The sequence below is a fragment of the Colossoma macropomum genome, unplaced genomic scaffold (assembly GCF_904425465.1).
Source record: "Colossoma macropomum unplaced genomic scaffold, Colossoma_macropomum, whole genome shotgun sequence".
NCBI lineage: Eukaryota > Metazoa > Chordata > Actinopteri > Characiformes > Serrasalmidae > Colossoma > Colossoma macropomum.
The window spans coordinates 1,141,700-1,195,668 of NW_023494808.1; the positions used below are offsets into that span (position 1 = coordinate 1,141,700).

The window sequence follows — 53,969 nt, forward strand, 5'->3', positions numbered from 1 at the left end:
TTGGATTCTGTGATTCAAACAAACAGCTCAGTAACCACAAAAATGACTTACCTGCCCTGAAAACTCTCTTTGGCTCAGATCTCTTTAAAACGCTGACCAATCACTCTGAATTTTGGTGAGAGACAGCAGCCATGAAATGTGGTGATGTGGTATAATAACGTAAAATGTCTGTGTTAAACGGACAGGTTGTAGGCGCTGCCCTACACCACAAATCTAAGGCCTCAGAATGACCACAGTGACCTCATTACCTCATATGAGCTCAGGCTCATTAGTGTCGCTTAATTCACCAAAACAGTCATAATTCATCTCTAAATCATCATTTCTCAGCCTCTCTTTATCCCTCAGAGTTAAACAGGCTGTTCTTGTTACTGTGCCTTTAAGACTGATGTATGTAAATGCGTTCTGTTCTGATTGGCTACGTGGACGTGTAAAATATATTGTACTAATATTTACACCTATATATATTCCCAATAATGTAATCAGGTATAATATTATTCTCAAAAGTAATGCTGTATTATCAGATTAGACGTGTATTAATTTATTATATTATTGGGTATTATTACATTTTTGACCACGTTAAGTACAAGTTTTTAATATATTTATGGCTGATATTGCATCACTATTCCAGTATTGGTTTCTACAGGACAGATATATGCAAATGTGTCGTTTTTTGTGACATCACAGACAGAGTGAAGTGAAAACAGTTTGGGCAGCTCAGTTTTCTGTGTAAGGACTGAAGAGTGAACACTAAAACTTTTAATTTCCTCTGTAAGGTAGCGCTCAGTTTTCCATGGTAATGGCCCTTTAAGTGCTGTACAGGTGCGTGAGTGAAGGGCAGGTGAGAGGTGGAGGCCTGATGGAAACAATGATGTCATAGTGTAACTGTTCTGCTTCCTCAGCAGGTCTAAACCGGTCTGTACCTGCTGCTCTGACATCATTCAGCCCTGACTGGCCTGCGCTGTGTTATCAGATGATCTCAGATCAGTGTGAGGTATGTAATGAGGTATTTAATGAGGGCTTTAATTCTGATCCGGAATCAGACGTAAGGAGTCGCTCTGTTATACAGCAGCAGAACTGATACGGAGCAGAGACACACAGCCTCTATACACACTCAGCACACGCTAACGGATATACGAGGCTCTCAAGTTCAAGTTCAACAGTGCTTTATTGGCATGAATGTGATAAAATACACATTAATATGAAACACAAACATATATAAGAAAAAAATGATGTTATAGATTATAATAGAACACTAGAAGTTACATTATTTACAGGGTTATTAGTAATCAAAGAAAAAAGATAAAAAGATATATAAGTATATAATGTATAATATTATTATAAAACAATAATATTATATATTATAAAATATAATATATACTATAATAATCATATATAATATATAATACATATATAGAGAGAGATGTGAATATACACACACACACACACACACACACACTCAGCATGTTTGGACTCTTTATCTAGAAACCAAAAAGGTTCTGTCTCCAAAATCAAACTCTAGCTTAGTTCTGTAAGGTTCTATTAGTGACCCAATCAGCATTTCAAATACACACAAGAGGACCAATCAGGTTCTGCTTCTTTGTCGTGTTGCCACTCAGTGAAGATGGGAAAAGTTTATAAAACTTTATGAAACATGAAAACATGTTGCTGAAACTCAGCTCTTAAAAAGTCTTATTGTCTTATATTTTATAAACACTATTAAACCATAAACATTTGAATTAATGGGCTCTTAATTACAACATAAACATTCATTTCATTCATTCGTCCATCTTTTCTTTTTCTTCTTTCTCCCACAATAAGACATTTGGGCTCATTAGAGTCTCATTTCTGATATAAAACAAAACCTCATGCTGCCTTTAGACTGACCTGCTACACTGACCTGCTACACTGACCTGCTGGGACAGTTTATTACAGCAGCTGTTTCTGCCTAAACTAAAGTAAATTAAACTAATGGTTCCTAAAACTGACCTCTGCACTGGACAGAATATTTAGCACTGACCTTTTACAGTTAAACAGCAATGCTTTTTTGAATAAGAAACGATGATTTGTCCTAAAAACAAGAAATAAAAATAAATAAATAATACAAAATACACTAATGTTATGTTTTAAAACGAATGACGAGTATAAACTTTTTGTGTTCCTTGAAAATTGTTGCTTCTTTTCATGTTTTGCCTGATAGAACCTTATAACTCCAAGCAGAAAGTGGGTTCTCAGGATTAGAAGGTTCTATCTGCATGTGACCTGTTTTAGAAAGTCATTTACAAATCTGATAGGATTTTGATTTTGTACATTTAGAATAAATTTAGAGTGTCTGTCATTTTCGTGTATTAAAGAGACGTGTTCATGTATCAGTTTTGCTATTTGGAATGTAAAATCTTTAAATCTCAATATCTCAAAACTCAGAACACAGATAGGGGACATTATATATACATATATACATTATAAAAATTATTTACATTTATGTCCATCAAAATATCAGTCTTCTCATTTCTTGCGTTTCCATGGTAACCACACGGTAATGACAGTTATACTGGGGAAAGCAGAACTGCTCATATTATAAAGCCTAAAAAATTATGTTCAGTTATTTTGGGGAAAAATTTCAAAGAAGAATTTTAAATCGAGGGCCAAGCCAAAGATTCGGATAAAATAATAATAAACAGAAAAACAGAAATGTAATCTGTAATCGATGATGTATTTTTTTAGGATTGAAACACAAACCCTTAGAAATAACGCTGTTAGAAAAGTTACAAAACAGGGACGTTCTAATCAGTAAGTTATTAAAAATGAAGAAAAAAGTTTATTAAAAATAATAAAAATAACCTGTTGGTTTCAATGATGGAATAATAGGCGCCAATCAGGCAGCCCTGTGTAAATCTGTACTGTAGCGTGCGGGACGTGCCCGGGCAGATCCTCAGAGGAGAGAGTGACACAGCACTTTCCTTTCACCCTCAGTCCTTTATTCTCTCTCTCATTAAAATGCTGATAGACTTCACTCCCTCTCTCAGTCACCCAGCTCCTGTTTCACAAACACAGAGCTGAGCTGGTCTCACTCTGAGCAGGAGCCAAAGTGGGTCACGCTGATAACAGGCCTCGGATCTCTTGCTGTTGGTCTGGATTCAGCCTCATGCCCATATAAGTAAACACAAAACGAGGCTGTTTTTCTCTGAGGGAAAAAAATGAATGGGCTTTTCTGAGAGGTGTGGACTCGAGTCATATGACCAAGTTAATGACATGCAACTCGACTTTGACTCAAACTCCAGTGAGCGGGTTTACATGCACTCAATAGTCCAATCATAATCAACTAGAAATGCGATTAAGAAATCTGATAAAGAGGCTGAATTTTAGCTGAGTAATCAGATTTCTCAGTGCATGTAAACTCTTACTCTGACTTCTTTCAGATTTCTCAGTCTGAGCATGTGTGAAAACAGACGGCGGCACGAAAATAAAAAAAAGCTTTTTTTTTTGCAGCATGACGTTTGAGTTTTACATTATGTTTACGTCATGTCTTCTTCTGTGAGTTTATTGGCCAGTTGCAAAGCAGAAATCCGATTCATGTAGACCTGGAGTTTCCCCATTAACTGATTACCAAAGTGCATGAAAACCGGTTACTAACACAATTAGATTTTCTGCAGTTATCAGATTATTAAGTGTAAATGCACTGAACCAGTTATTGACACAATCTGATTTTCTGCAGTTATCAGATTATTAAGTGTAAATGCACTGAACCAGTTATTGACACAATCTGATTTCCTGCAGTTATCGGATTATTAAAACGTAAACACACTGAAGCAGTTACTAACACAATCTGATTTCCTGCAGTTATCGGATTATTAAAACGTAAACACACTGAACCAGTTACTGACACAATCTGATTTCCTGCAGTTATCAGATTATTAAGTGTAAACACACTGAAGCAGTTACTGACACAATCTGATCTCCTGCAGCTATCAGATTATTAAGTGCATGTAAATGTTTATCCCTAGTTTCCAACCTTCTATTTGCCTAGGAACCACAGTTATTAACCTGAGAACCTGGGATACCGGGTCCGCTGGCCTTATACCTCCCGGAGGCAACAGCCCAGCCCCACCAAATTTTAAAGGTCTACAGATCTCACTTGGACAAACCACCTTTGTCCCGTCACAAAAAACCCATTAGAACCAGAGATACGGAAAACATACTCGGCTGCCTAGCTCTGGTGGGGGACCTCTGATCAGCACCAAACGCTGTCCACTTTCATGCTAGTGACAGTGGCAGACTGGCAACACTTCACATTTTGGAAAAGGCTGGAAACAGCAAAGATTCCCACGTCTCTAGAGCCAATAGGATAGTTAAGCGCTACACGTTTATTTAAATCTTACATCATTAACATTACATCGTTGCTGTTTTGCAAGTTTTAGGTGGAAAAATGTAACCTGTAACACAGAGCCTGTGAACAGTGAGTGCGTTTAAATGCACTCAATAATCCGATCATAATTTCTGCGGCTATCTGATTATTCAAACGGTCATGTAAACACCATGCTCTGTTCTAGGAATCTGATTAAGAAATCCAATAAAGAGGCTGGATTTTAGCTTAGTGATCAGATTTCTTAGTGCTGTAAACTCTTACTCTGATTTCTTTCAGATTTCTCAGTCTGTGCAGGCGCAGCAACAGACTGCGGTACCGGAAATAAGTGAGCAACGCCGCCACGAGACGCAGCAAAACACTTTTGGATTGACACTGAAACAAAACACAAAATAAAGGAATTAAATATTCTTCATCTGCAGCATGAGGTTTGAGTTTTATGTTACGCTTACATCACGTCTTCTTCTGTGAGTTTATTGGCTGGTTGTAAAGCAGAAATCCAATTACTGTCTGACTCATGTAGACCTAGAGTTTCCTATTATCTGATCACTCAAGTGCATGTAAACGCTTTGATCGGATTCCTGACAAAATCTGATTTTCTGCAGTTATCGGATTATTAAGTGCATGTGAACACACTCAGTGTCACACAAAACATTTACTGTTCAAGTCTCTGCAACTAAAGTCTATTGTTCCAGACTCTGTAACAGCTTTGTTCAGCAAGCAATCAGGTTTTTAAACTCGCAAGGACTGAACTGAAAAATCACACTTAGATATCTTGCTCAAATTGTTTAGTAAGACCTCTCCAGTGTAATTAATAAACACAAAGATGACACCAAAGTCCTTTATTCCCACCACAGACCGACTTATTAACCCCAGCTCTTCTGCTAGTGCGTCTCATGGTGATTTAGCTTCTGAAATTTGAGAACAGTTCTCAGTGTATGTAAAAAAGCTCAGAGCTCACTTTTAATAAACATCTGAAAACGCAGCTCTTTAACTCAGCGCTTCAGTAAAATTTGAGAAGATTTCGCAATTCATTTTCAAAATAAAGATAAATAGACCTGATACGACCGGTTGTAGCTCGGCTGACTGAAATAAGCTCCTATAATGTTCCTGATAAGCCTCCTACATCAATAATGACACAGTTCTGTCATCAGTTATCAGGAGTTACAACTGTTGTAAACAAATTAAGTTCATCCACATGTGATCTTGACCCTGTTCCTACTTCATTCCTTGGGATGGTTTTTGATTGTGTTCACAATGATGTTTTAAGTATTGTAAATTGTTCTCTGTCAACAGGTGTTTTTCAGACACTTTTAAAACTGCCTCTGCTGAAAAAGAGTAGCATGGATCCTTCTGTACCAAATAATTTTAGACCAAATTTAAACTTACCTTTTCTAAGTCTTAGAAAAAATTGTTTTCAAACAACTAAATGCGTATCTAATATCAAACAATTTATATGAGAAGTTTCAGTCAGGTTTTCATTCTAACCACAGTAGAGACAGCATTGATTCACGTTATGAACAACCTGAAAAACCTTCTATTCTGGTTTTATTAGATATTAGTGTAGCCTTTGATACCATTGACCACAAGATTTGAATGCTGGGTCGGCCTCTCAGGCTTAGGTTTAGAATGGTTTAAATCATATTTAGGTAATAGACATTTTGTGGTTTCACTGGGAAAACATTCATCAGTGTGGTGTCCCACAGGGTTCAGTTTTAGGGCCTTTGCTTTTCTCTTTGTACATGCTACCTCTAGGTGATGTCATTAGGAAACATATACATTTTCAAAGCTATGCTGACAACACACTATTATACATTTCTATTCTGATAATCAAGACTCTGTTGACAGACTGACCAGCTGTGTGTCAGATATTTCTCACAAAATTTTCTACAAGTAAATTACAAAGAAGTGAAATACTGATCGTTGGCACTAAAACTCAGAGGAAGCTGGTTTATGAGAATCTCAGCTCTTTATCTTTATATACCAAACCTGAAGTACGAAACCTGGGTGTGATCTGAGACTCTGAGCTCTGTTTAATCTGCATGTAAACAGGCACTAAAGTAGCTTTTTATCATGTGAGAAAATCACTTCAGCCTTTTCTCTCTCAGAGCAACACAGAGAAACTCGTAGCTGCGCTTGTTCAGTAGAGTTGATCACTGTAATGATCTTCTTACTGGAGAGGACGGTCCGTCCTCTAGAACCCGTACAGAACGCAGAAGCACAGATCCTCACAGCACCAACACAGAGAGCTCATATCCCCCGTTACACACTGCACTGACCGCCTGGATCTGTTAGAGAGAGTTTAAAGCTCTGCTGCTGGTTTTTAAAGCTCTAACTGACCTTAAAGCTCCTGAATGTCTGTTTATGATCTCAGATCTGCAGATTCTGACCTTCTGAACTCCTTCAGTAAAACACAGAAAACGTGAGAGACTCTTTCAGTTATTCTGCTTCTAAACTGTGGAGCTCAGTTCAGCTTTTATTAGACAGTCGAGCTCAGAGCTCACTTTTAATAAACACCTGAAAACACAGCTCTTTAACTCAGAGCTTCAGTAAAACTCTACGACTCTTTGGGGTTTATCTGTTTAATCTGATCTGTTATTGTTGTCTTACATGCTTTTAAATTAATACTCATAGTTTATTCTGTTACCGTTAAGCTTTATCTTCTTTCTGTAAAGCACTTTGAGCTGCCACCAGTATGAAAAGTGCTATATAAATAAAAACTATAATAATAAAAGTAAAAATAAATAAATAAAAAACAATAATTAGCTTTCTTTTTATGTATAAATTTACAAGTATTTGTATTGGGCAGGTGTTTTGTAAAAATACCATAGCGTTTGTACAGTTCTTGCCCCCTGTGAACTTGATAATTGTCCTAAATCTAATAATTAACAAAGAATTCCTTTGTTATCTGTCAGCATGTTGTGTAAAAGCTGTAAATCTTTTATAATGTTGGATGGGCTCCTCCTCGTCTTCATCCCTGTGTTTCCAATTATGTATGATTATAAAAGCACTAAATCAGAGCACTGCTCCAAGCAAAAGCAATTTGTCCAATCATATCACGGTTCACAAACACTATGAAAGCATTATAAAACAGGCCCTGATAACCGAGGCTGATTAGAAGTGGCTTAGCGTGAGAGGAACTGATTAAACTGGAGACGAGGCATAAAATAAGGCTGTTACACTTTCTCTGATAAACATGTTTACAGACAGAAAACAACAGTACTGTGAATTAGATACAAAATCCTAAATATGACATTTTTCTTGCTTTTTTAAGCCCCACTTAAACCATTTGTGTGGGTTTATGTGTCAAAAACAGTCATAATTCGTTTTTGCACAAGTTTCTAATCTCACTTAGAATTAAACACTGTTGTTATAAGGAGTTTTTGGGCTGAAACACTCCTTATAACTTCAGTGTAAATGGGTGGGACATATCTATATCTATACATATACACACCGATCAGGCATAACATTACCACTGTAAAACTCCACTGTGTCCACTCACTGTCCACTCTATTAGACACTCCTACCTTGTTGGTCCACCTTGTAGATGTGAAGTCAGAGACGATAGCTCATCTGCTGCTGCACAGTTTGTGTTGGTCATCCTCTAGTCCTTCATCAGTGGTCACAGGACGCTGCCCACAGGACGCTGTTGGCTGGATATTTTTGGTTGGTGGACGATTCTCAGTCCAGCAGTGACACTGAGGTGTTTAAAAACTCCAGCAGCACTGCTGTGTCTGATCCACTCAGACCAGCACAACACACACTAACACACCACCACCACGTCAGTGTTACTGCAGTGCTGAGAATGATCCACCACCCAAATAGTACCTGCTCTGTGAGGGTCCATGGGGGTCCTGACCACTGAAGAACAGGGTAAAAGGGGGCTAACAAAGTATCAGAGAAACAGATGGACTACAGTCTGTAACTGTAGAACTACAAAGTGCACCTATATAGTAAGTGGAGCTGATAAAATTATTTATTTATTTTTTTGCTCATTCCTCCTGACAGAACTGCTGTAACTGAGTCAAGTTTGCAGGCCTCTTTGCTCACACATGCTCTTTCAGTTCTGCCCATAATTCTTCTATGAAATTGAGGTCAGGGCTTGGCCACTCCATTACCTTCACTTTGTTATCCTTAAGCCATTTTGCCACAACTCTGTAAGTATTCTTGGGGTCGTTGTCCATTTGGAGGACCCATTTGTGCCCAAGCTTCAGCTTCCTGGCTGATGTCTTGAGATGGTTTCAAAAATTTTCCTTCCTCATAATCCTCATAATCTGTTTTGTGTCCCTAAATATGAGCTGTAATGACTTCAGCCTAAGTGTTTGTAAACTTATGATTTTAACTGTATGTATTATCCTTTTTTTTAAAAACAATCAATTTTATGATTGTGGTTTTATGTTTTGTTCTACACTATTTTTGTCTAATTTGCATGTAAATAAAAGATTTTGGGCTCAAAGTTTATAAGGAAAATAATAATAATAATAATAATATTATCATTAGGAAAAACACTGAACTGCAGCAGGTCTGAAGAGAAAGAGATGCTACAAAAGCATAAAAAACAAAGACGTTCACGTTGTAAACAATTATCTGTTTAATATGTTACAGTAAACCGACACAGAAAACAATTTTTTGTATTTAAAAAAAAACCTACATGTCCCCAAACGTTTGACTGTCACTGTCCTCCTGAGTAAAAACGAAGCCCGAGTCCAGAGCCGGTCAGTTCAGGTGTGGATGTTGAAGGAGCTCCTGAAGTCTCTCTCCCAGTTCTTCTCTCTCTCCTCCCTCCTCTTCATCTCTTTCACAGTGAGTCTCGCCCGTCTCTCTCTCCTCTCCGCTCCCTCTTTACGCTCCGTCCGGCGCACGGCCTGCGGGTCCTTGGCGTCGAAGTGGGTGACCTTTGACTTCTGCGGGGGTCCGTACCCGAGGCCGCGCTGGTCCCTCTTCAGCACGGTGCCGACGGGGTTCTTCCGGCCGGAGTGCGAGGGTCCCAGGCCGCGGTGGGGGTCCCAGCCCGAGCGCAGCATCATCCTGTAGCTGACGCTGGACTCAGAGAGGCAGTAGTGGGGGGCCGTGGGGGGCCGCTTCAGGCTGAACTGGTGCAGAGTGGACGTGGCGTGAGCCTGAGCGCCATCAGTGTAATTCACCTGGCACACCTCACACCAACGAGGACTGCAGGAGAAAAACAAACAAACAAACAAACAAATTACACACCGGGATAATTTATTGGTTGAGAAGCGTTCAAGCCATGAATTCACAGTGTAACATAATAATCTGTGGTCAAGTGCTTCAGTCTTATTACAGTGCTAGCATTTTTACAGAATTAGTCGCACTGTAAACCTGAAATCATTTAAAAGTCAGAGGCGTCGAGTTTTTCACACCACGTCGTACGTCTTTACGTATTAATGTCACACACAGACTCTAAAAGAAGGTCCGGCTCGATGTTTCGGCCTCAAATGATCTGAAAATCAACATCATACTGATGAAGATGTGATGACAATAGTAGATAATTCACTCACATCCTCAGAAGACGCTCCTTCACCAAGTTTAGACTGAGTTCTATTTGAGTTCTCTTTTAGCAGTCAGATTTATCTGGGGGTCTGGAGCACAACCCACATCGCAAAATGTCCCTCCACACATTGCGTGTAATTACATATTTCCACCAGAGAGGGCTCCCAATCCCCAAAACGTACACAGTGCTGATTTAAGAACAGCCTTTATTATTACTTTACACTGCTTAGAAATGGTCTCTCGTCAAGTGAAATGATCTTAAATCTAGTCGATCGATCTAATATTTTCAATTTTGAGATGGTTGTGCACTTATTATGAGATTTTCTAGCTTATTTCCAGACATTATTTACTTGTTGTAGATCATTTTATTTAGTAAAATTCTCTCACTATACTGGCAGATTGTTTTGCTGCCTTCAAGCTCATTTTTACAAGCACAGTTACCTGTGAGATAATTATATTTAATAAAATCACTTTAAAAAGGTCTAGAAATAACGTAAATAATCTTGAATTAAGCTTACAATCTCAACAGGAGAAATATTAGATTTATTGACTATATTTAAGATAATAAAAGATACTATTTCTTGGAGTGAAACTGAATTTTATTTTTGATTTATTTTATTTTGCCTTATGAAAGGCATTTTTTTCTTTTATCACATTCAGGCTAATTTTAAGTTAGTCAGTGATTTAGAACCAAACTCGTTTTCAGCCCTAACCTGGGTGTGATGTCATCAGGAGTGTGAAAGTTGTCTGTGATGCCGAATTGCTCCAGTTCTGTTACGACGTCCTGATGACCCGCCTGGAGAGCGAGCGATCGAGCATCTCTACCCTGAGAGAGAGAGAGAGAGAGAGAGAGAGAGAGAGAGAGAGAACAAAGATATGTTCCAGGCCTTCTTTCATGTGTTAAATCCCAGGGAACCTAAATCTGTGTTTTAGTAGTTAATCTAGCTCTTATGGCCACATCAATATACACACACCAAATATTTGCTATAATTACTTTTCACTGCCCACTAAATGGACGATATACTTGGCAAAAAATTCTCCCCTTTTCCATGTAAACTGGGAGGTCCTACTTGAGCAGTCCCCTCACCAATCACAACGCTGATGTGGACTGTCCTGCACACACAGATGTTTCAAAATTTCTGCATAACTGAGTGTGTGAGATGTAATCAGAGTGATTCAGAGTGGTTTGGCGTGAAATGGTTCAGATGTCTTTACACTGGTGGTGATAGGAACCAGGGGTCGCCATGACTACAACACAAATATAGACATTTTATTTACTATCCAGAACCACCAGTGAACCTACACGAGTCTTCTGAGTTTATATGGAATGTTGATGATGGAAAATAGTGGAAAATCTGAAATAATAAGTTTTCTTTGGGGACTATTTTGCCTCACAGCGCCCTGCATGTATCCCTCCACCATGAATGGAGTTTAAGTTCTCTAAACTATCATAAAACAGTGTCTCAGTCATCAGGCAGTGAATTCATAACCATTTCATGTAGGAACTTTCTGTGAGGGAGCTTTTAGAGGTGGACGTCTGGTTCCTATCACCACCACTGTGAACAGTTCTGACTCGGTAAGTTTATCTAGAACGGAGCGTTTCACACCAAACCACTCTGAACAAGTGTGATTACATCTCAACCACTTAATTATGCAGAAAATTTTTTAAAATCAGTGAATTTCCCCTTTAACAAAACTGAGTTCTGTCTCTCTTTGTTCAAGCCCAAAAAACATACAGAGAGAAGGCTAACCACCAAGCGAAAGCTCAGTTATCTAGCACCTATCTAGCTCACCTGTCTGCTTGTCGTTCGTTTCAACTGCATGGAACAAGTTTTATGAAACAGCCAATCAAAAACGGTGATAACACATCATGTTCTTCATGAAACAACAACAAATACAATATAATATCAGAATATTTCACTGAACACAGACAGTTATGAAGAACCATGGCTCTGTGCCAACACCGTTTCATGGCTCCCACCTGCTTCTGCTGTGACCCACCTGTGTGTCTACGACTCCCACCCAGGCGGCCCCTCTGCTCAGCAGCAGATGGACAGCCTCCCTCTGCCCGGCGTGACTCGCACACATCAGCGGCGTCCAGTAAAACCCGTCGCGGAAGTTTATATCACAGCCGCGGTCCAGCAGCTCTGTCAGCGCCCGCAGGTCTCCGTCCTGAGCGCAGCGCAGCAGCCGGTGACCGTCTCGCTCCGACACGGCATCAGCTCGACCACCGGGGGGCGCCGCACTCCCTCCTGATGACCTTCTGTACGGACCTCCTCCTCGGGCTTTAGAACAGAGGAGAAGGTTCGTTTTAAAGGGCCAAATTCTGTATTTCTCTTCGGTTGTAGTTTTATGTGCCCAAAAAATAATTGAATTTTACAAGATCATTTTCCAAACTCACTTTATCCTGTAGAATTACACAGGCTACTTCTGTTACTGTGCCACCAGTGGAATATTCTGAAACAAACTGCTTTATCTTAACTAGAATTTACTATAATCCAGAGATTACTCTAAACCAGATCAGAGATATCAGAGATTACTCTAAACCAGATCAGAGATATCAGAGATTACACTAAACCAGAGATTACTGTATATCAGAGATTACCGTATGAGATTACACTAAACCAGAGATTACTGTATATCAGAGATTACTCCAAACCAGATTCCTCCAAACCAGAGATTACTGTATATCAGAGATTACACTAAACAGATTACTGTATATCAGAGATTACTCCAAACCAGATTCCTCCAAACCAGAGATTACTGTATATCAGAGATTACTCCAAACCAGATTCCTCCAAACCAGAGATTACTGTATATCAGAGATTACTCCAAACCAGATTCCGCCAAACCAGAGATTACTGTATATCAGAGATTACTCCAAACCAGATTCCCCAAACCAGAGATTACTGTATATCAGAGATTACTGTGCATTACAGATTATGCTAAACCAGAGTTTACTCCAAACCAGAGATTATCATGTATCAGAGATTACTCTAAACCATAGATTACTCCAAACTAGATATTACTGTATATCAGAAATTACACTAAACCATAGATTACTCCAAACCAGAGATTACCTTGTATCAGATTATGCTAAACCAGCGATTACCATGTATCAGAGATTACTCTAAACCAGATAATACTGTGTATCAGATATTACGGTATATCAGAAATTACGCTAAACCAGAGATTACTGTATATCAGAGATTATGCTAAACCAAGATTACACTAAAATATTAAAATACATCTGAGATTAAAATATATCTCTGGTTTAGTGTAATCTCTGATATACAGTCATCTCTGGTTTGGAGTAATCTCTGATATATTTTAATCTCCCAGAGATTACCGTGTATCAGAGATTATGCTAAACCAGAGATTACTCCAAACCAGAGATTACCATGTATCAGAGATTACTCTAAACCAGAGATTACCGTACATCAGAGATTATGCTAAACCAGAACTTTACTCTAAACCAGAGATTACTGTGTATTAAAGATTATGCTAAACCAGTCCAAACCAGAGATTACTGTGTATTAGAGATTACGCTAAACCAGAGTTTACTCCAAACCAGAGATTACCGTGTATTAGAGATTACGCTAAACCAGAGTTTACTCCAAACCAGAGATTACCATGTATCAGAGATTATTCTAAACCAGAGATCACTGTGTATCAGAGATTACGCTAAACTAGAGATTACCATGTATCAGAGATTACTCCAAACCAGATATTACTGTGTATCAGAGATTACGCTAAACTAGAGATTACCATGTATCAGATTACTCCAAACCAAAGATTACCATGTATCAGAGATTATTCTAAACCAGAGATCACTGTGCATCAGAGATTACGCTAAATGAGACATTACATTATATTAGAGATTACTTTAAACCAGATTTTTTTTCTAGATATTAGTATACACTAGATATTATTCTAAACCTCAGATTACTCTGATTACTCTAAACAAAAATCTGAATTTACTCTAAAGTGTGTGGCAATGCTGCCCCCACCAGGACAGTCCAGAGTTCTGCAGGGTGAATAATATGTCTATGGCAGGAACGTCTGATTTTGTTATGTAAATTTCTGTGTTAAGAGTGAAGTGCACTGTGCAGAACTGTGTGGAACTGTTTTCCTTCTTCTTCTCTGTATGTTGTAAATGTGTTGATGTGTTCACACCAGCTGTCCTTTAGACTGCAGCAACCAATAAAGATGCTCCAAAGTGACGCAGAGTAAGTTCTCGTTCCATTACGGTTCATTAAAAGGTAAGAACGTGTTCTCTTCGTTCAGCAGTGCTGCCATTTCTGGAGATATTTCGTTCCAGCAGTGAGGACATTTCAGAAAGTAACTGAAAGGCCACATTGGTGGTTTAGTTAAAGTTTAAGGTCACTCACTCCGTCCTCTTCTCCGTCGTCTCTCCCTCCTGTCCTCTTTCTTCTCCTTCTGTCCATTCGCACGCTCTTCTCCAAGCAGACTCTGGTAGAAGTCTCTGGCCTCTTCTCCGGTCAGCGCAGCTCCACCTCTCTGCTCCTTCGCCTTTTCTCCCTCCGTCCAGCGCCGGTCCTCCTCTTTCGCTCGGGTGAAGAAGCCCAAGACGCTCATGACTGGATCAGAACTGGAGCATCTCCTAATCTGTTTTCATCACTGTTACTCCACTCGGGCTTTTCAGCTGTACAGACAAAAACTGACAGGGAGAGAGCGGAGGTCAAACAGAGGACACACCCACCACACAGCATCAGATCAGGGATACACCGATACGGGAGGCCTGGGTCAAAGCTGACATCTGACATTTTACAGAACCATCACTGTTCAGAGTTTCTAAAGTTTATAATGTGTTTCATTCAGTGAAGAAAACAGAAAGACCAGTGCAGTTAAATAACACCACACACTGGGTGAGACACTCCACACTCCATCCTTCAGTATCCACTATGAATTATTCAGTATTCACAACAAACTATTTGGTATCTACTATGAATTATTCAGTACCTACAATGAATTATTCAGTATCCACTATGAATTATTCAGTATCCACTATGAATTATTCAGTATCCACTATGAATTAATCAGTATCTACTATGAATTATTCAGTAACTACTATGAATTATTCTGTATCTACTATGAATTATTCAGTATCTACTATGAATTATTCAGTATTCACAACAAACTATTTGGTATCTACTATGAATTATTCAGTACCTACAATGAATTATTCAGTATCCACTATGATTTATTCAGTATCCACTATGAGTTATTCAGTATCCACTATGAGTTATTCAGTATCCGCTATAAACTATTTGGTATCTACTATTAATTATTCATTATTCACTGTAAATTATTCAGTATTTACTATAGGTTATTTGGTATTTACTATGAATTTACCTTAAATTAGAGATCACACTAAACCAGACATTCTCAGTAATCTTTACTTTAGTGTAATCTCTAGTTTAAAGTAAATACTATTTTAATCTCTGATTTAAAGTGAATTCTGGTTTAGTGTAATCTGTACTTTGGTGCAATCTCTGAGTTAATCTCTGGTTTCAGGTAAATTCTATTTTAATCTCTGATTTAAAGTAAGTTCCGGTCTAGTGTCATCTCTACTTTAATCTCTAGTTTAGTGTAACCTCTGAGTTAACCTCTGGTTTAAAGTAAACTCTAGTTTTCTGTAATCTCTAGTTTAGTCTAATCTCTGATTTACAGTTATTACTGAGTAATAATCTCTAGTTTAGTCTAATCTCTGATTTACAGTTATTACTGAGTAATAATCTCTAGTTTAGTCTAATCTCTGATTTACAGTTATTTCTGAGGTAGAGTAATCTCTGGTTTAGAGTAAATTTTAATTTAATCTCTGATTTAAAGTAAATTCTGATTTAGTGTAATCTCTGATTTAAAGTAAATTCTGATTTAGTGTAATCTCTGATTTGGAGTAATTTCTGAGTTAAATCTCTTATTTAAAGTAATCTGACAGTACAAATCTTAACTAATAACACATTTTCTGCAGTGTAATCCAGGAAGATGAAGCCCCAGTTTTCACACCTGATAAATGTTTATGTATCATCACCAGATATGAGATATTACAAATATCATATACCCACAGTCTTAAAAATGGTTCTTCACGAGCTCTTCAGTAAAGGGAACTGTATTAGAACTATGAGTTCTACATAGAACCACTTCACGCTTGCATGGTGAAATGGTTCTCCAGATTGATGGAGAACGTGTTGTACGTGGTTATACAAGCTTATCATCGTAATAATAGAAGAACCCTTTATAGAAGGGTTCTATTGTCAACCTATATAGAACCTATACAACATAAACAACTAATTCTACACAAGTTCTACACAGATTCTCCACAGTTCTACACAGTCTGAAGAACCATTTCACCATGCAAAGAACCATTTAAGAACGCAAACGGCTCTTTGAGTGTTAGAACTGAGTTCTACACAGAACCACTTCACGCTTGCATGGTGAAATGGTTCTCCAGATTGATGGAGAACGTGTTGTACGTGGTTATACAAGCTTATCATCGTAATAATAGAAGGACTCTTTATAGAAGGGTTCTATTGTCAACCTATATAGACCCTATACAACATAAACAATTCTACACAGATTCTACACAGTTCTACACAGTCTGAAGAACCATTTCACCACACAAAGAACCATTTAAGAACGCAAACGGCTCTTTGAGTGTTAGAACTGAGTTCTACACAGAACCACTTCACGCTTGCATGGTGAAATGGTTCTCCAGATTGATGGAGAACGTGTTGTACGTGGTTATACAAGCTTATCATCGTAATAATAGAAGGACTCTTTATAGAAGGGTTCTATTGTCAACCTATATAGACCCTATACAACATAAACAATTCTACACAGATTCTACACAGTTCTACACAGTCTGAAGAACCATTTCACCACACAAAGAACCATTTAAGAACGCAAACGGCTCTTTGAGTGTTAGAACTGAGTTCTACACAGAACCACTTCACGCTTGCATGGTGAAATGGTTCTCCAGATTGATGGAGAACGTGTTGTACGTGGTTATACAAGCTTATCATCGTAATAGTAGAAGAACCCTTTATAGAAGGGTTCTATTGTCAACCTATATAGACCCTATACAACATAAACAATTCTACACAGATCTACACAGTCTGAAGAACCATTTCACCATGCAAAGAACCATTTAAGAACGCAAACGACTCTTTGAGTGTTCATGGTTCTACACAGAATATCTGTTTCCTAGAGAACCCTTTAAGAACCGTCTTTTTAAGAGCACACAGCTCCCATATGAGTGCAGCCCTACAGCACATTTCTAAAATAATCACCCAAACTGGAGATTAAAGAGGAACAGGGCTTTTTCTGGCAGAAGGGATGAAACGGTGTGAAGATTAAACCTATAAAAATCCAGAAAGTGACTAATTTCTCTAAATTTGATCTGAAACCTTCAGAATCAGTCAGCAGTTTGTTTTCTTCAGCTCTCAGCGCAGATAAACACATTACCGGCCCAATTCAACGGGGTTTTCACTCTCTAACCGCTACTTTAGAGTCTCCTTAACGCGCTGGAGTGATTTACAGTAACAGAGGGTAAATTAGGAGTTAAATACTCACCTGGTTTAAATGTTTACCTGCTGGAAGATTGTTTAGGATCCATCGCAGTCGGTCTTCTTCACTGCGTGGTAAAGTCGTACAGACGGGCTCACTGCTCCGCCTACAGGCTGGAAACGGAATAAAAAGGCAAAAAATATATAAACGCGAAATATATGTAAAGAAAAAGAAAAGAAAAGAAAAAATAAGAAAAAAGAAATATATCATTTGAATGGTTAAAGGGAAACGCCACTAATTTTCCAAAAATGTTTATATTAATAGATGGTTAAGATGTAAACAGGGTCGTTCAGAGTGGTTTGGTGTGAAACGCTCTGTTCTAGAGAAACTTACCGGGTCAGAACTGTTCACAGTGGTGGTGATAGGAACCAGACGTCCACCTCTAAAAGCTCCCTCACAGAAAGTTCCTACATGAAATGGTTATGAATTCACTGCCTGATGACTGAGACACTGTTTTATGATAGTTTAGAGAACTTAAACTCCATTCATGGTGGAGGGATACATGCAGGGCGCTGTGAGGCAAAATATTGGTTTATTGGTTTACATTAGCATCATTTAACTGATAAGATGGACAAGTTATGCTTTAAGAGGGTGAAAAAGACCAAAGTAGTGTCTAATTGACCAATAGCAAAGGCTATTCACCAGCTTCTTGTCCGAATTTTCTTGTTCCACCTTAAACGAGGCAGCAGTTTAACTACATGCTTCAGTTTACACTCCCTAAAAATCGTATGGAATTGGTTTATTTTTGATAAACATCAAATATCACCTTGATGAAACAAAGTGCTTTAATCTCAGTTTTAATGTTCAAACATTGTAGAGCTCAGAAACAGCAGAGAACGAGTGCAGAACAGCGCCCCCTGTCGTATTCCATCCTCAATGCTCCTCAGTGCTCCTCACTCCAGCCCAGTAGGTGGCGGCAGTGCACCAAACATCTGGGTCGCCCAGCTCCATTAACAGAAGGAGAGGAGCTGCAGAGGCGCTGATCGGTCAGTAGATCCTCACCTGGAGAGTCCAGCACTGAGAGACCTACAGAGGACAGACCAGAAGATGAGCAGCGTTAAGGAGGAGTGTGAGGATATCAGTGTGATGGAAGCGACTGGACTGAAGACTGAAGACCAGCAGATGGACAAAGGTCAGTGTGGACTGTGTGAGGATGATGAGATAGATGAGCAGATGGATGATAAACAGAAGATCCATCAGGATATACTGGAGAGTCATTGTTCCACATTAATATGATTCTCTCAGATACAGAAACACTCAGTTCAGATGTGTGTTAATATAATCAAATGCATAAAAAGTGGACTTTAAGTGTTTAAAGGTCACCAAACACTTTCACTTTTGACAAGTACTAATTTTTGTAGGTATGCAAAGCAATATGTGGCCTATATATTACAGATGCTTTCTAAAAAGATATTAATTAAGGTATAAATAATGCCATGAATAACTTCTTCTAATTGTTACTATTTCATGCCATTATTACTATTACTGCTCTCATAACCCCATAAGTATTCCAAGTGTCTTGCTTACCAGAACCAAATGCAGCCTTATTAGTCTCCAAAATAATCCCATAGTTCTACACCATCCAGACCTAAAGCAGCTTTATTAATCTCCAAAATAATCCCATAGTTGTACACCAACCAGACCTAAAACAGTTTATTAATCTCCAAAATAATCCCATAGTTCTTCACTGACAAGACTTAAATGTGGCTTTATTAATCTCCAAAATAATCCCATAGTTCTACACCAACCAGACCTAAACGCAGTTTTATTAATCTCCAAAATAATCCCATAGTTCTACACCAAAACACAGCTTTATTAATCTCTAGAATAATCCCAATTCTACATCAACCAAACCTAAACGCTGCCCTATTAATCTCCAAAATAGTCCCATAGTTCTACACCGACCAGACCTAAACTCAGCTTTATCAATATCCAGAATAATCCCACAGATATACACCAACCAAGTTTGATCTGTTATTAATATATGAATGCATGAATGCAGTGACTTTATGAATACAGTGACTTGCTTTCCCATGTTTTCCATTACAGAGGACTTTTTACAAGAAGACATCAAAGAGGAGCACGAACTGGAAGTGAAGCCGCTTCAAGAAGATTCCAGCTCACAGGAATGTCTTGAAAACTCTGAGCCTGGAATCAGCTTCAGTGACTCGTCCCACCCGAGAATTCATACCGGAGAGGAACTGTTCACATGTTCACAGTGTGGGGAGAGTTTCAGCTACGAGAGATCTCTGAAACGCCACCTGGACGTCCATGAAGGAAAGAGACCTCATCAGTGCTCTCAGTGCGAGTGGAGCTTCAAGAGCGTATCACATTTAAGAGAACATAAGAAGACTCACATGGTGGAAAAGCCGTTCGCCTGCTCCCAGTGTGGATGCAGCTTCAAGCGTTTACCAGATTTACGACGTCACGAAAGGACTCATCTTGGAGATACAGGAGAGAAACCGTTCTCCTGCTCTCAGTGTGGAAAGAGTTACCCGGTTTCAAGCCAACTGAAAGCCCACATGATGATCCACACAGGTCCAAAGCCATATTCATGCTCTGAGTGCGGAAAGGGGTTTTTAATCCCAAGCAAACTCAAAGCCCACACAATGACTCATACCGGAGAAAAGCCATTCACCTGCTCAGAGTGCGGAAAAGGTTTTTCGAGATCGGCCAACCTTAAAATCCACATGCTGATTCATAGCGGAGAAAAGCCATTTGGCTGTTCTGAGTGCGGAAAAAGCTTCTCATCGTTCAGCAACCTTAAAACCCACATGATAACTCACACTGGAGAGAAGCGCTTCACCTGCTCTCTGTGTGGAAAGAAGTTTTCCAGATTATCCAACTACACCGTCCACATGAGGATTCATACAGGAGAAAAACCTTTCTACTGCCACCTGTGTGGAAAAAGCTTTCGGCAGATAGATCATCTAAAGAAACACCAGGAGAGCGTCCATGAAAGAGTTTAAGCTTGTAAATCAAAATATTAAACTTACTTAAAAAGAGAACTGGAAAATTGACAGAGAATTGAGAATTAACAGTAATGGTAACATAACTGGACATAATCAATGGGCTTCGTTTGCTCATATCTTCCTAAGTCTGTTCTTAAATGTGTTCTTGAGAAAGGTCCTAGGAAAAAGTCAGCACAGAACTGTTCTCACCTTTGTGCTCTTGATTGTGTGTAGATTCTGTTCTTACCTAAGAGCAAATGTCAAATAAGAAAACACTGGTGAATGTCAGAATCTTTGTGGGTTTTAAGAAGAAATTTCTTCTTAAGAACGGTTGGTGAATGAGGCTCACTGTTTTCTCCACACCTTCATACTACCTCCACCATGTATAAACGTTGGTGTGATGTTCCTGTTGTAAAATACAGAACTTCCAGTACCTGACCCAGTCTAGGGTCCTGGTTTTAAGCAGGGAGATAGAGCAGCCCATTGTAGGGCCCAGTCTAGACTGGGTCAGGCCATAACAGACAAATGGGAGTGGGCTCTCCCCAGACCTGCTGCCAGACCAGACCACGAAATGTAGTTATGTTATAGGTGAAGTTTGGGGGAAGGAACATGCTTGATACCCCTCCTTCTTCCAGTCTAACAGCCTATACATTCACATCCTTACCCTCCGTTCCTGTGACGAAGTGTTCGCAATCCCCACCACCACCCCATCTCCTCCCTGTTCCTCAGTCCTACATCAGTCCGACTACAGCTGTAAGGGGAGGTCTGGGTTTCTAGCTACAGGCAGAAGCTGCCCAGAGCTCCAACCCAGGTTCTCAGAGTTCTCCCCCCTCCCTCAATCAGTCTTCCCTCAAACTACCACCACCATGTTGAAGGCATGGTCTGAACTCACAAAATGTAGTTATGTTATAACTGAAGTTTGGGGGGGAGGAGCATGGCTGAAACCCCTCCTTCTTCCAACCTAACACCCTATCAGTTCACATCCTCACCATTCCCTTGATGAAGGATTCACAACCCCCCCCATCTCCTCCCTGTTCCTCAGTCCTACACCAGTCCTACTACAGCTATGAAGGGGGGATCCTGTGTTCTAGCTACAGGCAGAAGCTGCCCAAACCTCCAGCCCAAGTTCTCAGAGTTCTCCCCCCTCTGTCAATCGGTCTTCCCTTATACTACCACCACCATGTTGAAGGCATGGTCTGAACCTCACAAACACCATTTAGACCAGGTTAATTTTCTTCAAAAGCTCAATAGCAAGGCATGATGGCTTGAGCATATGCCAAAATAATAAACAGAACAATTAAGGGCTTTACATAAAACTAACAAAATCAAACAAAAATACAAAGGGCTGCTCTATCTCCCTGCTTAAAACCAGGAGAAAAGCTAACCAAAACCAAAGGCACTTGTCCCCTACTTACCAAATGGTCACAGAGTCCAGGAAAGCTTTCACAAATTTAACAATCGAAGCAAAGCGAGACAGAGTGCAGTGAAGTAAAGATTGCCCAGTTGGCCTGGACAGTAGGCCTAGGAGATATCTAGAAATAATTAGCAAGATATGTTACTGTAAACATGTTTATGAGCTTCTTCTGCTGCAGATTCACACTGACTTGCATGCTAACAGCGCTCCCTGCTGGAGACACTTCAGACAAAGGATTTTCAAAGCTGTGCCAGTGCGTTTTCTATGTTATAAACAAGGCGTTTTCCATTGTTACAGAAACGTTTTCATAATTCTGCACGCCAACTGCAGACGAAGATCAGAGGAACTTTCTCTCTAGGTTAGAGCTAATTTAGCTACTCTGTGGTAATGGTAACTTTCAGTCATTTTAGCTTTTTTTTACTGCAGAGTCACTTTGAGGTGAGTTGAAGCTCCAAAGCATGTCGACATTCATTTTAATTTCCATTCACATAAGGCAAATTAAGGGGAATCTGTGCAGTAAAGGCAGCATTACAGTGTGCAGCAGAAAGAGATAACAGGCAGTTCCTTGACATTACATTACCCAGTCGACCAGGCCTGCTGGACACGTGTACTTCCAGGTCACGTCAGAGGGGAGGGAGCCCTGAACGTCTCCCAAGATGGTGGCTTGGCGACCTCATATACAGGAAGGCACCCTCGTGTGGCCAATCACAGACCTGCACATAATAGAACAGATAGAACACACAAAATGGCCACAAACAGATAGAAAGAAAGGCTATACAACCTGTATACTTCCACTCACTGGCCACTTTATTAGAATCACCTACCACACGGCGGGTATTTCTAATAAAGTGGCCAGTGAGTGGAAGTACAAGACGGGTGTTCCTAATAACTGGAATTCAATTCATGGATTAAATTAAATTTGGTTCATTGTTACTCAGATTTATGTACTTAGCTACAGATTACTTGAGTAGCTAAAGGGATGGTTACTCTTTCACATGGGCGATTCGCATGCTAGATAACTTTGCTGTCCTTAAATAGTCATTAAAAATTGTGTTGGTGAAATTTCCCACCGAAATGGTTGCAGCCATCAGAATGCGATGAATTGCACTGTTTTCACGTCACTTGAGCTCTTTAAAGTAAAACAATTCAATTTAAAACGGAAATGCTGAATGTATGTCATAATTGAATACAAGCCACTTTTAAATGTAAAGTCATGGCAATTACTTTCCACTGTCCAGCACTATAAACAACACTGAATCAGTTTAATTTTAGTATGTTTTCTGCATGTTACTGTTTAAACACAATCTCTGATTTCACTGCATTTCACTGTTCTGGCTGCATTGAGGCATATACATTTCAAGTGAAATCAATGAAGTAGAGCTTTTCCACATGTCAGCTGTGGAAAAGTGATGTGTGCATTGCATTCCACTGTTTATTTCAGTGAGAAAATTTGTTTAAATAACTGCACGGTGTAAAGCAGTATAGTTTTACACCATGCAGTATAACACCTCTCCCTTCAGTGCTCCTTTAGAAGCTCCGCCCCCAAATTCATGGACATACATGGCCAAGGCAAACGACACTGGAACAAAACTATACTGACCTGTTGTTTCTGTGAAACAGCAAAATAAGTTAATGTTTCCCATCTGTCCAGCAGAAACAGAGCAGCCTCCTCATCCCTTTTCATGCCTCTTAACTCTCCACGAAGCTAAAGTCAGATTCTCATTTGCCAGCGTCTTATTCAGGTTTTCCCGTCCCACCTTAAATGGTGCAGCAGTTACATTCCGGCGCCTCAGGTTCTTGTTTGAATTTTTTTTTGTTCCATCTTAAATATTGCAGCAGTTACATCCCAGCACCTCCGCTTTACCACCATCTAAGGTGGAACTGGAAAATGTGAATAGGAAGCCGAGCTAACCTACACTCAGAGGTCTCTCCACCGCTGAAATGCTCTTGCCTGATCTAAGATCTTCTTGTTTTTCAGAAGTTCTCCTCTTTGCAGCTTCTTGATGATGTGTAGAGTTCTCCCTTACTCCCTGTCCTGTGCCTGAGCGCCCCCTGTTCTTGATTGGTTGGAATAGTGCTGTGTTGTTTGGTCTGAGACATTCTTTTATTTCCCATTTACAGAGGCAGGGCTGAGGACCCACACCGGATTATTTTTCAGCATGCACACAGAACGGACCGAATTGGATTGAAATCTTGTACTGCACCTTTAGTGAGCTAATATTTAGTAATAAACTCTTCTTTTTGGATGTGTGAGTTGGTGGAGGATTCTAGAATTTTCTGGCTCCACCTTAAATGATGCAGCAGTTACATTCTGGCACCTGAGCTTCTTGTTCGAAGTTTTCCGTTCCACCTTAAATGGTGTGGCAGTTACATTCTGGTACCTCAGCTTCTTGTTAGAATGTTTCTGTTCCACCTTAAATGGTGTGGCAGTTACATTCTGGTACCTTAGCTTCTTGTTCGAATTTTCCTGTTCCACCTTAAATGGTGCAGCAGTTACATTGTGGTGCCTCATCTTCTTGTTGGAATTTTCCTGGTCAGTTTAAAACAAAAACTGTTTTTTCCATTTAAAAAATGTCATTTTCATTGAAGTTCAGTCTAATATCTCTGTCTGATAGACGACCAATAAACTGATGTTTTAATTTGTAGTTATGTGTCTTCACTATTATTCTTATTATGATTATTTATATTATTATTAATATTCTATGCCACTTTCTGAGTTCTTGAAATAGCATAATTCTGGAAAGTATCTTGCATAAACTGCTGCTCTGTGATGATACTGAATGCAGTAAAGCAGCAATGTTGACTGCCCCAAATGACGTGCCTGGGTGAACTCAACGCAGCATCTAGGTATCTATATCCATGAATAAATCTGCCAGGAGCTGAGATAAAGATGTCAGTAAGCTAACTAACTGAGGTAAATCTGCCAGGAGCTGAGATAAAGATGTCAGTAAGCTAACTGAGGTAAATCTGCCAGTAGCTGAGATAAAGATGTCAGTGAGCTAACTAACTGAGGTAAATCTGTCAGTAGCTGAGATAAAGATGTCAGTGAGCTAACTAACTGAGGTAAATCTGTCTGTAGCTGACATAAAGATGTCAGTGAGCTAACTAACTGAGGTAAATCTTCCAGGAGCTGAGATAAAGATGTCATTAAGACAACTCACTGAGGTAAATCTGCCAGTAGCTGAGATAAAGATGTTATTAAGCTATAACTGAGGTAAATCTTCCAGGAGCTGAGATAAAGATGTCATTAAGACAACTCACTGAGGTAAATCTGCCAGTAGCTGAGATAAAGATGTTATTAAGCTATAACTGAGGTAAATCTGCCAGGAGCTGAGATAAAGATGTCATTAAGCTATAACTGAGGTAAATCTGCCAGTAAGCTAATGCCGGCCTTAGACCAAACGACTTTTCAAGCGATTTCACTGTCGCAGACAAATATCCATGTCGGAATAAAATCATGTCTTGTTAGAATCGCGTCGTGCTTGCGTCATCTCGATCGTTTGGTATAAGGTGGTCAAGATGGTGGTCTTAAGTCAGTGTTTTTCTCGTCTTGACGCTGCGACAAAATGAACCGTGTTTAATATTACCGTAAGTTTTAAGTCTTGGCTCATGCAAACAGTGACGCGCCCGAAATTTCTGTAAAAAACGGAAAATCTGCTCCACTTCAATACAATAATCATACTAAGTTAAAATGTAAACTGACTGCTTTAATATTTCAGGTTCACTGTAACACGTAAGGAAATGTGCAGAGGACTTTAAGGGCGTTTTCACACTTGGGCCGTTTCAGTGTCTGAAGTGGACTCAGACCGCTGAGTCATGGTTTCTTTTGCATATGTGAACATGCCACCTCTGACCCCCCTAAACGGCCCCAAAAACGAACGTTCGTTTGTAGTTTGTTTTGTGGTTCGATTAATTTTTGCACTGTGAAAACAAAATGGCCCCAGTCCGCTTTAGCTTTGCTTTATGGTGAAGACCTCGATGCTCGCCGTACACACAGCCACAGTCTTCAGCACTTCAGCAGGTAAACAGACCCAGGATCATTTATACGGTTCTACTCAGGATAAAGTCTGTTCGTGGTCTGAGACAGACAGCAGGGCTGACTTATTAAAGCAATCAGATGTGAGAACTCGGTTCGGTTCTTTTAAAACGAACTATATGTGAAAACACTGTAAGAATGCCATTACTGAAGAATCATCAATGTTTTGTTCTGTTTTTTTTTTTTTCTGTTTTCTGTTACAGTCGTTACCGCGACCCAGAAGGATAAGCAGTTTAGATGATGGATGGATGGATGTTACAGTCGTTTCTTATTTTGTTTGTTTGTTTCTAATGGTTTACCCCAGTTAGCAAAATTTATCTGGCCCACTTGTGGGCCACATCCTTGGTTGAGTTCTGGCCCAATTCTGGCTGGGTCCCCGGCCCAGATCTGGCCCATATACTGTAAAATGAGAAAAACTAATGGATGCGGCCCAGACGAGGCCCACACACTATAAAATTAGTATAACTAATGGATGCTCTGGCCCATATACTGTAAAGTGAGTACAACTAACAGATGTGGCCCAGATCTGGCCCACATACTGTAAAGTGAGTAGAACCAAGGGATCTGGCCCAGCTCTGGCCCGTGTACTGTAATGTGTGCAAGTTTAATGGATCTGGCCCAGCTCTGGCCCATGTACTGTAATGTGTGCAAGTTTAATGGATGTGGCCCAGCTCTGGCCCACATACTGTAAATTGAGTAGAACCAAGGGATCTGGCCCAGCTCTGGCCCATGTACTGTAATGTGTGCAAGTTTAATGGCTGTGGTCCAGATCTGGCTCATATATGGCACACAGTTACGACTGACTACCCACCTTCATCCCCGGCCCGGAAGTGGCCTTGCAGGATGCCACACTCATTTATTGCAGAACATGCAAAATATTAGTAATAATTCTTCCTAATAATCGATAAGTGTTGACAAAAGCCATTTCAGAATGAAAACTCCATGTTGATTTTGGTTAAATAAATAAAAACAGAAAGCTTCACCTTTATGACAGGTCATTATCTGCAGTCTTTGTGTGTACATCTTCAAGGACATATACTGCTGGTCGTTCCGCAGACCATCTGCCTTTTGTCAAAGAGTATAATATTTTCCACATTCATAAATACATTTCTAACAATATTTCTGCATTCATTCTAAACAGTGGCGGATGAGCCAAGTGGAGAGGCCACTGAAATAGAGGCTACATCTTACATCTTCCTTGGAGCACTGTTTCAGTGGGTTTAGAATGTAATTTCTCAGACATTTTATTTTAGATCAACGATGACAAAAATGTCTGAAAAATTATACTTTATAATTATAATATTATAAGCAGTCTGTGGAATGAAAACAGTTACATGTCTCTAAAACATAGGTGTCAACCCATTCAGTATGTCTTTATAAAATACGTACAAGCCAACTGTGTATGTCACACTGTTTTGCAATTTAACTTGATCAACAGCTACTTTTTCTGATTCTGTATGCAATAATTACTAAAGTTTTTTTTAGTACACAAATACAAAACTGGATAATCTGCTGTATCACTAATGATTTAAAATGCATGATTTTATTCTATATTATGTTAAACATGGACCCTTTCTGGGATTTACACTGGATCCCACTTCAGTAAGAGGTGGGTTTAGAAATTGGCTCCATCATGAGCTTATGTGGGTATATTATGATCATTTTGCTTCGTTTTGCATACATTAATTTTTACCAGTGGAGAATCCCTTAAACAAAACAAAAAGCAAAAACATTTAGCATGTATTCAGACTGTTTATTGTGTATGACAATTATAAACATTTTTAAAGTAGAAAAAATACTGATGCACAAAAGCAAACACACAAAGGCTACTGAATACACAAGATAAAACAAGCAATGTATGTTTTTTGTTAATTACATAACCTATAGTAACATAATAAATAATCTAAGTTTGAAGTGATTTGTTGTTCAAAAATATATTTAAAATACTAGACAATGACAGTTATTCAGTGACCTTAATGATAATAATAATAATAATAATAATAAGTTTTCAAAATACTTGTTCTAATGTAAAAACTTACCATTTATAAACATTCATAAAATTCCACATCGGTCAAAACCTGTCCACTTCCTGATGCCTGAGGAAAGAGGAAAAGCATTCAGCTATCAGTTACTTCTTTAACAGATTTCCAGATAAGTTTTTTGTGTTACACTGTACAACAAATCCCTTTAACTGACAATCTGGAGCAACACCACAATCAGCATTTCCAACAGTCCGCTCTGCAGACTGAATGAGCTCTGTCTCTGGAAGTGGTTCCACTGTAAACAGTCACAGAGCTCCAATAACAGGTCGTCTGGAACAGAGGGTTTTACTTTAGAAACTGAATAATGAGGCAAGAACTCCACAACTGCAAGATCTGTAATCAACAAGAAAGGTTTTGTTCTAATAAACATTAAGAAACCCATAATCAATAATGAGCTACTTACAGATCAAACTAACGTAAAAGCACTCCTGATAGTGAACCCTCATATGAACCAGGAAATATCCCCTCAGGTGAACAACCACAGCACCTGTTTTAAACTGTTTTCTTCTAGTTTTACTGACTCACACAGAAGGGTGATGTGTGCACATAAGAGGACTTAACACTGCTGTCAAGACAACGCGCTAGCTCTGAGCTAACCCGCTAACCACGAGCTAACGTTAGTTAACTACTCTGAACATTTAACTAAAAGGAATAAATTAACATTATTCACGACGAATTAGCAACGAAGAATAATGTAACTAAACCTTGAACTGATTGACCATTTCATTAATCTAGCTAGCCTGTGCTTTTCCAGTGTTAGCTATAGTTATAACTTTTCATTTTCCATACTGGAACAATAAATCGAAATAGTTAATCTCACTGAACTAAACTTGCACGTCACAAATGATGTTAGCGTATGTACATGTGATTTTAAAGTATATTACTTACCCTCTTTGTCTTCTCTTCAGCCCTGGCTGCTGGCTTGTCCATTTGAAAATGATAAACTTGAGGGGGTGGAAATTTGTTAAATGAGGGTTTTAACCCTTACAGCGAGTGTCAGCTGTTTTCTGTAACTTCAGTAATGGGCCACTTATGACATGCAAGACTTGGGCCAAAAGTACTGAGACGCAAATCAACGAGCATTGGTCTGCCACAGCATTAAGGTGCGGCCCTCTTCCTTTATCCATACTGTTGGGCCACAACATTTATGCCAGAATTGGCCCTTAAAAGTAGATATGAGTTAAAACCATACACAGCTGTTCAGCATCTGGCCCAATGCTGGCCCACATGCCTAACATTCACCCTGAAGTCAAACAACACTTGCGTATGTAAGCCAGAATCGGCCCAGAAAGGTCTGCTATTGCATTGGACCACTTATGACATGCCAGACTTGGGCCAAAAGTACTGAGGTGTAAATCAACCGAGCACGAAACTCCCGCAACTTAATTGTGCTGTGGCCCTTTTCCATCAACCACATTGTTGGGCCACAACACACATACCAGAATTGGCCCTTAAACGTAAGTATGAGTCAAAACCTTACACAGCTGTCCAGCATCTGGCCCAGTTGTGGCCCACATGCCTAATATCTATCCGGAACTCAACGAACACTCGCAGATGTGAGCCAGAATCGGCCCAGAACTGTGTGCTATCTGGGACTTCATGACACCTAATCAACAATGCTGAATCACTGCATGTTGTGTTGATGTGTAAATCTTCATATCAAATTTAAAAAGTAACTGCACATTTTTCAGGTTAATTAAAGATTCTGGGTGATGATCTGCCAGAGTATACAGTTCTACAGTGAACTGAGCCCCAGATCTTTACACACCCAGCCAACATATCTTCCCATCTGTATCACTACAGAGTGGAAGGAGAAGTTTTTATCTGCTTGTGAATTACCACCAGGTGCATGATGGGGAACAATCTCAAAAATCTAGTTGCAGTCTTGTAAATAGTGAGACTGCAAGATTCCTACCCAGACAACAAATGTACACTGCGCCTGATTAGGGCCAAATGTAGTGCTGCATCCGGTCCGGATCCGCAAAGCAGAGCTGGCCCGGTGTCTTTTTGCACAACGGCCCAATACTGGAACTGATCTCTTTTACGGATCTGCGCCAAAACAGATTAAAAACTGGCCCAGATGAGCAAAGAACAGCGTTACATCTGGCCCTGAATTGGCGCAGGTCTGAATATTATCTTCATATCTGGCCCAAATGTGGCACAGACCCAGTTCAGAAGAGGTCCAAGCTCAAGTTGATATAAGCAGCTGTCTCTGGAACGGATCCGGCCCTGACTTGTTGCATCTGCACCGGATCCGTTCCAGAGTCAACAACAGCTCCATATCCCACATAATTCACAAAAAATTTATAATGAATGTTTTCAAAAAACGGTAAATTCAAAAAGGGAAACATAAAACCAAATACCTCAAAAAAGGTTTATTGAATGTCATTGTTTTCAACACAGCATTTTTTTTGAAAAATGAATTCAAACAAGAAAAAATACAATGCCAGTACTGAGGTGTAGACTTATCAGCAAAAAATCCTGCCATTAAAGAAGCGATAATTAGCTGCTTTGTTTTCAATTGTAATAAACTGACATAAAAACAGACTTTAACACTGATAGAGACTGATAAACTCTGCTCATGTCATCACAATAATAAAGGGTAACTGGCAATCTGAATACTAAATACTACCATGAGTTTTACAATGTCAAATTAAGAAGTATGACCATTGAGAAGTGACAATTGTATCAGTGAAGCACAGTTCAACTAAAATGAATTGGAGTATAAAACAATACAATATAAAATACTACAATATAAAATAATACCAGCCAATATTGTTAAGTGTTAACATAATTTCCAGCCTCTTAACAATCATTACTGGTATCAGTCACAGTTTTCATATTGGTTGGGCTCTAATCCCTGTTCTGGAATTCAAATCACTTAAAATTCTTACAGTTCATCACTGCTGCGGTCGACAGCTGAACGGTGAACTGAACGGTAACAATCTTTACCTTTTTTTCAAGCTCTCATTGAGGAAGCCCATTATTTACAGTTACCATCCAGTACCTGCTTCAGCCAACCCTACATTAAACTGAACCAAGTGTGCTGATGAAATTGAACAAATCCATGCAATGACTGGTGCTGCAGCAAGAAAGCAGGAACCAAATCTATATTAACTGTTTTCCTCTGTCCAACATATTAGTAACTTTATTTAAAACAGGGCTGTCACTATCGATTATTTTAGTAATTGAATAATCTAGTGATTTCTCCTAGATTTAATCTAGATTTTTTGATGTACACTGAAATTGTAATAGCCATTACAATTACAACACTGAAAATACATGATAAGAATGAGTCCGCTGCCAGAGGAGTACTGGCACTACTGTGCCATTAAGAGTCCGACCAAGTCATTGGTTGGCCCAAATCAGCCAATATTTGCAGCCCACAGTTTTATTGGGGTCATGACCTTTCAAAGGGTGGGTGAAACCTTAGAAGAAGAATGTTCACCCTATAGCAGACATGGAGGAAGTTGGGTCTAAAGAAGTGGTGAAAGAGGTTGGTTACAGAGGAAAACAACAGAGGCCAGTCTAGATAAAGTGGCTAAAAAAAGGGCGTGAAAGAGGCTGGCCATGGCAGTGAGATGTAGAAGGCTGACCCTTGCAGACAGGTGTAGGAGGCTTGCCCTGGCCGAGAGGTGTAGGAGGCTGACCCTTGTGGAGAGGTGTAGGAGGCTGGCCCTGGTGGGGAGAGATGTAGGAGGCTGGCCCTGGTGGGGAGAGGTGTAGGAGGCTGGCCCTGGCAGAGAGGTGTAGGAGGCTGGCCCTGGTGGGGAGAGGTGTAGGAGGCTGGCCCTGGTGGGGAGAGGTGTAGGAGGCTGGCCCTGGCGGAGAGGTGTAGGAGGCTGGCCCTGGCGGAGAGGTGTAGGAGGCTGGCCCTGGCGGAGAGGCAAAATTTGTTTTTAACTTAAAGACAATCAAAGAGAAGATGCTAACGGTAATTTGTTTTAACATAACTAAAATTGTCTGTAGTCCTCTACCATTAAGCTTATTTGATTGTCAAATTGAATAAAATATTTAAAAATAAATGTAATAATTTAAACAAATGTAATAATTAGTGATTCCTGATCACATATGTGCAGATATCTAAAGTAATGATTAACTTACCTCAAAGTCAGCAGCAAAGCAAACTTTATAGGTCAATACCAACGGATGACTGTAGACCGCTGAGCAGGAAAAAAGAAAGGGGAATGTTTTTTAATTAGGCGCGTCCGTTTTATATACCGCAGTAACGGCCCATAATGACGGTGAAACACGTTCCTTTAGTTTATTTAATGCAAACCATAGCGTGAAACAGTATTCCGACACGTCAACATGACTGAGCTGCGGTAGTTAAACGCGCTCGGTGCTGCATGTGTTTAAAAAAACCGGCTGCGTTACTGTGACCGTTTTAGGACCACCTCAGACCACCACGGCCATGTCTCAGCTTTCACACAATCAGGCTACACACACCACATCGGACGGTAAAGTTCGTGACATTCGCAGTTACGTTCTGTGTTATTGGATTAATTACACTTTCATGGTCATATTAAAGATGACAAACACAACAAACCCAGTTTGTACTGAACCGCGCTGTTCGTTTCTTGTTCCTTTTTCTATTATTTTATTTTTGCCAAAAGGTTCAACTCGCGCTATCACTGTGCTCGCCTGTCTGCTTCAGAGTCAGAGACCGTCTCAAAATTACAAGACGAAACAAGTGAAGCTATTATTATTATTATTACTAGTAGTAGCTTTAGTATCTCTGTAAATAGCTCTGCTGATGCTTCTGAACATATCAGCAGATGTACATACAGAGACAGTGATAATAATGCTAGTAACGACAGCAGAAACACTTTCTTTTCGCAATTTTGAGAATTTTGAGACGGACCCTGAGTCTGAAGCGGCCGCGGGAGCAGCAGTGTGAGAGCTGAAGCTTCGTCTAATAAAAGATTAAGCAAAGGGAACCCGGTTCTGTTTCTGAGGGGTATTTTACACACTTTAAACCCAATACGAAGATTCTGTTACTGGTTTATGTTATTTCAGCAGTTTCAAGAAAAAATAATTAAAAGTAACGTTAACCTTCCCTTTATTTAGATAAAAATTGTAAAATCCGACACTACAAATAAGCAGATAAAAAATTAGATGGTTAAACCAACGTTAGTGCTTACACTGTCAAATACAGCTTAGCTAGTTAGCTAACTAGCTCCACACCACAATATAGGTTAACTTTAGATTCCAGCTAATGGATGTTTCTTACATTAGTCACTCAAATTCACTTCTCTGTTTTCTTTAGACTTGTTTTTCTCCTAAAACAGGCAGAAATATTAAAGCTGCTCTTAGAACATTTTCACATTTTCCAGTGAAGCTAACAGCTGCCTCTCACAGTGCAACCCAGCTAAGCTAGCTGGTTACACAGCCGGGCGAGGGGGGTGATGTAAGATTAAGAGTGTGTCGTTATTAAACATAATTAAAGAGAAATCTCTGATGTTCATTTAGGTTGGAATTAGACATTTTGACTCACTACCTCAGCTAACTAACTAGCTAGCACTGACGTCCTCCCCTCCAGCGACTCCACCACTCAGCTTATTTGCTTGTCAAACTGAAAAACATATTAAAAGTTAAACGATAAAACCCAAGATTCCTGATCGTAATTCTAATAAATGTGCAAATATTTAAAATACAAAACACACCTTACCTCAAAACGAGTTTTACAGTCAAAGTCAACGGACAACTGCAGAGGACTGAGGGGGGAAAAGGGGCGGGGCAAATTTTAAATAAGGCGCAAATTTTAAATGAGGCGCAGTTTTTAAATGAGGCGCGTCCGTTGTAAAGATCCGGCCCCAATGCGCTGAGTCCGCTGACCGGCAGTGTGTACAGTGCTGTTAACAGTTACTTGGCCCAAATGTGGCACAAGTCCGCAATGCAGATGCGACTGCTAGGAGGACTTTGTGACGGCCAAGGTAATCCGGCCCGAACATGCTTGTTGTCTGGGTAGTCTTTGCAAAATCATATTCTGTGACTAAAAACGTGACACTGTCTTTAGATATGAGAGGGCATCAGACTTTAGTCTTTCAAAAGTCTTTTCCAAGTCTTCTAGTGTGTGGTTAGCATAAAGCCTGAAGCTCTCTCGCTCTCTCTGGTCTCCCGAGAGAACTTCGCGGGAGACTCTCCCTCCCTCCTGTTCGTGTGCTCACTGTGCTGTGTGTTTGCAACCCCTCCCCTCCCCTCCCCTCCCCTCTCCTCTCGCTCAGTGAAGACGCACAGACGCCACCACAAATCTTGACCAATCACGTTTTAACAGAAAAAAATTGGCTCACAATCAGGAGCCGGCTCCCGTCGTTCACTTCAAACAGCCAGTTCTTAGAGACGGATCGTTCGCGACCGACCGATCACTAACCGAGGTAAATCTGCCAGGAGCTGAGTTAAAGATGTCATTAAGCTAACTAACTGAGATAAATCTGCCAGGAGCAGAAAGAAAGATGTCATTAAGCTAACTAACTGAGGTAAATCTGCCAGGAGCTGAGATAAAGATGTCAGTAAACTAAGTAACTGAGGTAAATCTGCCAGGAGCTGAGATAAAGATGTCAGTAAGCTAACTAACTGAGGTAAATCTGCCAGGAGCTGAGATAAAGATGTCAGTAAACTAAGTAACTGAGGTAAATCTGCCAGGAGCTGAGATAAAGATGTCATTAAGCTAACTAACTGAGATAAATCTACCAGTAGCTGAGATAAAGATGTCATTAAGCTAACTAACTGAGGTAAATCTGCCAGTAGCTGAGATAAAGATGTCAGTGAGCTAACTAACTGAGGTAAATCTGCCAGTAGCTGAGATAAAGATGTCATTAAGCTAACTAACTAGGTAAATCTGTCTGTAGCTGAGATAAAGATGTCAGTGAGCTAACTAACTGAGGTAAATCTGCCAGGAGCTGAGATAAAGATGTCAGTAAGCTAACTAACTGAGGTAAATCTGCCAGGAACTGAGTGAAAGATGTCATTAAGCTAACTAACTGAGGTAAATCTGCCAGGAACTGAGATAAAGATGTCATTAAGCTAACTAACTGAGGTAAATCTGCCAGGAACTGAGTTAAAGATGTCATTAAGCTAACTAGCTGAGGTCAATCTGCCAGGAACTGAGTGAAAGATGTCATTAAGCTAACTAACTGAGGTAAATCTGCCAGGAACTGAGTGAAAGATGTCATTAAGCTAACTAACTGAGGTAAATCTGCCAGGAACTGAGTGAAAGATGTCATTAAGCTAACTAACTGAGGTAAATCTGCCAGGAACTGAGTGAAAGATGTCATTAAGCTAACTAACTGAGGTAAATCTGCCAGGAACTGAGTGAAAGATGTCATTAAGCTAACTAACTGAGGTCAATCTGCCAGGAGCTGAGATAAAGATGTCATTAAGCTAACTAACTGAGGTAAATCTGCCAGGAGCTGAGATAAAGATGTCATTAAGCTAACTAACTGAGGTAAATCTGCCAGGAGCTGAGATAAAGATGTCATTAAGCTAACTAACTGAGGTAAATCTGCCAGGAGCTGAGAGAAAGATGTCAGTAAGCTAACTAACCGAGGTAAATCTGCCAGGAGCTGAGATAAAGATGTCAGTGAGTTAACTAACTGAGGTAAATCTGCCAGGAACTGACTGAAAGATGCCATTAAGCTAACTAACTGAGATAAATCTGCCAGTAGCTGAGATTTAGATGTCATTAAGCTAACTAACTGAAGTAAATCTGCCAGGAACTGACTGAAAGATGCCATTAAGCTAACTAACTGAGATAAATCTGCCAGGAACTGAGATAAAGATGTCATTAAGCTAACTAACTGAGGTAAATCTGCCAGGAACTGACTGAAAGATGCCATTAAGCTAACTAACTGAGATAAATCTGCCAGTAGCTGAGATAAAGATGTCATTAAGCTAACTAACCAAGGTAAATCTGCCAGGAGCTGAGATAAAGATGTCATTAAACGAACTAACCGATGTAAATCTGCCAGTAGCTGAGATTTAGATGTCATTAAGCTAACTAACTGAGGTAAATCTGCCAGGAACTGAGATAAAGATGTCATTAAGCTAACTAACTGAGGTAAATCTGCCAGGAACTGAGATGAAAGATGTCATTAAGCTAACTAACTGAGGTAAATCTGCCAGGAACTGAGATAAAGATGTCATTAAGCTAACTAACTGAGGTAAATCTGCCAGGAGCTGAGATAAAGATGTCATTAAGCTAACTAACTGAGGTAAATCTGCCAGGAGCTGAGAGAAAGATGTCATTAAGCTAACTAACTGAGGTAAATCTGCCAGGAGCTGAGATAAAGATGTCATTAAGCTATACTAACTGAGGTAAATCTGCCAGGAGCTGAGATAAAGATGTCATTAAGCTAACTAACTGAGGTAAATCTGCCAGGAGCTTAGAGAAAGATGTCAGTAAGCTAACTAACTGAGGTAAATCTGCCAGGAGCTGAGATAAAGATGTCATTAAGCTAACTAACTGAGGTAAATCTGCCAGGAGCTGAGATAAAGATGTCATTAAGCTAACTAACTGAGGTAAATCTGCCAGGAGCTGAGATAAAGATGTCATTAAGCTAACTAACTGAAGTAAATCTGCCAGGAGCTGAGATAAAGATGTCAGTGAGCTAACTAACTGAGGTAAATCTGCCAGGGGCTGAGATAAAGATGTCAGTAAACTAACTGAGGTAAATCTGCCAGGAACTGAGATAAAGATGTCATTAAGCTAACTAGCTGAGGTAAATCTGTCAGTAGCTGAGATAAAGATGTCAGTAAACTAACTAACTGAGGTAAATCTGCCAGGAACTGAGAAAGATGTCATTAAGCTAACTAACTGAGGTAAATCTGTCAGTAGCTGAGATAAAGATGTCAGTGAGCTAACTAACTGAGGTAAATCTACCAGTAGCTGAGATAAAGATGTCATTAAGCTAACTAACTGAGGTAAATCTGCCAGGAGCTGAGATAAAGATGTCAGTAAACTAACTAACTGAGGTAAATCTGCCAGTAGCTTAGAGAAAGATGTCATTAAGCTAACTAACTGAGGTAAATCTGCCAGGAGCTGAGATAAAGATGTCAGTGAGCTAAGTAACTGAGGCAAATCTGCCAGGAGCAGAAAGAAAGATGTCATTAAGCTAACTAACTGAGGTAAATCTGCCAGGAGCTGAGATAAAGATGTCATTGAGCTAACTAACTGAGGTAAATCTGCCAGGAGCTGAGATAAAGATGTCAGTAAACTAAGTAACTGAGGTAAATCTGCCAGGAGCTGAGATAAAGATGTCATTAAGCTAACTAACTGAGGTAAATCTGCCAGTAGCTGAGATAAAGATGTCATTAAGCTAACTAACTGAGTAAATCTGCCAGGAGCTGAGATAAAGATGTCATTAAGCTAACTAACTGAGGTAAATCTGCCAGTAGCTGAGATAAAGATGTCAGTAAGCTAACTAACTGAGGTAAATCTGCCAGGAACTGAGATAAAGATGTCAGTAAGCTAACTAACTGAGGTAAATCTGCCAGGAACTGAGTGAAAGATGTCATTAAGCTAACTAACTGAGGTAAATCTGCCAGGAGCTGAGATAAAGATGTCATTAAGCTAACTAACTGAGGTAAATCTGCCAGGAACTGAGATAAAGATGTCATTAAGCTAACTAACTGAGGTAAATCTGCCAGGACTGAGATAAAGATGTCATTAAGCTAACTAACTGAGTAAATCTGCCAGTAGCTGAGATAAAGATGTCATTAAGCTAACTAACTGAGGTAAATCTGCCAGGAGCTGAGATAAAGATGTCATTAAGCTAACTAACGAGTAAATCTGCCAGAGCTGAGATAGATGTCAGTAGCTAACTAACTGAGGTAAATCTGCCAGGAGCTGAGATAAAGATGTCATTAAGCTAACTAACTGAGGTAAATCTGCCAGGAGCTGAGATAAAGATGTCAGTGAGCTAACTAACTGAGGTAAATCTGCCAGGAGCTGAGATAAAGATGTCAGTAAACTAAGTAACTGAGGTAAATCTGCCAGGAACTGAGTGAAAGATGTCATTAAGCTAACTAACTGAGGTAAATCTGCCAGGAGCTGAGATAAAGATGTCAGTAAACTAACTAACTGAGGTAAATCTGCCAGGAGCTGAGATAAAGATGTCAGTAAGCTAACTAACTGAGGTAAATCTGCCAGGAGCTGAGAAAGATGTCATTAAGCTAACTAACTGAGTAAATCTGCCAGTAGCTGAGATAAGATGTCATTTAAGCTAACTAACTGAGGTAAATCTGCCAGGAACTGAGATAAAGATGTCATTAAGCTAACTAACTGAGGTAAATCTGCCAGGAACTGAGATAAAGATGTCATTAAGCTAACTAACTGAAGTAAATCTGCCAGTAGCTGAGAGAAAGATGTCAGTAAGCTAACTAACTGAGGTAAATCTGCCAGGAGCTGAGAGAAAGATGTCATTAAGCTAACTAACTGAGGTAAATCTGCCAGTAGCTGAGATAAAGATGTCATTAAGCTAACTAACTGAGGTAAATCTGCCAGGAGCTGAGATAAAGATGTCATTAAGCTAACTAACTGAAGTAAATCTGCCAGGAGCTGAGAGAAAGATGTCAGTAAGCTAACTAACTGAGGTAAATCTGCCAGGAGCTGAGATAAAGATGTCATTAAGCTAACTAACTGAGGTAAATCTGCCAGGAGCTGAAAGAAAGATGTCATTAAGCTAACTAACCGAAGTAAATCTGCCAGGAGCTGAGAGAAAGATGTCAGTAAGCTAACTAACTGAGGTAAATCAGCCAGGAACTGAGATAAAGATGTCAGTGAGCTAACTAACTGAGGTAAATCTGCCAGGAACTGAGATAAAGATGTCATTAAGCTAACTAGCTGAGGTAAATCTGTCAGTAGCTGAGATAAAGATGTCAGTAAACTAACTAACTGAGGTAAATCTGCCAGGAACTGACTGAAAGATGTCATTAAGCTAACTAAATGAGATAAATCTGCCAGGAGCTGAGATAAAGATGTCATTGAGCTAACTAGCTGAGGTAAAGCTGTCAGTAGCTGAGATAAAGATGTCAGTGAGCTAACTAACTGAGGTAAATCTACCAGTAGCTGAGATAAAGATGTCATTAAGCTAACTAACTGAGGTAAATCTGCCAGGAGCTGAGATAAAGATGTCAGTAAACTAAGTAACTGAGGTAAATCTGCCAGGAGCTGAGATAAAGATGTCAGTAAACTAACTAACTGAGGTAAATCTGCCAGAGCTGAGATAAAGATGTCATTAAGCTAACTAACTGAGGTAAATCTGCCAGGAGCTGAGATAAAGATGTCATTAAGCTAACTAACTGAGGTAAATCTGCCAGGAACTGAGATAAAGATGTCATTAAGCTAACTAACTGAGGTAAATCTGCCAGGAGCTGAGATAAAGATGTCATTAAGCTAACTAACTGAGGCAAATCTGCCAGGAGCTGAAAGAAAGATGTCATTAAGCTAACTAACCGAAGTAAATCTGCCAGGAGCTGAGATAAAGATGTCAGTGAGCTAACTAACTGAGGTAAATCTGCCAGGAACTGAGATAAAGATGTCATTAAGCTAACTAGCTGAGGTAAATCTGTCTGTAGCTGAGATAAAGATGTCAGTGAGCTAACTAACTGAGGTAAAGCTGTCAGTAGCTGAGATAAAGATGTCAGTGAGCTAACTAACTGAGGTAAATCTACCAGTAGCTGAGATAAAGATGTCATTAAGCTAACTAAATGAGATAAATCTGCCAGGAGCTGAGATAAAGATGTCATTGAGCTAACTAGCTGAGGTAAAGCTGTCAGTAGCTGAGATAAAGATGTCAGTGAGCTAACTAACTGAGGTAAATCTGCCAGGAGCTGAGATAAAGATGTCATTAAGCTAACTAACTGAGGTAAATCTGCCAGGAGCTGAGATAAAGATGTCATTAAGCTAACTAACTGAGGTAAATCTGCCAGGAGCTGAGATAAAGATGTCAGTAAGCTAACTAACTGAAGTAAATCTGCCAGGAGCTGAGAGAAAGATGTCAGTAAGCTAACTAACTGAGGTAAATCTGCCAGGAGCTGAGATAAAGATGTCATTAAGCTAACTAACTGAGGTAAATCTGCCAGGAGCTGAGATAAAGATGTCAGTAAACTAAGTAACTGAGGTAAATCTGCCAGGAGCTGAGATAAAGATGTCATTAAGCTAACTAACTGAGGTAAATCTGCCAGGAGCTGAGATAAAGATGTCAGTAAACTAACTAACTGAGGTAAATCTGCCAGGAGCTGAGATAAAGATGTCAGTAAACTAACTAACTGAGGTAAATCTGTCAGTAGCTGAGATAAAGATGTCAGTAAGCTAACTAACTGAAGTAAATCTGCCAGGAACTGACTGAAAGATGTCATTAAGCTACCTAACTGAGGTAAATCTGCCAGGAGCTGAGATAAAGATGTCATTAAGCTACCTAACTGAGATAAATCTGCCAGTAGCTGAGATTTAGATGTCTTTAAGCTAACTAACTGAGGTAAATCTGCCAGGAACTGAGATAAAGATGTCATTGAGCTAACTAACTGAGGTAAATCTGCCAGGAACTATGTGAAAGGTGTCATTAAGCTAACTAGCTGAGGTCAATCTGCCAGGAGCTGAGATAAAGATGTCATTAAGCTAACTAACTGAGGTAAATCTGCCAGGAGCTGAAATGAAGATGTCATTAAGCTAACTAACTGAAGTAAATCTGCCAGGAGCTGAAATGAAGATGTCATTAAGCTAACTAACTGAAGTAAATCTGCCAGGAGCTGAGAGAAAGATGTCATTAAGCTAACTAACTGAGGTAAATCTGCCAGGAACTGAAATAAAGATGTCATTAAGCTAACTAACTGAAGTAAATCTGCCAGTAGCTTAGAGAAAGATGTCAGTAAGCTAACTAACTGAGGTAAATCTGCCAGGAGCTGAGAGAAAGATGTCATTAAGCTAACTAACTGAAGTAAATCTGCCAGTAGCTGAGATAAAGATGTCATTAAGCTATACTAACTGAGGTAAATCTGCCAGGAGCTGAGATAAAGATGTCATTAAGCTAACTAACTGAAGTAAATCTGCCAGTAGCTTAGAGAAAGATGTCAGTAAGCTAACTAACTGAGGTAAATCTGCCAGGAGCTGAGATAAAGATGTCATTAAGCTATACTAACTGAGGTAAATCTGCCAGGAGCTGAGATAAAGATGTCATTAAGCTAACTAACTGAGGCAAATCTGCCAGGAGCTGAAAGAAAGATGTCATTAAGCTAACTAACCGAAGTAAATCTGCCAGGAGCTGAGTGAAAGATGTCAGTAAGCTAACTAACTGAGGTAAATCAGCCAGGAACTGAGATAAAGATGTCAGTGAGCTAACTAACTGAGGTAAATCTGCCAGGAACTGAGATAAAGATGTCATTAAGCTAACTAGCTGAGGTAAATCTGTCAGTAGCTGAGATAAAGATGTCAGTAAACTAACTAACTGAGGTAAATCTGCCAGGAACTGACTGAAAGATGTCATTAAGCTAACTAATAAATCTGCAGAGTAAAGATCTAGCTAACTAGCTGTAGCTGAGATAAAGATGTCAGTGAGCTAACTAACTGAGGTAAATCTACCAGTAGCTGAGATAAAGATGTCATTAAGCTAACTAACTGAGGTAAATCTGTCTGTAGCTGAGATAAAGATGTCAGTGAGCTAACTAACTGAGGTAAATCTGCCAGGAGCTGAGATAAAGATGTCAGTAAACTAAGTAACTGAGGTAAAACTGCCAGGAGCTGAGATAAAGATGTCAGTAAACTAACTAACTGAGGTAAATCTGTCAGTAGCTGAGATAAAGATGTCAGTAAGCTAACTAACTGAAGTAAATCTGCCAGGAGCTGAGATAAAGATGTCAGTAAACTAAGTAACTGAGGTAAATCTGCCAGGAGCTGAGATAAAGATGTCAGTAAACTAAGTAACTGAGGTAAATCTGCCAGGAACTGAGATAAAGATGTCATTAAGCTAACTAACTGAGGTAAATCTGCCAGGAGCTGAGATAAAGATGTCATTAAGCTAACTAACTAAGGTAAATCTGCCAGGAGCTGAGATAAAGATGTCATTAAGCTAACTAACCAAGGTAAATCTGTCAGGAGCTGTGAGATAAAGATGTCATTAAACGAACTAACCGATGTAAATCTGCCAGTAGCTGAGATTTAGATGTCTTTAAGCTAACTAACTGAGGTAAATCTGCCAGGAACTGAGATAAAGATGTCATTGAGCTAACTAACTGAGGTAAATCTGCCAGGAACTGTGTGAAAGATGTCATTAAGCTAACTAGCTGAGGTAAATCTGCCAGGAGCTGAGATAAAGATGTCATTAAGCTATACTAACTGAGGTAAATCTGCCAGGAGCTGACATAAAGATGTCATTAAGCTAACTAACTGAGGTAAATCTGCCAGGAGCTGAAATGAAGATGTCATTAAGCTAACTAACTGAAGTAAATCTGCCAGGAGCTGAGAGAAAGATGTCAGTAAGCTAACTAACTGAGGTAAATCTGCCAGGAGCTGAGAGAAAGATGTCATTAAGCTAACTAACTGAGGTAAATCTGCCAGGAACTGAAATAAAGATGTCATTAAGCTAACTAACTGAAGTAAATCTGCCAGTAGCTTAGAGAAAGATGTCAGTAAGCTAACTAACTGAGGTAAATCTGCCAGGAGCTGAGAGAAAGATGTCATTAAGCTAAGTAACTGAGGTAAATCTGCCAGGTGCTGAGATAAAGATGTCATTAAGCTAACTAACTGAGGTAAATCTGCCAGGAGCTGAGATAAAGATGTCATTAAGCTAACTAACTGAGGTAAATCTGCCAGGAGCTGAGATAAAGATGTCATTAAGCTAACTAACTGAGGTAAATCTGCCAGGAGCTGAGATAAAGATGTCATTAAGCTAACTAACTGAGGTAAATCTGCCAGGAGCTGAGATAAAGATGTCATTAAGCTAACTAACTGAGGTAAATCTGCCAGGAGCTGAGATAAAGATGTCAGTAAGCTAACTAACTGAGGTAAATCTGCCAGGAGCTGAGATAAAGATGTCATTAAGCTAACTAACTGAGGTAAATCTACCAGTAGCTGAGATAAAGATGTCATTGAGCTAACTAACTGAGGTAAATCTGCCAGGAGCTGAGATAAAGATGTCATTAAGCTAACTAACTGAGGTAAATCTGCCAGGGGCTGAGATAAAGATGTCAGTAAACTAACTAACTGAGGTAAATCTGCCAGGAACTGACTGAAAGATGTCATTAAGCTAACTAACTGAGATAAATCTGCCAGGAGCTGAGATAAAGATGTCATTAAGCTAACTAACCGAGGTAAATCTGCCAGGAGCTATGTAAATCTGCCAGTAGCTGAGATTTAGATGTCATTAAGCTAACTAACTGAGGTAAATCTGCCTGTAGCTGAGATAAAGATGTCAGTAAACTAACTAACTGAGGTAAATCTGCCAGGAACTGAGTGAAAGATGTCATTAAGCTAACTAGCTGAGGTAAATCTGCCAGTAGCTGAGATAAAGATGTCAGTAAGCTAACTAACCAAAGTAAATCTGCCAGTAGCTGAGATTTAGATGTCATTAAGCTAACTAACTGAGGTAAATCTGCCAGTAGCTGAGATTTAGATGTCATTAAGCTAACTAACTGAGGTAAATCTGCCAGGAACTGAGATAAAGATGTCAGTGAGCTAACTAACTGAGGTAAATCTGCCAGGAGCTGAGATAAAGATGTCATTAAGCTAACTAACTGAGGTAAATCTGCCAGGAACTGAGTGAAAGATGTCATTGAGCTAACTAACTGAGGCAAATCTGCCAGGAGCTGAGATAAAGATGTCAGTAAACTAACTGAGGTAAATCTGCCAGGAACTGAGTGAAAGATGTCATTAATCTAACTAGCTGAGGTAAATCTGTCAGTAGCTGAGATAAAGATGTCAGTAAACTAACTAACTGAGGTAAATCTGCCAGGAACTGACTGAAAGATGTCATTAAGCTAACTAACTGAGGTAAATCTACCAGGAGCTGAGATAAAGATGTCATTAAGCTAACTAACTGAGGTAAATCTGCCAGGAACTGAGATTAAGATGTCATTAAGCTAACTAACTGAGGTAAATCTGCCAGGAGCTGAGTTAAAGATATCAGTAAGCTAACTGATTTAAATATGCCAGTAGCTGAGTGAAATCTGCCCGTAGCTAAATGAAAAATTTAAATAGGCTAACTGAGCAAAATCTACTAGTTGCTGAGAAAAACTTGTCAGTAACATAGTTCAATCTTCCAGTGACTGAGTTAAAGATATCATAGTATAAGATATCAAAGTATAAGCTAACTAACTGAGTGAAATACGGCCTTAACTGAGGAAACTCTGCATGTGGCAATTGGCAGCACATAGCCACTGCAGTAGTGTTTACAGCCTCGTCACATCCTAAATACTGATACTTTCTACATAAACAAATTCATTTCAACAGTATGCATGAATACAGAGAAGCTGTACATGCGAAAGCAAATAAAATGCTGCTTTCTTTGCGGTACTAATGCTCACTGTTTGTTTTCAGCTCCTGTTGACGTTTTCAGAGGGATGTCGGCCACATTAACATCATTGAGTGCAGGAGAGTCTGGAGTGGACACATGCAGGAGGAGGTCAGTAGGTCTGGGCACTGATCTGTCCATGGCAGAGATTGAACATCTGCAGACAGAAATCACTCAATTGAGAAAGGAGGTGGCCAAACTGAAGATGGAATTAAGACGATGGAGGGAAGGAGAGTGTAAAAGAGAGGTATGGTATTCTACTGTTGATTAAAAATGAGACTGTTGATACAGAAGATTCGTATCTGGCCAATGAAGCTGATGGCGAATATCAATATCAGCACCACTCAACCCAGTCTTTATTTATACAGCACCTTTCATGTGAGCAGGTTTAATTAAAAATCCTTTACAAACGGACACACAGTTGCTAAGAGAACCCAGGAAAAAGGAATAAGAGAACATTAAACAGAGGAGGGGATAGATCTGTTTGTTCATTAAAGTTCAAACATATCAGCCATATATTTGGGAGCTACTCCATCAACGTCCATTAATGGTGAACATATCAGCCATATATTTGTGGGGTTACTCCATCAATGTCCATTAATGGTGAACTTTCATCTACATCACTTCTTCTGCTTCTGTTGTTTGAGAACTAATTTTAATAAACACAGTACAGCGGATGAGCCACCGATTGGTCTGAAAGTGGTCAGTCCCTGACAGTACTTGTTTGATAAAGACATTGTTTATTATTCTGTCACAAAAGTAAGACCATGTTCAGTGTTCTTGGTTAAGAGGAGGACGACATTTGAATTAGCTTTTTCTACTTCTTTCTTCCTGACAGTGACATTCCCACAGACTGTAGTCTCTTCCGATTCCGGCTCCAAGAAGAATAATTGTATTTCCTTCATGAACACTTGTGGGAATTTGCTGAAACTTAGTATTTCTCCCAGCTTTTGCTGTCAGCTTTAAGAGTTTGGGTGTACAGCTAGTAATTTATTGATTTATTGATTAAATAAAAATTAAATTGGTGGACTTGTTGAATTGACAAATTTATTCTTAAAAGCGCTATCAATTCCATGAAGCCACCATTCTTCCTCCAGTTTTCCTTTCCAAAACAATGTGCAGCTGCCCTCGTTTGTCTTGAAATGTCCTTGCTTTTCGCACAATTTAGATCTAGCTTTTGTCACAAAGGTCAGTATCAAAGGTGTGAGTTTTGTATTGATCTAATTGTTTGGTCCTGATGTTCCAGATGTCAAATGCCAGTGGACCTATTAGTAATTATGAGTCTGTAGAGTTTCCTGAATTTTTGCATTAAGTATATTTTTCTGTCTTGGTTGTTGCAGGAACTGAAGAACACCATTTCACCATCTCTTGGCTGTAAAAGCAAATCAACCCCGATACTATTAGAGATCTGTAAAAACATAAGTAGAGACCAGCACATGCTGCCCAAGCTGGAAGACGAACACAGCAAAACTGAACCAAACAATGTACAAGCACACCATAAAGACCAGCTCAATCTGCTAATGTTGGAGGATCTACCCACATTTCATCTGCCCAACCTGGAAGATGAACCCACTGTTGCTGTGGAGTGCAAACCTGAACTAAACCATGCACAAGCACACCATGAAGACCATCACAATCTGCTGATGTTGGAGGATCTACCCACATTTTGTGAAGAAGAACCGAGCCCACCTGAAGAAAGTCACTCTGTGCATGATGGTGGACTCCAGCACATGGTTCAGACTGCATTAAAGATGCGTTCAGTGAGGTTGACGGACTGCAGGAACGTGATGGGATTGAAAAGAAACATCACAGCAGAGGGAGAGCTGGATGATGGAAGTGACGATAATGAAGGAGATGACGATGAAGACGTTGTTCCTTCAGGTAACTTCATTAGTAGTAGTCTTCTAGAAAGAGAAGATGTGATTGATGAAAGGGGATTTACAAAATGTACCCACTACTACTGCAAATAAATATATAAACATATACCTTCCTTGGTAGAATAATAATAAAAATACTTTTTAATTGTCAGTGTGAATAATTTCTGGGGTTTAGGGAGAAGTCCTACCTTTACGAACATTGGATAGTAAACAACAGAAGTTAGTGATACTGTATTTACAACTTTTATTTAATTTTCATCTCATGAATTTCCAGATGAGCTCCAAATGGATGTCCTCAGATATCAGGAGCTTGTCCTCGGAGTCTAGAGAAGAACAGGACACCAAAAGACACAGAACCACATTGAGGAGTAAGTCTCATGAGAGTCTTGTTGATGGAGAGAAGAAGCTGCATCGCTGCTTGACCTGCGAGAAGAGCTTCACTATGAAATCAGATTTTCTCAGACATATGAAGCTACATGCCAGAGAGAAGTCCTATTACTGCACACATTGTGGGAAACGTTTCACAACAAGGGTCAAACTAAAATGTCACTTAAGAGAACATAGCGGAAAAAAATGTGGAAAGCAGTTCTCCAATGCACATCATCTGAAGATTCACCAGAGAATACATACTGGAGAAAAGCCTTATGTTTGTCTCACCTGTGGGAAACGTTTCTCTGATCCATCTACCTATCATGTGCACCAAAAGCTACATATTGGAGAAAAGCCTTACGGTTGCACTATGTGTGGAAAGCAATTCTCTGAACAATCAAGTCTAAAGATCCACAGGAGAATACATACTGGAGAGAGGCCTTACACTTGCACTGAGTGTGGAAAGCAGTTCTCAAGAGCATTAAGCTTTAAGTTCCACCAGAAAATACATACTGGAGAAAAGCCTTACACTTGCACCGAGTGTGGAAAGCAGTTCTCAAGAGCATCAAGCCTTCAGTTCCACCAGAGAATACATACTGGAGAAAAGCCTTACACTTGCACTGAGTGTGGAAAGCAGTTTTCACAAGCAAAACGTCTGAAGATTCACCAGAGAATACATACTGGAGAAAAGCCTTATGTTTGTCTTGTCTGTGGGAAAAATTTCTCTGATCCATCTAACTATCGTGTGCACCAAAAGATACATACTGGAGAAAAGCCTTACAGTTGCACTGAGTGTGGAAAGCAGTTCTCAAGAGCATCAAGCCTTAAGTTCCACCAGAGAATACATACTGGAGAAAAGCCTTACAGTTGCACTGAGTGTGGAAAGCAGTTCTTCAATGCACATGATCTGAAGATCCACCAGAGAATACATACTGGAGAAAAGCCTTACACTTGCACTGCATGTGGAAAGCAGTTTTCACAAGCACAACATCTGAAGATTCACCAGAGAATACATACTGGAGAAAAGCCTTACAGTTGCACTGTGTGTGGAAAGCAGTTTTCACAAACAGAACATCTGAGGATCCACCAAAGAATACATACTGGAGAAAAGCCTTATGTTTGTCTCGTCTGTGGGAAAAGTTTCTGTGATCCATCTAGCTATCATGTGCACCAAAAAATACATACTGGAGAAAAGCCTTATAGTTGCACTGAGTGTGGAAAGCAGTTCTCTAAACAATCAACTCTAAAGATCCACGGGAGAATACACACTGGAGAACAGCCTTACACTTGCACTGTGTGTGGAAATCAGTTTTCACAAGCACAACATCTGAAGATTCACCAGAGAATACATACTGGAGAAAAGCCTTACAGTTGCACTGTGTGTGGAAAGCAGTTTTCACGAGCACAACATCTGAAGATTCACCAGAGAATACATACTGGAGAAAAGCCTTACACTTGCACTGTGTGTGGAAAGCAGTTTTCACGAGCACAACATCTGAAGATTCACCAGAGAATACATACTGGAGAAAAGCCTTACAGTTGCACTGTGTGTGGAAAGCAGTTTTCACGAGCACAACATCTGAAGATTCACCAGAGAATACATACTGGAGAAAAGCCTTACACTTGCACTGTGTGTGAAAAGCAGTTTTCACAAACAGAACATCTGAGGATCCACCAAAGAATACATACTGGAAAAAAGTCTTATGTTTGTCTCGTCTGTGGGAAAAGTTTCTGTGATCCATCTACCTATCGTGTGCACCAAAAACTACATACTGGAGAAAAGCCTCATAGTTGCACTGAGTGTGGAAAGCAGTTCTCTAAACAATCAACTCTAAACATCCACCGGAGAATACATACTGGAGAAAAGACTTACACTTGCACTGTGTGTGGAAAGCAGTTTTCACGAACAGACCGTCTGAAGATTCACCAGAGAATACATACTGGAGAAAAGCCTTATGTTTGTCTCGTCTGTGGAAAAAGTTTCTCTGATCCATCTAACTATCGTGTGCACCAAAAGATACATACTGGAGAAAAGCCTTACACTTGCCCTGAGTGTGGAAAGCAGTTCTCCAAAGCACATGATCTGAAGATCCACCAGAGAATACATACTGGAGAAAAGCCTTAAAGTCAGCCAGTCAACTCACCTTCTAAAGCACCATGTATTACATGAGCAGAAGCTCTGCCACTGTTCTGTCTGTGGACTCTAGTTTATGAGGTGCTTATAGGAGTTTGGGGGGAAATTTGGGGGAAAACCAATTTAAACCGTGATCCTCTTTATCCCACATGTTAATTATTGATCAGAATAGACATGATTAGTGTCTGAAGTTTGTTTTTTAGGTTTTCACTGGAGCTGTGAGGCTAAGGTAGCCAACGTGTGTAGAAAAGAAATTGCAGTTTGAATTTCAAATCACTGTGATTTTAATGTTAGCTTAGTTTTTTTTTTACCTGATAATTTAGAGCTGGTGAACCTCCATACAACAACTAAACCTAACACCTTCATTATGCTTAAATCACAATATGGCTGCCTGGCACCATGGATTCATCGTTTAAGACTGAAGCATGAAAGAATGCTGACCATAAAAACAACCTGGGCCTTCTTTTAATTACAGTTCTACATTTTCCCCAAATCACTCAGCCAAACCAATGAGTAACGTTAACCATATTTATTTGTTGGCTACATTAACCTTGTAGCTCCAGTGCAAAACTAAAGAAGCAAACTCCAAACACCAAACATTTCAGCTGATCGACTACATTTAGGGTCAGCGGAAGAGTCAGTAATTTTGATCTTTTTTTCACTCAAAACAATTGTTTTAAGCCTTTAAATCTGGCAAAACAGTCAGAAAAGATGTTAACCAGAAAAGACGTTTCTTATCAACACCACACATCAGGAGTTTTCACTTTTACTTCTGAAACAGTTCTAATAAATATTGCAGCAATTGTTCTGTTCTGAAGCTGTACCAGATGTTGTGTGTCTGTTCCTTTAAATTTTTCTGGTTTATTCCTATTCCTGTGACTGTTACTGTGTAATCACCTGACCGTTTATTTTACACAGTTGTTAGATTTCACAGACACGTTACAAAAAACAGAATGTGATTAGCATGTTTTCATTTACTGACTTGAGGAAAAATACGTTTAAATAAAGAAAAGCACAAAATGTTTGACAAACCTTTACTTGAACTCTTCTCCATATCATTGATGTTACCATAAACATATCATGGCCGATTTCATATGCTGTACTGAGTTGTCACACTTATTAATAAAACCTTTAGAGGGCGGCGCTGAGCGACGTTTGTTAATTTGATGTTTGTTAATGACACCTTTAGAGGGCGGCGGTGAGCGACATTTGTTTATTTGGTGTTTGTTAATGTCGCCTTTAGAGGGCGGGGCTGAGCGACGTTTGTTTATTTGAAGTTTGTTAATGACGCCTTTAGAGGGCGGCGGTGAGTGATGTTTATTTATTTGAAGTTTGTTAATGACGCCTTTAGAGGGCGGCGCTGAGCGACGTTTGTTTATTTGAAGTTTGTTAATGACGCCTTTAGAGGGCGGCGGTGAGTGATGTTTATTTATTTGAAGTTTGTTAATGACGCCTTTAGAGGGCGGCGCTGAGCGACGTTTGTTTATTTGAAGTTTGTTAATGACGCATTTAGAGGGCGGCGCTGAGCGACGTTTGTTTATTTGAAGTTTGTTAATGACGCCTTTAGAGGGCGGCGGTGAGTGATGTTTATTTATTTGAAGTTTGTTAATGACGCCTTTAGAGGGCGGCGCTGAGCGACGTTTGTTTATTTGAAGTTTGTTAATGATGCCTTTAGAGGGCGGCGCTGAGTGATGTTTGTTTGTTTGAAGTTTGTTAATGACGCCTTTAGAGGGCGGCGCTGAGCGACGTTTGTTTGATGTTTGTTAATGACGCCTTTAGAGGGCGGAGGTGAGTGATGTTTGTTTATTTGATGTTTGTTAATGACACCTTTAGAGGGCGGCAGTGAGCGACGTTTGTTTATTTGATGTTTGTTAATGACGCCTTTAGAGGGCGGCGCTGAGCGACGTTTGTATATTTGAAGTTCGTTAATGATGCCTTTAGAGGGCGGCGCTGAGCGACGTTTGTTTATTTGATGTTTGTTAATGACTCCTTTAGAGGGCGGCGCTGAGCAACGTTTGTTTATTTGATGTTAATGACGCCTTTAGAGGGCGGCGCTGAGTGATATTTGTTTATTTGATGTTTGTTCATGACACATTTAGAGGGCGGCAGTGAGCGACGTTTGTTTATTTGGTGTTAATGACTCCTTTAGAGGGCGGCGCTGAGCGACGTTTGTTAATTTTATGTTTGTTAATGACACCTTTAGAGGGCGGCGCTGAGCGACGTTTGTTTATTTGATGTTTGTTAATGACGCCTTTAGAGGGCGGCGCTGAGCGACGTTTGTTTATTTGATGTTTGTTAATGACGCCTTTAGAGGGCGGCGCTGAGCGACGTTTGTTTATTTGATGTTTGTTAATGACGCCTTTAGAGGGCGGCGCTGAACGACGTTTGTTTATTTTATGTTTGTTAATGACACCTTTAGAGGGCGGTGCTGAGCGACGTTTGTTTATTTGATGTTTGTTAATGACGTCTTTAGAGGGCGGCGCTGAGCGACGTTTGTTTATTTGGTGTTAATGACTCCTTTAGAGGGCGGCGCTGAGCAACGTTTGTTCATTTGATGTTTGTTAATGACACCTTTAGAGGGCGGTGCTGAGCGACATTTGTTTATTTTATGTCAATGACTCCTTTAGAGGGCGGCGCTGAGTGATGTTTGTTAATTTTATGTTTGTTAATGACACCTTTAGAGGGCGGCAGTGAGCGACGTTTGTTTATTTGATGTTTGTTAATGACACCTTTAGAGGGCGGCGCTGAGCGACGTTTGTTTATTTGATGGTTGTTAATGACGCCTTTAGAGGGCGGCAGTGAGTGATGTTTGTTTATTTGATGTTAATGACTCCTTTAGAGGGCGGCGCTGAGTGATGTTTGTTTATTTGATGTTTGTTAATGACACATTTAGAGGGCGGCGCTGAGCGACGTTTGTTTATTTGATGTTTGTTAATGACGCCTTTAGAGGGCGGTGCTGAGCGACGTTCGTTTATTTGATGTTTGTTAATGACGTCTTTAGAGGGCGGCGCTGAGCGACATTTGTTTATTTGATGTTTGTTAATGACGCCTTTAGAGGGCGGCGCTGAGCGACGTTTGTACATTTGATGTTTGTTAATGACGTCTTTAGAGGGCAGCGCTGAGCGACATTTGTTTATTCGATGTTTGTTAATGACGCCTTTAGAGGGCGGCGCCGAGCGACGTTTGTTTGATGGTTGTTAATGACATCTTTAGAGGGCGGCGCCGAGCGACGTTTGTTTGATGGTTGTTAATGACTCCTTTAGAGGGCGGCAGCGAGCGACGTTTGTTTATTTGGTGTTAATGACTCCTTTAGAGGGCGGCGCTGAGTGATGTTTGTTTATTTGATGTTTGTTAATGACACCTTTAGAGGGCGGTGCTGAGCGACGTTTGTTTATTTGGTGTTAATGACTCCTTTAGAGGGCGGCGCTGAGCGACGTTTGTTTATTTGATGTTTGTTAATGACACCTTTAGAGGGCGGCGCTGAGCGTCGTTTGTATATTTGAAGTTTGTTAATGACGCCTTTAGAGGGCGGCGCTGAGCGACGTCTGTTTATGTGAAGTTTGTTAATAACACCTTTAGAGGGCGGCGCTGAGCGACATTTGTTTATTTGACGTTTGTTAATAACACCTTTAGAGGGCGGCGCTGAGCGACGTTTGTACATTTGAAGTTTGTTAATGACGCCTTTAGAGGGCAGCGCTGAGTGACGTTTGTTTATTAGATGGTTGTTGATGACGCCTTTAGAGGGCGGCGCTGAGCGACGTTTGTTTATTTGATGGTTGTTAATGACGCCTTTAGAGGGCGGTGCTGAGCGACGTTTGTTTATTTGATGTTTGTTAATGACACATTTAGAGGGCGGCGCTGAGTGATGTTTGTTTATTTGATGTTTGTTAATGACACATTTAGAGGGCGGCGCTGAGCGACGTTTGTTTATTTGATGTTTGTTAATGACGCCTTTAGAGGGCGGCGCTGAGTGACGTTGGTTTATTTGATGTTTGTTAGTGACGCCTTTAGAGGGTCATTTAGCTGAGTGACGTTTGTTTATTTGATGTTAATGATGGAAAATGGATGGATAATCTGAAATAATCAGTTTTCTTTGGGGACTATTTTGCCTCACAGCGCCCTGCATGTATCCCTCCACTATGAATGGAGTTCAAGTTCTCTAAACTATCATAAAACAGTGTCTCAGTCATCAGGCAGTGAATTCATAACCATTTCATGTAGGAACTTTCTGTGAGGGAGCTTTTAGTGGTGGACGTCTGGTTCCCATCACCACCACTGTGAACAGTTCTGACTGGGTAAGTTGCTCTAGAACCACATCAAACCACTCTGAATGACTTTGTTTACATCTCAACCAGCAGAATTCCCCTTTCAGTGGGGATCAGCATTCCTTTCCAGTAGCTGCTAGGTGTAGGAATGAGTGAGAGGAGGTAGAAAATGACCTGAATTGGGAAAAATAACACTTTCAGATATTGATTATTCCCTTACCTGATATAACATTAACAAATTATACTTTTATTTAGTGCAGTGCAGGTACAGGTATCACGTCTGCTCTACACAGGGTTCTTCACCCCTGTGAACAGTTCTGACTCGGTGAGGTTCTCTAGAATGCATTCAACTTCTTTGAATTACTTTGAATTACATATTGATCGTTTTCAAAGATTTTGAAAAATGGTTGAATTTGCTTTTAAAGCAACACCACTGTAACAATAATAACTTTTGTATTGCAAAACCTCTTTAGGGGGGTCTGTTTGACTGAATGTTGCCTGTAGGCAACAATGTAGAATCTCATAACAGTCCATAAGTTTAAACATATTCCAGAGATGTTTAGTTGAATGTAGAAGTGAAACCTTTTAGATACTGTAGTTCATCTTTGTATGTACAGTTTGTGTTAGTCATCCTTTAACCCTTCATCGGTGGGCAGTTTCTGACCACAGAGCTGCTCTTGGCTGGAAATTTTAGGGTCAGTCTGCTCTCAACCTAGCAGTTGCACTGAACTCTGAATGCACATCTATAGAGTGGAGCTATGAGGTGAGTGTTTCTAATAAAGTGGCCAGTGAGTAAAAGCACAAGTTGGGTGTTTCTAATAAAGTGGCCGGTGAGTGGAAGCACAAGGTAGGTGTTTCTAATAAAGTGGCCAGTGAGTGGAAGTGGAGTGTAGGTGTTTCTGATAAAGTGGCCAGTGA

At 39.9% G+C, this 53,969-nt stretch overlaps 3 protein-coding genes across 7 annotated transcripts; 2 read left to right on the top strand and 1 right to left on the bottom strand.

Annotated features, from left to right (window-relative positions):
- Window positions 1-8,938: 8,938 nt before the first annotated feature.
- gpank1 (G patch domain and ankyrin repeats 1) lies at window positions 8,939-17,571 on the bottom strand. Of its 2 annotated transcripts, none has more exons than XM_036557778.1 (5): window positions 17,482-17,571; window positions 14,260-14,549; window positions 11,870-12,153; window positions 10,582-10,694; window positions 8,939-9,529 (listed from the first exon to the last, which is right to left on the bottom strand). In XM_036557778.1, exons 2-5 carry the CDS (start codon window positions 14,465-14,467, stop codon window positions 9,082-9,084), a joined length of 1,053 nt encoding a protein of 350 aa, XP_036413671.1. In that variant the 5' UTR covers window positions 14,468-14,549; window positions 17,482-17,571; the 3' UTR covers window positions 8,939-9,081. The 2 variants fall into 2 exon arrangements, with proteins under 2 accessions (XP_036413671.1, XP_036413670.1); XM_036557777.1 differs by having other exon boundaries at window positions 17,465-17,567.
- An 854-nt stretch (window positions 17,572-18,425) lies between these two features.
- LOC118797688 (zinc finger protein 135-like) lies at window positions 18,426-19,956 on the top strand (the record flags this gene model as incomplete). Its single annotated transcript, XM_036556963.1, has 2 exons — window positions 18,426-18,590; window positions 19,508-19,956. Coding segments are annotated over exons 1-2 (534 nt in total), but the record flags the coding sequence as incomplete, so codon positions are not given.
- Window positions 19,932-48,799, top strand: LOC118798243 (zinc finger protein 658B-like). Of its 4 annotated transcripts, none has more exons than XM_036557643.1 (2): window positions 19,932-20,310; window positions 47,146-48,799. In XM_036557643.1, the coding sequence occupies exons 1-2, from the start codon at window positions 19,981-19,983 to the stop codon at window positions 48,775-48,777; spliced, it is 1,962 nt and encodes a 653-aa protein (XP_036413536.1). In that variant the 5' UTR covers window positions 19,932-19,980; the 3' UTR covers window positions 48,778-48,799. The 4 variants fall into 4 exon arrangements, with proteins under 4 accessions (XP_036413536.1, XP_036413534.1, XP_036413535.1 ...); XM_036557641.1 differs by lacking the exon at window positions 19,932-20,310 and having other exon boundaries at window positions 46,714-48,337; window positions 48,422-48,799; XM_036557642.1 differs by lacking the exon at window positions 19,932-20,310 and having other exon boundaries at window positions 46,714-48,296; window positions 48,381-48,799.
- Window positions 48,800-53,969: the final 5,170 nt, after the last annotated feature.

What these genes read in the sequence shown, in the direction of transcription:
- gpank1 (XM_036557778.1), bottom strand. Translation starts at nt 14,467, where the DNA reads ATGAGCGTCTTGGGCTTCTTCACCCGAGCGAAAGAGGAGGACCGGCGC. An exon ending in TGGGAGTCGTAGACACACAG is followed by an intron (nt 10,695 to 11,869) that starts GTGGGTCACAGC and finishes TCTCTCTCTCAG; the next exon opens with GGTAGAGATGCTCGATCGCT. An exon ending in CCTGATGACATCACACCCAG is followed by an intron (nt 9,530 to 10,581) that starts GTTAGGGCTGAA and finishes TTTCTCCTGCAG; the next exon opens with TCCTCGTTGGTGTGAGGTGT.
- LOC118798243 (XM_036557641.1), top strand. Translation starts at nt 46,726, where the DNA reads ATGAAATCAGATTTTCTCAGACATATGAAGCTACATGCCAGAGAGAAG. An exon ending in GAGGATCCACCAAAGAATAC is followed by an intron (nt 48,338 to 48,421) that starts ATACTGGAAAAA and finishes ACCAAAAACTAC; the next exon opens with ATACTGGAGAAAAGCCTCAT.